The sequence below is a fragment of the Bactrocera tryoni genome, chromosome 4 (assembly GCF_016617805.1).
Source record: "Bactrocera tryoni isolate S06 chromosome 4, CSIRO_BtryS06_freeze2, whole genome shotgun sequence".
In the NCBI taxonomy this organism is placed as follows: domain Eukaryota; kingdom Metazoa; phylum Arthropoda; class Insecta; order Diptera; family Tephritidae; genus Bactrocera; species Bactrocera tryoni.
Window position 1 is genome coordinate 15,517,952 of NC_052502.1, and position 71,865 is coordinate 15,589,816.

Consider the following 71,865-nt stretch of genomic DNA (forward strand, 5'->3'; position numbering starts at 1 on the left):
AAACGACTGAATTCATACGAGAATGAATAAAGAGAAATGCTTTGAAGGAAAATATGCAAAGTCACACAAAGAATGTAAAGAAGCATTCTCTGAGTCTTTACATTCTCTGTCTGGACAAACTAACATTAGCTGTTATGTAACATTGTTAATGTTAATTTAACATTCGTAAATATTTCTTACATTACAGAGTCGACGAAAGTAACAACTGGCTTTAGTAATTAGCAGCAAACGGGCCCAGCAGCTAATGTTAATGTAACATACATATGTACAAGTATAATTTCTTTTACATTACAGAGCCGATGAAAGTAATCCCCGATATAGATAACGTTTCTGAAAATTTCCGCTCGAAGATATCAACGCACACATTCGCATACACAAATACAGTACGTGTAATTTCTTTCGTGGTTATCAGTGTGAAGTAGATATGTACATACATACATACATATGTATGTATATAAGCTACACGTGTTTCACATGTTGTAAAGCATTGAATTGTTGTAACCGCAGAATCGTTGCAACGAAATCCAAATCAATGTTACAATAACTGTACGGAACAGCTGTTAAGCGTGTGAATAATTGGAAAAGAATTTTATATTTGTATATTTTTTAATGTTTGTTTTCGATATATTATAATACGTAGATTTATGGCTATGTAAGAAATAAATATGCAATTCGTTAGCGAATCCGTGTGAAAATAGTGTCTGAAGAATATCATCTTCATTCCATAAGTAAGAATTATATTGCTCATTGTAGCCCACAAGATCACATGCATAAAGTCATGCCGCATAAAACGTCCGACGGTCAATTTGTCACGCTGTCGCACTTTGTCCACATTTAGTCCATCATAATTTTTATGGTTTTATTGCAGATTCATTTGAGTTTCGCTTATCAGCAGCGCGAATACTGAGTACACTCACTTTTTTCGAGATTTGAGTACTTAAGCAACAACAATAAACAATTCAGTAGTAAATCCCACTGGCAATAGACTCAACGCCTTGTGCGTTGTAAAGCTCGTAGCGCCGCGTACGTACGACATTGTGATATTCAAAATCCAAGTCATAGGCCCACAAACGCCATCGCTATCATTGTTAGAGGAAAAAGCGGCAAAGCTGGGAAGTGAACGCCTTAATGCCAGCATTAGGAGCAAGTATTGTCATCAACAACCGTCACAGACACACACACACGTAGAAAGTCATGTAGAACGCTTACTGGCAATAATGCGCGCGCTAACCGGGCCTGTCTGTCGGTTTGTTTGCGCGCCCGCTTGCCTGTGTGTACTTGCTAAGTGCTGGCCGCCTATCGCTCGCTCGCTGGCTGGCTAGCCGGGCCTGCCTGCCCATCTGGCGCTAACGGCAGCGGCACATATAAAAACGCTGGCCAGCCGCACCGCATTCGTCATTCACTGGCAAGAGGCAAACCCAAGCAGCTGAGCGTGTCGTCGTCAGCGGACAAGTGCCACTAACGGAAGAAGAACAAGACAAGAGCATTTTAGCGGCAAACATACACTCGTATCTACTACACCTACACACACACATATGTTAAGGTAACAGTGTGTGAAAATCACGCGAGTCATTTGACGACTTCGGTGCAACGGCAATTTTGTAAAATCAGTTGTTGACAAGCTGTGAACGCGTTCACAGCAATTTATTTTGTTTGGAAGTAAAACCAAAGTGTTTTGTATTGAATTTATTAAGTGTTTTAAGTAAAAGTTTTGAATTAAGTAAAAAGTTCCTTAAAAATGTCTTTCACACGTGAACAACTGGAATCGGCGATGAGCGAGAAGTTGTCCAAATCGGACACCATCAAATTGCGGAACAAACATATTGGGTAAGGACGAAAAAATTTTCGATTATTATTTTTTTAATTTCAACATTCAATTTGTTAAGAATAAAGTACATAAGTGTCTAAGTGATTTATTATGTATTTAGTAGTTAATTTATATTTATTAAAAAATATACAGTTTTGACTTAAATAATATTAAGTGGCTAAACAATTTTTCAAATATCTTGTGCAATATTTTGAAACTTTTTTTTAAGAAAAAGTGTTTGGAAAATAAAATATTGAAAACAGATTTCGGTTTTTTAAAGAAATTATCGATATTTTTTTAATAGTTTCAACCTATTTTTCATTGCAAATAAAATTTATGAGAACATATGCAAAGTATTTTGAATTTTTTTTCAAAACTTTTTCATTACAAAAAAAAAACAACCGAAATTGAAATATTTTGATGTTTATATTAAGAAAAATTGTTTTGAAATTTAAATATTAGAAACCATTTTTTCAAATGAATTACAAAAAACGAAATTTTTAAAATTTTGTGTATAATACATATCTTTTGATGAAAAATATTTGAAATAATTTTTTTCTTACTTTTCACTCCAATTAAAATTCATGACGACATATTTAATGTATTTTAATTTTTTAGAAAATACAAAGACGATTTTTAAAAAATTATTGAAATATTTTTAACTTAATTTTCATTCCAAGTAAAATTTCAAAATATTTTGATTTATTGTAGAAATTTTTTCATTACAAAATACGAAATTTTTTTAAATATTTTGAATTTTTTAATAAGAAAAAATATTTTGAATACATAATATTTGGAAACCAATTTTTTTAAGTAAAATTCATGAATTTTTGAAATATTTTATGTTATATCTTTTTAAGAAAAATAATTTAAATATTTTTTCCTTACTTTTCACTACAATTAAAATTCTTGAAGACATATTCAATATATTTTAATTAAAAAAAAATTCAAAAAAACGATTTTTTGAAAAATAATTTAAATATTTTAACTTAATTTTGAATACAATTTTAAATTCAGTCTGCCAAAAACAAAGGTCTGTGCTTAAAATCATTTTTGTTCAAAAGTTTTGAAATTTGTAATTAAAATACCGAATTTGTTAAAATCTTGTACAAATGGATTAATTTATCAGTTTAAGATTTTTAATGAGAAAATTAATTTTTCATTTATTACAAAATTTTTATATTTATTTAAATTTTTGGAATAGCAAATTTTTTTAATTAAAGTATGGTTAAAAAGATTAGAAATTATTTACAGATAATTAGTATTTTATTTAATTTTTATAAATTTGTGGTGCGATTTTTTTCAAATAATTTATTATATGTTTTACGAATATGTTTAAAATCTTTCTTTTTTTTGACAAATGCTGTTCTTATAAGTTTGGTAAAATTAATTTTTTATGTATTTTTTTACTTATTTACTTAATTCTCAAAAATTATATCCTCATTTCTCCCTTCTTTGTTTATTATTTAATTAAATTACTTCTATTAATCCACTCACTTTCATTAAACTGCAAAACTTTTTTAATGGCGAATTCAAAGAACTAAAAGCCCCAAAGTTCATGCAGACAAAAGCAAACACAAAAGTAAATACATACAAACATATGTATGTATGTATGTTTGCAAGTGCTGCTTAAGTGCATAAGCATGACACTCACTTCGTGCGCTGATTCGTGGCACAAGGTCGTTGCCTTGGCAATTTCATTATCAAGGTCACCGGCGGCGCCAAAAGTACTGCATACGTCAAGTGGACGCACACTCACAGCCTGGCGGCAAGCAGCCTCCTCGTCGAAAGCACGAAAACAAGCGAAATCAATTTTTCAGCTAAGCTCTTGGCGGCATCCTTTGCGGTTTCTACGCATGTAACTACATATGTAGGTCCTTATTTACCCACTTGTTTGAATTTTTTTTGAACCCTAATGTTGTCAGTGTGCGTGCTTCTTGGCAGGAGCTCTTCAATTTAGCTGCACAAAATAATAAAATAATTATTTTAATATTAATTTCCAGGTATTTAATGAAACTACAGGAAATTTTATTATAAAAAAAACATTATATTAAAATTCACTCAATCGACTTTATTATTATTAAAAACATTTTTTAAATTCAGAAGTTTTTTAATTAAAAAAATACAATTTTTTAGGTCAGAAATTTTTTACTAAAAAAAAGTTTTTTGATTCAGAAAGCAAAAAAAAAATATTTTGAAATTCGCAAAATTTAATTATTAAAATTTTCAATTTCTTTTTTATTCAAAAATTTGTTAAATAAAAAAAAACTAATTATTTTGAATTCAGAAAATTGTATTATTAAAAAAATATTATTGTAAAATTCACAAAACTTTGTTATTAAAAAATATTATTTTCAAATTCAGAAAATTTTATTATAATTTCTTTTTAAATTAATTTTTTCTTTAATCATTTTTTAATTAATTTTTTTTTAATTTAGAAAAAGTATTATTTTGAAATTCAGAAAATTTTATTATTACAAAAAATATTGTTTGAATTCAGAAATTTTTTAACTAAAAAAATTATTGTTTTTTAATTCAGAAATTTTTTGACAAAAAAATTATTATTTTTTTTAAATCAGGAAATTAAAAAAAAATATATTTATTTTAAAATTTTTTTGCCTAACAAAGAAATTAAAAAGTTTCATACTCAATAATTTCTAATTTTAGACTTGTAATATTACCCATCTTTGTTGCAATGTTCAGAGATAATAAATCGGCTGATAAGCGTATCTTGTTCCAGCACATAAAAATTTATTTGCTTTCAATGTTGCTTTTTAAATGATAATAACAAGCTAATTTGGTACAGTGCTAACAAACCATACGCTTGGCTTATCAGCTATGTCCGATCATTTGTATGCGCTATTAACGATATTGTGTGCAAAGCTTGCGTCACATAAACGTAGATATAGAGGGTTACCCCCCAGCAGATGACTTTAGGCTGTTGTTGTTAGTATTGCCTGAATTTCAAGTACTGTGAAGCAACACTTGACCAACTCTCTTTTTAGTCACACAAATTTTGTATTATTACCATACAATGCATATATACTTACATAGTATATCATTATATATTATATCAGCTAAATTATTCTAAATTAGTTGTTAAATTCTCTCTTACAATGCAACAATCACAAATAATGTTTTTTTTTTCTTGCTTTTCTATGTTATGTTTCAAAAAACAGCCAAGCTTGCCAACTGTTCTACCGTTCTGACCCATTGAAAATTGTGCGTGGTCAGGGTCAGTATATGTTCGATGAGATGGGTACTCGCTATTTGGACTGCATCAATAATGTGGCGCACGGTAAGTTTTCTAACAAAAATATGTAAAAATTACTCATTTAATGTTAGTTATAGGAGAGAAACATGAAAATAAGAAAAAGAATAAAAATAGAGAAACATAAAAATGAAAAGATATTAAATAAATTTGAATTAGAGCTGCAAAAAATCAATTATGCGGGCAACTATACCCAGTAGCCTTGCGTAATACGAATGTTAGACAACAAAAAATACCAGGCTTATTAATTTTATTTCCCGCTTTTATGCAAATATTTACTATTTTCAACAAAAAGTTAAACAAATTGTAGTAAAAAATTTCAAAACATGTTTAACAATTCATTTCATGGATTGCCTCGCAATTAATTGATAATCTTAGACGCAAAAAATGTCTTTGAACTTTCTAATCATTTATTATTGCCCCAAAGACTGATACGCTTTTTAGTTAAGCTTATCAAGCAATAGAACATTAATGCATATATAACAAAATAAATAAAAATTAAGTTGCTATTAATATTTACCTAAGTTTGGCCTTTATCGCTAGGTGATCACTCATTATTTCTATTGAGGTTAATTTTGATTGATCTATTTTTAAATTTTTTGCGATTAATAATATAACACGATTATTTCAAGTGCAGAGATTAGTGCCTGCTTTCTGATTGTGAGTAATCTATTTTTGTTTTCTTCAAAAATGCTCCTAAAATTTGGTTGATTACGTCTTAGACTTTATTTTGGATCGGCTTTCTTCTATTTTTAAAAAATGCGCTTATATTTTCTAAATAGATCTTTAATTGACCAAACAATTAGTGATTTTTTATGATCGTACTTTCACTTAGTTCTTTTCTAAAGTATTTAAAAATTAGTAGCACGATCACTAATGATGATCGATCCAAAAAATATTTTATTTCACTTCAATGATTAAGAAAATGTATCATTAGTGATCTTCAAAAGTTTAGTCAATTTCAATAGATTTATTTTCAGTTCCTAATTTAGTTAGCATAGAAAATGTATTAATATCATTTAAGATCACCTAGAATCACAATTATAATAAAAGCGCAGGTCTCAAATAATGTTTTTTGTTTTCTCTAATGAAACTGAAATTTAGTACGATCACTAACGATGATCGCTCCAAAAATTCTTTTATATTTTCTTTTGAAGAAACAAAAGTTTTAGCTATTTTTATAAATTAAAAATCTAGACTGTAATGAATGATCACCTGTATGGATTTTTTTGCGATATCAATGATCAAGAAAATGCATCAGTAGTGGTATTTAAAATATCAGTCAACTTCAATCAAGATCACCTAAAATCGCAGTAATATAATCGCGCAGGTCTCAAAAAAAATTTGTTTTAAGCTTTTTCTAACGAAATTGAATGATCACTAACGATGATCTCTCCAAACAATCTTTTGGAGAAACAAAGTTTTCATACAAATGCTCTGCTTATCCATTATTCCATTATTTAATCTGAAGTGTAATAAAGCAATCGCTTAAAATGATATCTAGTGTGATTCCAATGATCACGAAAATTTATGATTAGTGATCTTCCATAGATCAGTTACTTCAAACGATTTATTTCCAGTTCCTAATTTAGTTAGCAATGAAAATGTATTAATATCAATCAAGATCACCTAAAATCGCTATAGAAATGATCGTGAAGATCCGAAATAATGATTTTTTATAACACAAAAATAAGAAAACTTTTATGGAAATATTACTAAAATTATATAAAATAATACTAAAAATAATGTTTATGACCAAGTGATAGTCCAAGCCTCTTGATCAAGGCACTTGATCATCTAATTAACCTCCTTTCATACATACTGCGTTGTTTATCCTGATCATTATCATCTCAGCTCAAAAATGATCGTTTTTTTGCTTAAAATGCATTCAATAAAGCAACAAACGTACAAATAGAACACAATTATAGCTTCTTCCCTGTTCTTTCTTAAATAATTTGCATAAATGGTATTACGTTTTGGTGCGTCAGTGGCATATCATTGCTCAAAGTCACTTTGCTTCAAGGTCTTTGTGGCACGGGAGCCCATATTATACATCTATACATTTAATTATGCATGTGTGTGTGTGTGCTTCATATGGCTTAGTCGCTCGACACCTGGCAATGCACCAAATAAACTGCGCGTTTCGCTGCTTGGGAGCTATTTTGTTTTGATAAGATTTGAAAAACAAATGACAGCGCAGAATAGATGTTTACTGATCATGCATTGCATTTAACTGCATACATACAAACAAAAGCAGCAATGGCTGATATTTGAAATCGTTGCACCTGTGTGTGAATGTTTTACATAATGTTAGATTGCTTTACTATTACACTCGGCTGTAATCGCGTAAGCGGTGTCTACGTCAAAAAAGAAGAAGAAGTTTCTGTTAAAAAAAATAAATAAAATATTGAAAAGAACAGTAAAAAATATGCAAAAATATTTAAAAACAAGTTGCCATATTTTTCCACTCGACAATAATATGGGCATTGTCGTCTACGGCGGACACTCTATTGTTCGATTCAGCACGTTTTCAAACCACTTACTTAATACACATACACACATACATACATACTTAATATACTTACATATGTATATGATACGTGTGTGTGTAAATTACAAAAACACCTTTTGTGTATTTTCCGTCCGTCAGCAAGTTAGTAGGTAAATCAGTAAGTGATCCTCTTTAGATCAGCAACTTTTACTTTTTAGTTCGACTGAGGCAAACACACATACATAAGTATGTACATATGTACAAATGTACATCTGTGTGCTGTAAAAAGGAATATCCGCAAACAAATTTTGTCAACGCCTACACACGCTGGCAACGCGAATTCTTTGCACGCGTTCACGCGATCGCTCGCTGAGTTGGCTAGATGTCTTTTGTTTGTGACGTTTTTGTACTTTTTTCGCCAAAAATTTTACAACATTCATACATACACACATACATATTGTAAGTTTTTCTTAACAATTGTTATTGTTTCTAGATTGATGCATCACTTTTTCTTTGCTTTCGGCGGATGGGTAATTTCCGCTGCACAAATATTTGCCAAAAACAAAAATTACCACAAAGCAACAAACATGCAATTGTTTTTGTGTATGTGTGTACACACAAAGCGTGAAAATGTCTGGTGTGAATGGCCTTTAATAAATATTTGTTTAGCTTCATGCTTCACTTTTGTTGTTGTCCCATTGTTATGACTTTTCAGCTGCGCTTTTTACATCACTGCAGTCATATGCATATGTTTTGTACATACATACATACAAACATATTTTTGTAAAATTTATAATCAATTGATATGAATTTGTGCAGCGTCAGCACAAATATTTACTGTTTCGGCTTATATTGACATGCTCGTTTGCTGCCGGGTACAATTCCACTGCGAAGTGGTCGCACAACAAACGACTGGCGTGCGATCACGTGTTTTCACGGATTCATTGAGTGGCTTGTGTTTATGTAAATTTAGTTGCACGTGTTGTAAAAATATTGATGTAAAAAGGAAGGTTTGTAAATATGTAACAACTTTATCTAAATACAGCAAGTTTACGGCATTAAATATTGAATATTTGGGATGATTTTTGAAATTTTGAATTATGAAAACTGAAAAATTTTTTTTAAAATTTTTTTAGAGGATAAATGAAAGAAACATGTTTTAAGTTTAAAATTAGTTATTTATACCTAACATATAACCAACTCATACCTAATTAATAACTAATTTATACCTGATTTATACCCAATTTATAACCTTTGGACTTTTAATTTTTTATCAACAATTTTATCAACAATTTTCTATACTATTTTTAATAATCTTTGCCTTGTAAATATGTAACAACTTCAGCAAATATAGCAAATTTATGACATTAAATATTATTTTGTGCATATTTGAGCTGGTTATATTTGAAAATTGAAATTTTTTTAAAGATTTTTTTAGAGGATAAATAAAAGAAATATGTTTATGTTTAGAGCCATTTATACCTAATTTATAACCAACTCATACCTAATTTATAACCAATTTATACTTAATTTATACACAATTCATAACCTTTTGATTTTTAATTTTTTATCAACAATTTTATATACTACTTTTTAATTATTTTTGCCCTTTTCGACAAGCATTTTACAAAAAAATAACTACTTATTTTAACAGAAGTTTTGCGTTAGATGGTGCCAAGTACAAAAATTTACACTAAATTTGTATGAACACATAAAAAAATTAATTTTATTTGTATTTTAGTAAATTTCTTACAACAGCTTTTACAAAACTTTCAACTCATAAAATGTGAAAGTGAAATTTAATACAAAAATATTAATTATACTTAATACACAATTGACCAAAATCACTCGGCTGATTGTCCTCCGTTCAATTATAAACGCAAAAGCTTGATTATTTGATTTTATTCACATAAATTTTGAGGTTATGTGAAAAATTTTCATATACAAAAGTTATAGACCTGTTTATTACCTTCAACATTGTTTTATAACTTTTTTCTCTGGGATTCGTAGTTCTGCCGGAAAACGAGATAAACCATTCTTTCCTTAAAAAATGAAACCAAGCCCCTACCCTTCCTTTACCCGACCACGGATCGTCCGTAACTCATTTTTCCCTTAATGTTTGTTATTTTATCGTTTAATGAGTTCCATCTACTTTGAATTTCTTTCATTTTTATTATTTTCAAAGGCTGCTGCACTAGTCTAAAGATTTTCCATTTTAAAAGTCATTTGTTACAAAATAAAATTAACTAAAAATTTAATATTTTGAAAAATAACCTGACAGCTATTTTTTTGTATATTTAATTGATTGAATTCTCTTCAAAATTCAAAAGTTAATTCAAATTTTACATAGCACTAAATTCTTCTATACAATTTGGTAATTGACTAAATAAGACGCAGTCTCAATTACCGCTTAGATTTCCTTTCTGTGCAACAAATCAAGTTTGAGAGATTTAGTAATTAAAAAAAATCTTAGATGTCCTCTCTGTGGCATAAATCAAGGTTAGAAGATTCAGTAATTTGTAAAAAATATGATATAATATATGAAATTTATTCATTATAAACCTGCTTCTCGTCAAATGAAATAAAATCTTAAATACAAGTACTTTATTCCGACAGTTCCGTTTGTATGACAGCTATAGTTGTCAGCTAACAGCGGTTTCGACAAATGAGGATCTTCTTGAGAAGAAAAGTACGTATACACAATTTCAGATACCCTGTTCGAGATACAAATGCTTCTAATTGCACAATTAAGAGAATTTAGCCACTAATTAATGTAATTAGCTTAACTAATTGCTTAATTATTATTTAGTAGCTATAAAAGTATTCTTGCCTTTCCGTGAAGTGCTTTCCTTGAGATTCCGTTTTTCTCAAACCAAAAACAGAAAATCTAAATATTTTGTATAAATTCTGCAAGACACAACACCTAATCTCTCCTTACCTTTTGAGTAATTGGTTATCCATTTTTTGGAGTGCGCGTTTGAGGCTGATTACCTACTTACATATACTTATATTTCCTATAAAAAGTCAGAAGAAAAGAACTGCATACAATAGTTTGGTTATAACCTAACTTTTGAATCAAAATTGAGTTGTTCTTCATTTCATTGAAACGAACAACTCAGCACACAAAGGCAAAGCATTTTTACGTAGCTCAAAAACCAAAACCATAAATTGCTTAAGCTATATTTGGTATGATTGGACGATAAAAATGTTGAGGTAATTGACTCCTTAATCGCCTTAGCTAATTGACCGTCTGAACATGATATAAAATAATATATGTATGTACATATGTAATTAGTTTTGCTAAAATTTAATGCAATTACTAAAATATTCAAATATTTGGCGATAAATAGTTTAAGGTCACATAATTATAATGTTATTTCGAATAAAATAATATACATTTATAGCATATTAATATTTTTTTAACTTTGAATCAATTATCAAATAAAATTTATAATGCCTCAAAATATCGTAGAAAGCTTAAAAAAGCTCATACAAAAATATTCACGGAAATAATTTAATATTTTCAATTAAATAATATACACTTGCGTTATAGGTAATACATATGTATGTACGTACACAAAATATTTTTTATACCATAAATGATTTTACATCAGTGACAAGCCTCTCTCTGCTACAAATTGACTCAATTACCCACACGACATAATATCTCTGAAAACTTACGTCAATGGCAATAAAAGTAATTGAGTGACACGCTGTGAAACTACAGAATTCTACGCAGTCAGAATCAAAATAATACCAAACAAGACGTTATGCAGTCTTCAAGGCGTAAGAATTTATTTATATTTTTCTACAATATATTTTTTTAAGCAAACTCATGGACAATTTAAAAATAGCGCAATAAAAAGCGCGACTTATCAACTTAGGTGCAAAGTAATCACGTTTCGAAGTTCGCAAGGGTCACATAACTAGTTCGAGCAGAGTGAAAACAATAAAGCAATTGCGTTCTAATGAGAGTTCTTTAAATACACTTAAGTACATATGGCATAAATATTTCCTTATCAGCAGGCAACTATGAGCTTTGACAGACAGTCTCAAATAAAAGATTAGTGCCACTACACTCAATTACCTAACTGATCGTCGCAATACACACCTTCTACATGTACTGCCATACATACATATAGTGTATACATATGTACATGTATGTATGTAGCTTTAATTACATGCCAGGCAAGCATGTGCGCCACTTACACGCTTCGTAATCGCGTGCGATTCACGTGAAGAGCGCGTTGTTGTCGGCCGAAGTGACCCTCAGGCGTGCAAGCTCTTACAGAGGGGTGCGTCCAACAGACATGTGTTGTAAACATACTTACATATATTTGTATGTCATGTAATTCGCTGGAACTTGTTTGTTGTAAGCGCCGAAGCGGTTGAAATGTGGGCCAGCAGTGGCGATAGAGACGATTACGGCGAGTAGAAGGTCGTTTATTAGCACGATCGCATCGCTCAGTTGTGAGCTTGTGTGTATTTTCAGCACATGTCCAACTTTTTATGAGATTTGTAGTTAATTGCGCGCTCGTGTTCACTTTTATTTACAGTTAGCAAATTTATATGATCACCGAACGCCTTGAGTGCTAAAATTAAGCACAACAACATCGCTTGAGCTTTGTCACTTGACAGACTTATGTTAGAATTTATCAATATGTACATGTACGTATGTATGTATGTATATAAGGCGATAATGGCGCGCTAGCACAATGAGTTTAAGATACACACACCCACACAGTTGTAGATATTTATATTTGCACTGTGCCAGCATTTCTTCACGTGATCAAGCGTTCAATTCGCATTTGGGTTATCAGCCGTTGCTGGCGTTTGGCGTTTGGGGCTTTGTGTTGGCGTGATATCTCCAATCGGCATTTGCAAGTGTAATTGCTCGCCGAGATTGCAGCTGTCGGGGCAGCTTGTGAAACCTTACGCAATGCAATACACGCCGCACTTTGTATATTATTTGTTAGGCTAATTAGTTAGGGTTAATAAATAATATGACCCATTTATGATCGTTTTGCTTCAGCAGCTGATTAAATTTATTGCGAAAGCGCATTTATCGCCAATGCTTATGCATAATAATGATAATATAAAGTGGGTGTGTGGAAGGAAGGCCATGTTGAATGGTTGGAGGGAGGCCTTGCCTACTTTCGTACTGTAAACAAGTTTTCGAAAATCAATTGAAAATTTAAACGAAATACTTAATAGATGCTTATTTCGAGGTTAAGCTGGTTGAAAGGCGATAATCAAGTGTAGGCAAGTAGGCTCATGGCGCTTCCTGCTTATTAACTTTTGGAACGCAAGTCACGACTACTGAAACTTCAATACACAACGTGCCATTCATACCATTTTTAAGAAAGTGTTTAACGATTTATCCATTAATTACTTCATTGAAATTTTAACAGAAGTTTCAAGTAGCGCTCTTGGCTAACTAACCAGTTCTTTAAACGATAGTTGGCTTGCATGGCTTATACCATATGTATACGCTAATTATACTTTGAGAAGGTAGAACTTTTCTTAAATATGATTCGAAAATAACCGTATGAAAAGCTATCATAAACGAACTTGTGGAAATAAAAATATTTGTAAAATTCTAAACCTATCTCTTAAAATAGTAAAAAAAAAAACTTTTTTAGTTAAGCCTACCAATTTTTTATTAAAAATATTAAATTAGAAAATTAGAAATTAAAAAATATTAAATTAGATTCTACAAAAAAAAAACAAAAATCTTTTTCCAAAACATTAAATATTTTTCCCCAAAAAAAATTTATCCCAAAAAACTCAAAAAAAAAACTTTACCAAAAAAAAATATATATTTTTCCAAAAAATATTTTTCCTAAAAGCAATTTGTATCCAACAAAATTTAAAAAAATTTTCAGGAAACAAAAATCTTTTTTTTTTACCAAAAATAATTTTTTCATAGCAAATACTTTTTTATCCAAAAAAATTCAAAAAAAATTTTAACAAATTGAAATTTTTTTTCAAAATCTATTTTACTTTCCAAAAAAAATTCAAAAAACGTTTTTGCCGAACAAAAATCTTAAAAAAAATATTTTTAGTTTTAATAAAATAATATTTTTACTAGTGATTTTTGACTATCTTCGCAATCATGATATTTTTATAATTTGTTTTTAAAAACAGAAATACATATACATACTTGAAACTTGACTAATTAAAAAAAAAAAATCCAGAAAACAATCCAGAAACAAAAATCTTTTTTTACCAAAAATATTTTTTTCATAGCAAATACTTTTTATCCAAAAAAACTCAAAACAAATTTTAACAAATTGAAATTTTTTTCCAAAATCTATTTTACTTTCCAAAAAAAATTCAACAAACGTTTTTCCCGAACAAAAAAAAAAAAATATTTTTAGTTTTAAAAATACAATTTTTCGATAGATTTTTGACCATCTTCGCAATGATGATTTTTTTATAATTTTTTTTCAAGACAGAAATATAGTCGAAACTTGCTTAATTTTTAAATAAATATGACAAACATATTAAAAATCTTTTTCCCAATAAAAAAAAATGTTTTTCCAAAAAACGTGATTTTCCCAAAAAAAATATTTTTCACAAAAAAAGAAGTTTTTTTCCAAAAAAAAAAAACAATACAAAAAAAATTTCCCAAAAAAAAATCTAAAAACTGCTAAAATTTTATAAAAATATTACAAAGATATTAGAGTTATGCATTTTCTCCAAAAAACAAAAAAAAATTTCACAAAAAAATATATTTTAATTTTTTAAATTAAAATAATATTTTTATGAGACTACTCCAAAATATTGGTCATCGTAGCTTTGAAATTCTCTCCTTAGAGAAGCTAGCTTTTAGAAGTGATAAAATTTAGAACTCTTGCTTCGACCAAGTTTTCACAAAACTACTTGTTATACCAGGATACTGTGCTTTCTCCAATATACTATACAACTACTAAGAGTATTCGATTTCGAAATGTATCCACATATGTACATATGTATGTTTATGTATGTAATTATACTCACATTATGTTAGGTTAAGTGAGTCGTTGGTACGAGAGTAAAAATCTACATTGATCACAGGGCGGAGAGTAGGGATAAGTTAGGCTAGGTTAAGTAGTCGATCTAAACAGCGATCTCACTTAGAACGTCTATTAAAGTACTATAAAAGAGTTATCTTAGGCTATCGTGTGGGACTGTACTATCGATCTAGGAGTATATTTCAATGGAGCTTCCGAGTGTACACAGATTTTAAAACCCATAGACTCTAGTTTCAATAGCATAATCCAACACTAGAGTGATTCAACACAACAGTCATGAAACTAACTAAATTTTCTTTCAAGTCCTCCTTCCCACTCTACCTATGAGGAATATTTATCGCTACTTAAGCGATCTCACACTTTTGGTTATAGAAATGAGAAACAGGTCTTATTTAATAAATCCATTTGGCGTGAAATAGTCTTTACAATTTTCCATTGAATAATAGCTGATAATAAAAGTAGATTAACAGTCTGTTTGAAAAGTAAACATACAAATATCAACAGTGCATACACAAACAATGGTGCAAACTAGAAATCGTCTACTACAAACAACTATAAATACAACACAGCATTATTTACCACTTTAAGTAGTACGAAAACATGTGTACAACTGTTTACACGAATGTGTGTACATTTGCCTTAAGCTTATCAGTCGTTTAATATTTCCACACGAGATGTTCACATGTTTTCTGAAGTCCACAACTAACGCCGCGCGAAGCACGCGAGTCCAAGCGATCACAAAAGCACACGATCGCGCTACTCGGCATGACTCGTGAGGCGCTGAACGCTATGCTTTGATATATGTACATATGTAAGTAGTTGTGAGAATCCATAGAGTAACAGGCGGGGTAATTGAAAGTGAGTTTCGTTTGTATGCAGTGAGTGTGTGATTTGAGAAGGAGAATAGTAGAAAAGTGAGGCGATAAAGGGGGCCTGCGCGTTGATTGCAGCGCTTATGATCGGTCGATGCAGAATATAGTTTGCTAAAAATAAAATTTCAAAAAAAGAAACCATATAGTTAATAGGAAGCACTTTTTGATTTGGAGAATTTTCTTGTTTACTTTCATGCGATCCGAGCATTTGAGTGACCAAGCGATCATGGCTGTACGCATGGCATGTGCTGCTGCTGAGCATTTATTTGTTGTTATTTAGCGCTGTTTATTTATTAAGTTAATTAAGTTGTCGTTATCATCAGCACAACGGGGTATCGACGGGAGGGAGGGGAACTGTACTGTGTGCGCTTGGAAAAATACTTGACGTAAATATATGTATGTATGTATATTTGAAAATCGTGTGCAGCAAATTGATAATGGCGATCGCATGCCTTTCTTACGCCAGCACGTTCTGGGGGCTGTTCAAAGTTCCTCAATACTAGAGTCGAGGTACTAAAGCAATTAATTGCTGTTATTTTTTTCAAACAGAAGTGGGTAATGATATAAAAAGTATATGAAGTTGACATGGAAGGTTACTAGTAATGGTTATAAGAGACAAAATGATAAAGTTGAAGGAGGGACCTTACACAATAGGTTGATGGAAAATTGTAATAAAAATATTTTTGACATTGTTGTTGATATTCCTAATCGAACATAAATTGTCATACAATTTGTTTCTAATAACTAATTGTTTAAAATTTTGAAACAAGTGGCAACTTTGGTAATTTTTTTCAAGATTTTTTGTTCTTACTTCGATACCTATATTATAAAAAAATTGTAATCCTATAATTTTTTTAATTAATTTTAAATAGCTGGCAACACTGCTCAAAAATATTTTTAAATAAAAGCTGTTTTAAATATAATTTATATTATAAAAAAAAGTTTGAAGTCTATACGTTTTTTAAGTAAAATTTATTTAAATAGGTGGCAACACTCCCTAAAAATATTTTTAAATAAAAGCTTTTTTAACGTCTTCAGTTTGATAATTTTATTATTATTTTAATATTATTTCAATTTTTTTTTAAAATTGATAGTATTTAAATCTGGTGGCAACATTCAAGAAAATATTTTTTCAGCTGAAACCGTTTTTAATGTTTTTATACCGTTTAGGTCATAATTACATCATTTAATAACATTTCAATTAAATTTTTGCAACAGGTGGCAACGCCTAATGTTTTTGTTTTAAACTTTTCGTGTATATACCAAGATAATAGGATCCAAACTCACTAATTATAGAACATTAGTAAAATTTACTTTTAACACATTACATTACTTAAAGACATTTTTTAATCTTCTCTTTTCTACTCTCTTTCATTCCAGTCGGTCATTGCCATCCGAAAGTGGTGCGCGCTGGCAGCCTACAAATGGCCACCATCTCGACGAATAATCGTTTTCTGCACGACGAGCTCGTGCAATGCGCCAAAACGTTGACCAGCAAAATGCCCGGCGATCTGTCGGTCTGCTTCTTTGTCAACTCCGGTTCGGAAGCCAACGACTTGGCTCTGCGTTTGGCCCGTAACTACACCAAGCGCCGCGATGTGATCACACTCGATCAGTAAGTTTGCCAAAATTAAACGAAGCAAGTGATAATTTTACTAACTCTTTACTCTTTTTCCCTCCAGCGCCTACCATGGGCACTTGACTGCCGTTATGGAGGTCTCACCGTACAAGTTCAACCAACCCGGCGGTGAACCGAAACCCGACTATGTGCACGTTGCGCCCTGTCCCGACGTCTATCGCGGCAAATATGTCGACAAAGAGCATCCTGGCGAAGATATGGCTGAACTCTATTGCGCGCCCATTGTGGAGGTATGCAAGAAATTGCAAGCGCAGGGTAAAGGTGTAGCTGCCTTCATTGCCGAGAGTTTACAGAGCTGCGGTGGTCAAATCATACCACCAGCCGGTTACTTCCGCGCGGTCTACGATGCTGTGCATGCCGCCGGCGGTCTCACCATCGCCGATGAGGTGCAAGTCGGTTTCGGACGCGTTGGCACACATTATTGGGCTTTCGAGACGCAAGATGTCGTACCCGATATTGTAACGGTCGCCAAGCCAATGGGCAATGGTCATCCAGTTGGCGCTGTGGTCACCACACCAGAGATAGCGCATGCCTTCTACGCCACCGGTGTGGCCTACTTCAATACCTACGGCGGCAATCCGGTTTCCTGTGCCATTGCTAACGCTGTAATGCGCGTCATCGAAGAGGAGGGTCTGCAGGAGAATGCACGCAGTGTTGGTGATTATTTGCTGAAGAAATGTCTTGAATTCAGCAAGGAATTCGACATCATCGGTGATGTGCGCGGTGTGGGTCTCTTTGTGGGCATTGAATTGGTGAAAAATCGTGACACCCGCGAACCGGATACGAAGTCGGCGCATTGGGTTGTCAATCGCATGAAGTCGCTGCACAAGGTGCTCGTCTCCTCCGACGGTCCCAATGACAATGTGATCAAACTAAAGCCACCCATGTGTTTCAATCAGGAAAATGCCGATCAATTCCTGCAAGCTTTCCGCGAATGTTTGGCCATGCTCGTGAAGGAGGGCAACGATGCGCACTTCATGGTCGGCGCTGATGCCGAGCAGAATACGAGCACGATGTTCGAGAATCGTCAACGGCTCATCAAGTCGTCATAAGGTCTGGCTTGTGGGTTTTTCGTGCGAAGGGAAGTGGGGTAGTCAGTTAAGCGCTTTAGTAGAGTGGAGTGTGTTTGTCTTCTATTATATATAATAGTATAGTTATTTAGCCAGATCAATATTGGTGCCATAGTTTAAGTGTAGATTTATGAATATTCAAAATTTTTTAAAAAGTTATGTTATATAACTGTAATAATTGGTTATATATATACTATAATAATCTGTAGAGAAGATACAGTTCAGAAAAGTTATGTTACTTGTCTTATATATAATATAATAGTCTTTAAGCATGTATTAACTATTTAATTAAAGTAAAATATTAAAAAAACAATTTAGTTAAGCGTATTTGTGAAAAAAAATATATTTAAAGAGTTGAGAAAATTCAAAAATATGTAAGATTTTTATTAAAAAAAATATATATATTTCTATATTAAAAATTAAATATTTCAAAAAATGCCAAATTTATTCATAATACTCGTACCATTTTCAATAAAAACTGCATTCCAGAAGAAAGTTAGAAAATTTTTGCCTTTTACTGTTATTTTATTAATTTTTTTTTGGATTTTACATTCTCAAAACTTGTTTTCCTAAAGACATTTCAGGGACGGGGAATACTTTTCAAAAACACAACAGATAACAACAAAAGAGTTTTTAAATTATAAATAAGGCAAAATTAAAGCGAACAACCAGCCAACCAACCAACCAACCTTATGTATAACTAATTATATGAAATTGACTGTTGTTACTAGCTATGAATAATAATTTGTACTAATTAGGCTGAGCGATAAATATGCTTACAAAAATAACAAATATGTAAGCGTTAGAAAGCTTAACAGAAAAATATTTACATACTACATTTTTTACAAAAATAAATACAAATAACTACAATAATAACATGCAGGAAAAATATATGGTTTACAATATAATAATTGGTGAATTGCTTGTAGATTCTGTTAGAAAATCTAGAAAAAAATTCTAAAAAAATAAAATTAAAATAGAAATCTTGTGCTCAAGCTGGAGGTGCTGCGCTTATCTAGGGGACAAGGTCCTTTGTGGCATCATCATCACCATGTTGAACTCGGATCGTGCCAGCGGTGGCATAAAAAGGTTCTCGCTCCATTTGGACGCTGGGCGTTCGTTGAGCTGGCGCCAACCCTTCTGTTTCGGCGGTTGGCTGGAAGAGAATTTACAAAAAAAAATTTTGATAGAAAAAATATTTTTGTAGAAATTTTGTGTGTATTTGATTCCAAAAAACTACTAGAAAAAATCCAAGCCACTTCGACTTTATAAAAATTTCTATTCGAAAAAAAAAATTAAAATTTCCTCCAACCAAATTTGGCTTTAACGTTGAGGGAATGTGACATCCAGTTACAATCCGCGCTAATACGATCTATTATAGTACTCATTAGTAATTTGGACATCCAGGTTTTGGTGCTAATAATATTGTCTGTCATCTTTCAGGACTACTGCGTTTTTGTTTCACATTTTGGTCCTCAAATCTCAACAAGTTTGATCTAGTGAAAGTCGTTCTTCGACAGGTCTCTGGTTGGATATTCATTTTATAAAACCTGTTAGTAATATTGAGACGGCTTTAATTTTCATTCTTCGGGTTTTTCCGAGTTACCCCTGAAGACGTAACACTTGTACAGCGGCAACAGGAACCTAAATTGTCTGCCATAATAGAGAGCTATTCAAATACGGCGGCGAAGAGCTGATAAGGAGCATGCATCAGCTTCTTTGCAGAATATGCCCAAAGATTGGAATTTAAGTGTGCTCTGCCGAATCCACAAAAAAGCAGACCCCACAATCTGCGCCAACTACAGTGCGTATTGTGTGAAAGATTAAATCAATGTGGCTCCATGCCTTTGACAGCACGAAAAGCAGCTGCCTTTATGCCGCTATGTCTGAATTTGGTATGCCCGCAAAGCTGATACGACTGTGTAAACTGATGTTGAGCAATACCAAAAGCTCCGTCAGGATCGGAAAGGACCTCTCCGAGCCGTTCGATACCAAACAAGGTTTCAGACAAGGTGACTAGTGCGACTTCTTCAATCTACTACGGGTTCGAGCTGCAGAACTAAATAGAGAAGGCACCATCTTCTATAAGAGAGTACAGTCGCTGGCGTACTCCGATGATATTGATATCATTGGCCTCAACATATGAAGCGAAGCGTGTGGGTGTGGTAGTGTAAGAGGGCAAGACGAAATAGCACAAGCCTTAGATAATTTCGTATATATTGAAATTTTCGTATAATTTCGTATATATTGAAAGTATTAACAACAACAACAATGCCAGTCTCGAAATCCAACACATAACAAAGACAACAAATAAAGTCCTCCAGTCCTGCTATGTGGTGCAGAGAACGATGACAATATCTGATGAGTCGACGTAACGAGTTTTCGAAAGAAAGGTTCGGCCTAAGATTTATAGTCCTTTGCGCGAGTACCGCAATCGATGGAATGATGAGCTGTATGATATATACGACGGCATTAACATAGTTCAGCGAATGAAGAGATAGCGGCTACGCTGACCAGGTTATGTCGTCCGAATGGATGAAAACACTCCAGCTCTGAAAGTAATCGACGCAGTATCCACAGGGAAAGCAAAAGAAGATGAAGACTTCTACTTCCTTGGAGTGCACTGGTGGAGAAGGGTCTAGCTGCACTTGGTATCTCAAATTGGCGCCAAAGTTACTTCTTATGAAGGCGTAAAACAACAGTCAATTCGTTGTGGAAGTTTCCTTAATCTTTCAATCTTATGTGTGGGAGGTTGTTAGATTGGTAAGACGCAGCCTAAATCGTCTGTCATGTGAAAAAAAGTATGACGTATGTTAGATTACCAGAGTATCTGTGGAGAACTATTGTCAGATAGAGACATCCTGAAACTGAAATTCTTGGATACAATTTCATATTCTGTCCTATCAATGAAGAGTTGTAGCATTTCTAAGTAGTCTCAGTACTGGTGAGGTTATTTTATAGAAATCCTTTTTTGGACGGAAAATTCAGGAAAAGGTACAATCAGGATAATCTTAGCCCTAATATTTTGGATTCCATATAGTTTTTAGTTAAACTAACTTCATTCAATTTCCAAAACAACGCATTTTGAAACATAACGAAGAGCTAAGCAAGATGAATCAACAGACTTTAAGATTTCTGAAAATCTTGGATAAACTTTGAGATTTTACAAAAATACACATACTATCTAGTTAAGGTCGAACTATGAGCCAAAAGTACCAACCAAATGCATTTTTACTTTCCTCCGAATGAGCTGGTTAGGTGCTAAAAGTTGGCTTTTAATTTCTACTCACCGCTGCCGCTTCGAGAAGTATCTCCGCACCCGATGGCGAACTGTTCCCGCTTTTGCGCAAAAATCGATAAATCGGCGGAACATATTGCCGCTTCTCGTGCCCTCCATCCGTGCCGAAGTCTCCCTCAAAAGAGGCGGTTGTGCTGCTGATGCCGCTTTGCTGTTGCCCGCTGCCTGTAGATTTTCCACTGCCGCTGGTGAATGCAGATAGTGGATTCTGGAAATGCAGGTGGATATTGAAATCGCGATGACCCTGAGAGTAACGACGATAGTACAAGTACCCAAAACCAGCGCACAGCATGGCCAATAGTAAAAGCACCAAAATGATTGTAACCGCGGTATGCGCAGACGATGTGTGCTCTTCGGCGTGTGGACTCCAGTTGAGCAAGGCGCTGGATACGATCTCATTCGTGTACTCTTTTGCACAGCGTACATGTTCGCTCACAATATTATCGCCACACATGCATTCGTAACCATAATCGGCTTGTACACACAATCCATGACATTTAGCCATGTTGCAGGGATTTGTGGCATGCGGTTGACGTGTAGCGCCATCGACAACAACATCCTCAGCATTCAGTATATTCAAATTGAACGCTTTACAGTCATATACACCGAAGAGTTGACAATGCACCGCCTCCTTCGAACCGATGTTCACGATGTAGGCCTGATTCTCATAGACCGTCAAACCGGATGGATGCATGATGACATTGCCCTTCTGAATGATGGTGCGTGGCATATGTTTGCTGCCCGTTTTGTAGTCCAACGCCTGCAAGGTCTTCGTATGCATGTCGACGAAGTAGAGCTGACGTTTGTAGGGATCGCAAGCTAAGGCGGTGATGTAGCTACCACTTTTAAGCAAAAGCGTAACAATTTGCTTGCCATCTAAGTGCGACATCGTGAGCACCGAAGTGGGTGCGCTAAAGGTTTGTGCGCGTACAGTCACATAGAAGAGCCGACGACTGAGCGCGTCAACAGTGAGCGCGCGTATGGTTTCGCGTGGATTGGCCTGCGCAATGAGTCCGCACATTTTGGCGCTGAATGAGCACACCTTAATGCCGTACTGTGACGAACGCGTGATGACATAGACATTATCTGAGGGATAGTGAGAGAAAAGTGTGAAAGTATTACGCATTCTTAGTGACTAACAAATGCATTGCTCACCTGTTACCCAGTCCACCGCAACTTTTGTGGGTGTCGGCACATATAAGCCACCCATAACCATACCTTTCTCCATATCCACTTTGTATAACACGTCCTCGACATCGGTGGTGAAGTAAGCCACACGTTTGTCCACATTCAAATCGAAGCCGGCGATCTTCGAGTCGTTTACCGCCCAAGCGACGCGCAATGTGATCGGTTGTTCCGTCATGCTACGGACTTCGTTATACGTAGAGAACATGAGTGATGACTCACTTTCGATGGATTTGCAAGTGGTCTTGTCCGGTCGCAACATAAAGTCCGGATAGCATTTGCAATGGTATGAACCGAGCGTATTCTCACATAGCTGCGCACATGGCTCACCATCTTCGCACTCGTTGATGTCTAAGCAAGTGCGCTGATCCGTATCTAAGCGATAACCGGGATAGCAGGAGCATACTGCACCCATCGGCGTCGGACGACATTTGTGTGAACAAATCGGCCGATTAGATACAGCACTGCAGGCAGTATCGCAAAGTGGTCCTTCATCGGCGCCGGAATCGCAGTCCTCGAAATCATTACAAACACGTGACATTTCCACACATTGTCCATCTCGGCAGTCGAACATGTTCGGTCCACATGCACGTTCATTCATTTTGCTCATCATAGTACCAAAACCGGTGGTAGTATTTTTATAATGTTCACAGTTCATTTCGTCTGAGCCATCAGCGCAGTCTTTATCGCGATCACAACGGAATTCCATACGTATACATTCGTCGTTGGATTTGCATTGAAATTCGTATATGCTACAAACTACGCCACACTTTGCTTCGTCCTCGCCGCGTGGACATTCGGCGGTGCCATTGCAACGACTGCTTAACTCAAGACAAATGCTCATATCGCTGGGACACTGATACATCGGATGGTTCGGTGTGCCACAGGTTAGATTGCGCTGTTTGCCAGTGACGAAGTCGCAATTCAGTTCATCCGAATAGTCACCGCAGTCGTTGTGTCCATCACAAACGAGACGTCGATCGATGCATTGACCCAGCATACATTTGTGCATATCGGCTGGGCATTCCTTAATGCCTAAAAGATTAAAGAAAATAGGGTAAAGTTATGGAGTGAAAATGATTTTTGGGGTTGAATGGTTCCAGGTATCGAGAAAATTCGACGTTGAAAGAGTGTAGAGGTCAAATGATATTTTTACTTACCGCATTTTTCGTGCTCATCCGAAGCGTCTGTGCAATCCAGTTTGCCATCACATTCCCAGCTCTGCGCAATGCAAGTGCCCGAGTTGCACTGGAACATATTCGCCGGACATACTGGTAGATCGCCAGTCGCTTGTGTGGGATTCGATTTGCAGTTCAGCTCATCCGAACGATCGCCGCAATCATCGAAGCCATCGCACATAACGCTCTGATCCACACAATTGCCGTTATCGCAGGCATGCTGATGTTCATGGCAACGTTTGTCCTTATCTACAAAGAGAAAGCACCAATTTTATTACTGGTAATCTGCTGACCGAACAATTTTCGAGGGTACCAACCGAATTTCTCGCAATGCGTTTCGTCCGAACCGTCACGGCAGTTTTTAGAACCGTCACAACGGCTTTTCATACTAATGCACTGCGTACCATCGTGACAAGCGAAATCGCCAATGGAACAAACCACTTTGCGATATTTAGTACTGCCTGCATCGCAGCCCAGCTCATCGGAACCATCCGGACAGTCCTTGCGTCCATTACAACGTCGCGATTGTGTCAAGCACTCGCCTGAATGACAACGGAATTCACAGTCCAGCGCCTCGATGCAGCTGGTGTTGGTCATATCGCGGAAAACCAAACCCGCAGGACATAGACATGCGCTGACAGACTTTGTAACGGTTACACAAACATGCGAACACCCGCCATTATTATGCTGACAGGGATGATCAAGCGTAGATGCCGATCGACTAGCCAAGAGCGGTATACGCGTGGGTAATACATGTGTATAAGCCGGCTGAGTTACTTTGATTTCGATGCGCTTGAGTGTACCCATTTTGTTTTTGGACGTCCAATGTATTGCCGACGAACGTAACTCTGTCCAAAAGAGGTCATCTTCGACTAGAGCCAGTGAGTAGGGACGTTTGAGCAGTGTGCGAAATGTGATGTCATGCAGACTGCGGTAGTCAGTATAGGAGATGCGACCCAACTCACTATCGGACCAGTAAAGCCTTTTCGTTTCAGAATCTGTGGTAAACCTGAAATCATCATCGCCGAGCTCATCCTCAAAAGCGTGGGTATGTGGACCGCGACCGTCCAGCGGCAGTTGATCGATGTGTACATATCTACGCGTGCGTAATGCGACAAACATGACGCTGGAGGGGAAAAGAGATTATTTATATTAAATGTCGCTTTTTCAAAGTGAAATTAGACTGAGCAAATGGGCTGAGTGCATAGTGGAGTGAAAAACAAAGTAGAGAGTTGAAAGTCGATTAAAATGGTTTGTTCTACTTTCAACGAGTCCCCCTTGGAAAGGAGTTGCTCTCATCATACTTTGGGTCTTCATTCCATTACCATTAGTCTTGAAGAACTTACCCCTCTTCTGGTATCACCGCCAACGCTATTGGCACTTGCATGCCGGCGAAGAAGCTAACAATTGCGCGTTGATGCGTCTGCAGAGAGTAGACTTCCACCACATGACGTTCAGCATCGGCCCAGTATACATTGTGCGACAAGTGATCTGCGGATGGAAAGGCATATTAATAAGTTCCTAAGACTCCCTTAAATTCTACAGATACTCACCAAAATCAATGGACGTTATGTTTCCGATGTTCTCTTTTATCAGCACTGATATGGCGTTTGTCAACAAATCGAACTGATAGATGGTGCGATGCACATTATCTGCGATAATGATCTTCTCATCGATATTATTGTAGGCCATCTCGCTGATATACAACGGTAGCTGATGTGTTTGCAGTATAGTGTGGCGTCCAAACTTCGTATGCTCCATCTCGAGCAAAGAATTCATCACACCAATGAAGAGACGTTGTTTCCTGTGTATTTTCACGCAACGCGAACGATCGGCGCCCAACTGCATGCCATCGGGGCAGGCGCACGTTGCGCTTTCGTTTTCAGCGAGCAAACACAGATGCGAGCATTGCAGACGCATGCATGCATGATCGGTCTTCGGCTGTTTGGCGCTGTGGTAAATGTGCACCGCATAGATGGTACGATCCTTGGTGACCACTTGATGTCCCTTACCCGTAAATTTATTGCACTTATGCACGCTCTTCGTACCCCAATCCGACCAATAGATGTTGTCTTCAAAGACTGCTAAACCATAAGGATGTTTCATTATGTTGTCGAGTATGCGACGTCGATCGGTGCCATCGGACCGCGTACTCTCTATGGTCGCCAACTTGGCATCCACCCAGTAGATACGATTATTATGCATATCTAAGGCGATGCCGTTGGGCCAGTGTATGTTCTCGGTGACCAGTGGCAGTGAGTTGCTGCCATCCATGGATGCGCGCGCTATCATCGGCTTCAGACCCCAATCCGTCCAGAACATTTGTCCACGTTGCGGCCAGAGCGCTATGCCGCGCGGTTGATGTACATCGACGGTGACTAGCGCCGCGCAATAGAGTCCATCGTTGGTACAGACCGCTATGTGACGCATCGTGTTGTCCGAGAAGTAGATATTGTCTGTGGGACAAAGAGGGCGTGTTTTAGATATATAAATTGGCAAGAAGAGACAACGATATGAAACCAAATACACAAAAAACTTTAGCTTTTAAATAGAAGGTTCTAAAACAGAGGTGACTTTTTCCGAAAAGGTGGACTCTACGGAAAAAGCTTAGTGCTGCTTCTCATGCTAGAAAAGGGGGTTCACTATTTACTGGGTGCTATTATTCTGGTCTTATAGATAGACAACTGAGAGGTTAGTAATTGCAGCTTCGAGGTTAGTAACCTGGGGAAATGGTTATCTTTCCAGAGTCTCGGAAAAAAACTAACTGTTGAGTTGGTAATCCTTTTAGAAAACCAAGAATACTTGAGTATTTGGCATCCAATATTTTTTCTACTTTACTCACCTGTCAGCCAATCGACCGCTAAGTCTTCTGGCGCATCCAAGCCGGCAGTGAGTAGAATATCTTGATTGGTCCCATCGGCGTTCGCTTTCACAATACTCTCTGCCTCATTCTGTATATTCGTCCAGTAGATATTCTGCCCATCAAACGATACACCGATCACTTTGGTCAAATTCTTGGCTACCGCATAGACTAATTTATCGCGTAAATGTACACCCATTACGGCCATTTGTGTGGTATAGAGCAGTAACGGATCGCCACCGTAAGCCTCACAGGTGTGATTGTCCGCATTCAGCACATAACCTACATCACAGGTGCAACGATATGAGCCGCGCGTATTCTGACAACCCTGCGAGCACAAGCCATAGATCTCCAGACATTCATCGATATCTCGACAGGCGTTCTCCAGCATTGACATGCGATAACCCTTGGGACAAATGCACTGAGCACCTTGTTCTGGTAGCATTTTACAAATCGCTGCTGGCGGGCAAGTTTTCGTGCTGCAATTGTTGCTGGTGGATGAGCAGAGTGGCGACTCATCGCTGCCGTCCGCGCAATCCGCCTTGCCATTGCAGGCTGCATCGATGGTTAGGCAGCTTGAGTTATCACGGCACAGGAAGCTGCCTTGTTCCAAAGTGCAATTCACACCTGAATTAGAGGATGTTTATATGCACCAACTATATTAGATAAAAGAAAAGTTGTGACTAACCGCACTTGCGTTCATCGCTGCCATCACCGCAATCGTCGACGCCATCACAGATCCATTTCTTGCTTTCCAAACATTTCTTATTGTCACAAAAGAAGCCTTCACAACTTTTTCTGGCGCGCTCACAGCCATCCTCCTCATCGGAACGATCGTGACAGTCGCTCTTGCCGTCACACATAAAATCCAGCGGTATGCAAGTTTTATCAGTACGACATGTGTATTCGTAGGCGCTGCAGTTCCGTTTCGTATACCAACCGCCTGTGCCAATATCACCGCTCTTCGACATGCCCTTGCCACCGGCGCTGCCCCAGAAGCTGGAAGAGCTAACGCATTCCAATTCATCTTCGCCGCCGGGACAATTCTCAATGCCGTTACAAATCAGTTCCGACGACAAGCAGGGTCCATTGGGTTTGGCGCACTGAAACCAATCCGGCTTGCGGCACATCTTCTTTTCTGTAAAAAGAGTAGAGACGGATGGTTTGGTAAACCAATTATTCTATATAAAAATGGTTGCTTTTAGTTTAGTTGAGAGCTTACCGCAGTTCATTTCGTCCGAGTTGTCCGGACAATCATGACGTCCATCACACATCTTCTCCTGTAAGATGCAACTTCCGTCGCGGCACTCGAAGTGATCGGCATCGCAGTGTTGGAAGGCTGAGACACGCGCGAAAAATGGCGGCATGAATATTAATATGACGACAACAACAATGACGGCGCAATTGGGCGCTGCGGCGCTGGGTTGTAGCTTCTTGCGCACATTTTGTAACGGTAAATGAAAGGCTTTTGCCCTAAAGAAAAGTAAAATAAAATGTGAAAGGTAATTAAAAGGTGATTTGAAGGGGAGAAGGTGAGAATGAGTAGCTTATAAAGGAAGAATGATGAAAGAAGCGGAAAGCGAAATGGCGAGCGAGCGAGCTCACATGGAAAAGTTCTGGTCTTCATGTGAAAGTGAGGTTAGTTAGAGAGCTATTAAATTAATTAGATAAATTTCAATAATTTTGATTTTTTTAAATATTTTTTTGTTATTTTTTTTTTAATGAAATTTTATTTCAAATAAAATTCTTGCTTTTGTATTTAATAAATTTTTTTGAAAACTTACATTGATTGCCTTTAAAACGATCGATTTCAACACGCAGCTTGAGTAAGCCGCGAATTAACACACTTTACTTCTATTTTACTTAATACTTTTTTAATATTTAAATTTTATTTTCAATCACTTTTATATTTTATACAAATTTAATTTTTCACATAAAACAATTTTTTAAATTTTTACAAATTTTTAACACTGCAAATTTTTACACTTAACACGTTTTTTTTCGGATCGACACAATTATTGCCGCGCATTAGCGCGTTAAAGCCGAAATTGACTGAAGATCATTGATCGACTGATCGCCGCCAAAGTGCCGCTCACTGGCATACCAAGTCAAGTCTACATAAGTACCGTTAATTATGAGTTGCATTAAAAAGTTTAATGTATAATTATTATTATCTGACAAATATAGATTTTTTAATGTTTAACATATTAAAAAATAAAATTTAAAATATTTTTATAATAACTTTTTTGAGTAATTATTAATATATATAAAAAAATTCTTGAATTTGTTCGTAAAGTATATAAACAAAGTTACTAAAAAGGAGGACGAACTGCAATGGAACTAAATGTTTACAATAAACTTATATGTTTGGTTTAGATTAACGGTAGTACACAGCGTCATCTGCTGTGTACTAGCAATGTTACTGAATTGACTTAAGGCATGAGAATGAATAGGGACATCTAGTGGTCAATAGGGAGATGAATAGAAATTTTTTCATTTTATTTTAAAACAAGTAACGAAAGGCTTAGTTCGGGTGTAACTCTTGCAACTTGCGTTACGTATTACGTATATGGGAGACAGGGGTGGTATTGACCTGATTTTTGCTATTTTTGGCTTTACGGCATACTATTATTGGAGAAAGATACCCTCTGAGCTTCTCTGAGGTACCTCACTTGCCATCACCAATACATAAGGAGTTAGGTTGGAATAAACTGGTAGGCCAATGAGCCACTCATAGACCAGTTTTGGTCCTTTGCGATACCAGTTGGAGTTCAGTTACTAGGCGTAGTCATCCTTTAGTTTGGCCGCGCTTGACGCGAATTTTAACAGACTCTGCGGACCATGGGGTGCCAGATGCTTACAACGTAGTCTTGACTAGTGCACAAGAGATGCCACATTGGTTTTCTGGTGCCTTGTTCTAGACATTTCCTGCAGTCTTCTTGATCTGTCAGCCTCATTCGGCGAGCGTTTGTCGTCGCCAGACTGTGGCCAGTTAGTATTCCGATCATATTCCCACAGTCTCTTCTAACGAGTGCCAATAGGAATTTTTTGTGCTTTCGATCCACCGTTTTGCACATGACTTTTGCAGTTGTACACCTAGGTAGCTCGTTCCATCGGATTTTAATTATCTTTCCCAGATCATCGTATAGACAAAGCATGAGTTTCCTAGTTTTAGTCACGTTGTCGCGTGTTAGCTGTACACCATTCTCGACAATCTCGTACACTATTTCATTCCCCTCGATGCCTTTGTGGCCTGGCACCCAGTAGAAGTGTAGTTGCTTGCTTCTGACAACACTTTCCACTGCTGTCCGGCTTCCCAAGACACTTCTGACCGGTAAGTGATACGAGGGTATGATTGCTGATCCGCTGTTGACGTAGATGTTGACTCTAGAATTTCCTGCAGGTGCATTAGAGGTCAGCTGCGCGGCTTTCGTAATAGCAAGGACCTCAGCTTGAAAAATACTACAATGGTCCAGCATCTTATGCCTTATGTGTAACTCTGGACAGTATATTCGCGCACCAACTTCATCGTCTATTTTCGAGCTATCTGTATGTTTAGAATGTTGCGCACACCTAACCTAACTTTACGTCAACCATATTTTTCTATGTTTACTTTGAACCTTCTTTCCCAAGTGGGATCATGTCTCTTTTCCAAACCACCATTACCCACCGAGCTATGCCTGAAGATTCTATATGTGAATTCTCCAGCACTCAGTAGTCGTCTATTTATCGAAAGGAACCTCCATAAAGGAATTTTGTGCTTTCTTGCGAACACAAGCAGATCCATTTTCTCTCGGTTCAACCCCAGACTTGCTTGCGATACCCATATACTATATATAAGGAGCAAAGTCAGTCGGATGTTTCAAAATGCTGAATATCACTTATATGTAGGGGTAAGGGCTAGTTTTCAATCTATTTCATCAGTTTTAGTATCAAAGATCCACTGTTAATGGCAAAACACGCTCAAGCATAATAATATCAGAAAAAGACTGAATTTCAATAACTTATTTCACAGATTGACCAACATTTTCGATAAAAAGTTCGCAATAGGAACTTGGGTCCACATATTTGGTAGATGGGTGCTTGAACAGTTGTCGCCCGATTTTGAAAATTTTAAGTCATAAGGTGGGACACCGCAAAGGCACTATTTGTGCTAAGTTTAATCTGGATACATTGGTTTGCATACTGGAAAGTGAAATAATCAGATGGAATTTAAAATTGTGTTGTACGGGAAGTAGGTGTGAATTTTGTCCAATTTGCCCTGTAATATAGGAAGTTTGTGATAATATTACATGCCGAATTTGGTCCCACTCCCGTGAAGGCCAGCTATTCAGTAGTAGAACCCGCGTGGAAAGGAGAACTAACCCGTTCCCATTCTGCTGATAGCAGGGCTAAGGTATCGTTCCTTGCCAGTTTTTATTCACTTCCATGAGTTCATATGCCTAGCTGGATTCTACCGAAGTCACTGGTATTGTGAATTTTGTAATCATTACAAAAGCCCTCTCTGTCCAGCCTGTAAGGAAATGGAGGATAAGATAACTCGCTTAAGGCTAACAGAGTGGATAATATGATAATATCACAAGCCCATTTGTCGGTAAGATTTCACTTCTGTTCAATTATTTGACACATGTGCATGACGTCAAAAGAGTCTCAAACCTTTGCATATGACGTCAATGGGGTCTATCTTGTCTGCTTTGTACTCAGATCACTATTAATCTCGAGCACGTGCGCACACGACAACGGACGCAATGTTCCATTACTTTATTGAGCCTTCAATCTCTACAGCTGTTTGGCTTGACTTAATAAAAAAAATATTTTCGCACAAATTTGCAATTTAATTCCAACACGCATTGTATCAATGAAATTAGCGAAATCAGCTTTCGACCGCAGCTTCCTTATTGCCTGACGAGTTATTTGGTACACGAAATGCAATCATTTTGACTTTTATTGCCCGCTTTTAATCAAAGAGCGATAATAGCGAAATTCAAAGTGTGTTGTTTGAAAAATGTTTGTCGTCTTATTTGTCATTAGTGATCTTATTCGTTTAATTTTAATTTTGAATTATTTTGTCTCTTAATTCTTATGTCTTAAGACGCTTACAAGGCTTACAAGGGGCATTGTTTGTATTCATTTTGTCGGTAGTTTTCATAAAGAAAATGCTAATAAGATGCATTCTATATATAAGAACGTTCTTTGAGAACCACAATAGGGTCAATGAATCGGTGAGGTTATTTCTCTTAATTTCCGTTGGTAATAAGTTCAAAAAAGAATCTCGAAATTAAGTTATGCAACTCGGTATAATTTTTCTTAAAGTTGGACCGTTTTGGTTACCCCATCATTGTCAGATACTTCTTAGATTAACCGAAATACATAAATAATTAATTTTTTTCTTTTAGTGATCGTTCATCGAAATCCGATTGTTCGGCTGCCCTTCGCCAACGGGCCAGGGGACTAGGAATTTATCCGCGATAGGGCTTGATTATCGTAAGAGGCGGCTAAAAACAAAAAAAAATGTATTGTGTCTTTTGTAAGGGCTGTGCCTTAGAAAATAAGTTAGTCTTGTCAGCAAAGAGTGTTTAATGTTCAGCTTATACAGAATTATCCAAAATTATCTTACTAATAAAATGGCATTTGAAGTTCAAGCTCAAATGTCACTAGTCATATGATGAATGGATACTTAACTGGAAGTAGCTTCGGTTACAAGTTTTGACTGCACACATAAATCTACTACCATAAATGTACTACCCTTCAGGGTAAATTCTGTGGCTTAAACCCAAATGCGGTTGGAACTGACCTTGTGTTAGATCAATGTGAAATTTCATTGTGGCCAGTTGCCGGACCCCGCGTACGGCAGAGGTTTAAGATAGGTCTCGGTTCCGACCAAAGTGGAATTAGGTGTCCATTCCACCTTACCGATTGTTTCCAAATAAAGCTTGTATTGGTTGAGCTGCTAATCAAGACATTTTTTGATCCGCTCTGCTGTTGCGCACTGTGAGATTAAGTTCCGGTAGGTAACCCCGATAAATTCAAAAGATTTTGTTGTTCGTTTGTCCTTGCAAGCGAAATCTCGAGTCAGTCAATTGGCTCACATTCTGTGGAAGGGAGAGACACGTGCCTTGAACCAGTTGTAGCCGCTTCAATGTGTATTTCTTAAAAGTAATTTGGAACTACTTAAGTACAACTTCGTTCCTTGACATGTGGTAACTATTTAGCGGAACACTCCTCCTCTTCTTTAAGGGGTTGTAGCCAAGTTAACAACAGAACGCAAATCGTTTCTTCTTTTAGCATTTTTGGCGCCAATTCGAGATATCAAGTGCAGCCAGGTTCTTCTCCACCTGATCTCTCCAACGGTGTAGAAGTCTTCCTCTCCTCTGCTTGCCCCGGCGGATACTGCGTCGAATATTTTCAGAACTGGAGTGTTTTCATCCATTCGGACGACGTGACATAGCCACCGCAGCCGCTGTCTCTTAATTCGCTAAACTATGTCAAAAGCGTCGTATAACTCGTATCATCGATTGCGGCAAAGCTTAAGAGAGGACTTTACTTCTCAGTTGCCTACTCAGTCCAAAGTAGCACCTGTACTGTCTTTGAAATCGACAAAAAAGGGAAGGGTGTGTCGATCCTCTTTTCACGGTTATTTTTCAAGATTTTGCGCATGGTGAAAATCTGGTCATTTGTTGATTTCTCAATAGAGCCTGTTTTCTCCTTTTCTTTGGGACTATTTTTCCCCCCTTGGCGGGTCCCAAACCCAGCGCACAATCCTGGGGAGGAATCTTTTGCCTTCTCGCTTTAGCTCGCCTTCAAACGGATTGTTGTTTTGGCAACCCAGAGGATACTTGTTCTAAGACCGAAGTCGTGAGCTGCTTGAACCATATGTAAAAAAAATAATTTGTGGCCACTCTCAAGTGAATGGCGCTAAGAGAACTATCCTTACTTGCTTGTAAGTTGGTTGAGTAGATCGGTTAAGGTATATAATTTTTTGAACAGCTTACAAAATAGTAACAAAATGGATTGCTTTAGACAACACTACTATTAGCTGTGATTATCAGGGATGTCAGCCCTCCAAGATCACTTGACAGGCTAACTCTCATACCACATAGTTTTAGTATATCGGGCTTTATATGAAAAAAAATCCGTTTTTAATATATATTTTAAACAGACGCTTCTAAAAATAATGAATACTTTATAATATTGAAAACTATTCGTACTCGTATAAGTATCTAGTATGTAAATATCCAGATATACCATATGTATTTATAAGTACATATGTATGTATGCAGTGGCGTAGCTACAACTTCGAGCGCCCGGGGCCAATGATGTTCTGCCGCCCTCCTTTATCTACCTACGTACAAGTTTCATGAGGTGGTTCGAACAAAAGTGAATTTTTACAAAATATCTTCGAAATTAAGTATATAAAATTTAGGAACTAGAAGCCACGCAAATTCTGAAGTTCCAAAATTCTCACAATACGGTTTTTGAGAAAATTGATACTAAATTTACAAGACATCTTATTAAAAGCCATAGAAAAAACCCATTTTCGCCCTATATCTTGTACACTTTTGACACAATTTGCAGGAATTTTTGCCAGAATTGGAGTTTTTAAATTCCATTTTTGAAAATTTGGAGAAATAAAAGTATTTGTTACATTCAAAGCATAGGGTAACTGTGAGAGTGACACGTCGCGACGACAGAGTAAAAATAAAGATACTGTTTTTTTTGTCACTCCTACTCTCACAGTTTGCCCTATGCTTCAACTGAAGTATTTTTCTGAATATTAAAAAACAGCGAAGATCGTTTTGCCGCCCCCAAGACGTTGCGCCCGGGGCGACGGCCCCCTTCGCCCCTCTCTAGCTACGCCACTGTATGTATGTGAGCATATGCGTGAGTAAGTATGAAAATTTAATTATAATGGACAATGGACATGCTATTAAGGTCGATACAAATCCGAAATGTGATGCCTAAATGAAAATCCGTCACTGCTTCACCACTGCACATATGTGTACTTATACATGCAATATAATGTACATACATGAACATACTCTCGTAACTGTATGTGCGTATGTTGCCATGCGAATTTGCGGCATTTAAGAACAGCTACTGACCTCTTCTTCCACGCCAAACGCCACAAGGGCAACAAGTGCTTCACTCGACGCACAAAATTTATGTTATTTCGGCCTTTATTACATTTGCACACACACACACACACATATATACATAAACTTTTGGAAATATTATATTTCTATTGTTTGCGGCTTAGATGGTTTAATTGGCGGTTAAGAAGTGTGAAAAAAGCTACAATTGAAGAATAGTAAAAAAATAGTAAAAATTAATAAATAAAAACTAGAAATAAGAAGATTTTGTGCTCCACAGTTAAAACTGTAAGTAATGCATTAACTATTTTGCCTATTTACATTACTGACCCTCTTAATAATTACAGGTACTTTTCATAACAATGAGACGCGGAAAATAGCTGAAACTGCCTAAGCACTTCTACATACATACATATGTATGTATTCATACTATTTATTTATATCATGAATATATGGTACATACATTAAAGTCTTAAGAGCTTACTTATTTATGTATGTGTTTGTATATGTATATGTGTTCAGCTTATTTCCAGTTGTGCGGTGACTCAGTAGTTTTAATTAAATTATAAATTTTGTTGTCTTTGGCCTTTGGAAGATGACTTGTAACAAGTACAACAAGTACGTATGTATGTATGTATGTTTGTGGGCTAATATATGCAGTTCAACATTAGTATTATTAGTTATGAATAATAATGGTTAAATATAATAACATCATGCTAGCAATATATGTATGTTTGTAGAATAATAAGTACCAGTAAGAAAGTTTGGACATCCTTAGGTTATACAGTCAATAACCGAGTAGGAGACTCTATCAAATATACTATTAAGTATGTATAAACGATCAGCAGTTTTTGAGATATCAATCTGAAATTTTGCACACATCCTTTTCTCTGTAAGAAGCCTTTCATTTGTCGGAACTGTCGATATCGGACCACTAAAGCATACAGGTGCCATAACAACTGACCAATCAAAATCATGTTCATTTATGGTAATTGTTTTTTATTTGACGAGATATCCTCACGAAATTCGGCATAAATTATTTCCAATGCATCTCTATAGTCTCCGAAAAATTTGTTTAGCTGAGTTCACTATACATAGCATACAGCTGTCGTACAAATTGAACTATCACGTTCCAGTTCTCGTTTAAAACCAATTTTTTGGACCAGATGTCGGCACGAAATTTGGCGTGGATTTTTGTCCAAGCCACATATTATACTGTGCCCATTATAAGAAAAATATTTACTAGTCCATAAAAACTTCAAACGGTTTGTATATTTTTGTAGTATTTCAGATATAAAATAGTACAACCAGTGTCTTCATAGAACATGTTTGAATAAAACGATTCGTTCTCCATAAAAAAAAGTGTTATTAATCATAAGGTTTTCAATCCGGACCTGTCGTATTTTTTCCAAAGCTTTTTTATTGGCCATATATTTTGTTTTGCTTAATTTTCTATAATTTATTCGTCGCGAAAATAGTCGATATAGCAATAAATTACCTTGAGAACGCAAATGTTTTTAAGATTTGTTTTTAAACAACCCCAGAAACATAAGTTATCGGAAGTTATTCTAAAGAATTAGATTTAATGTTATCTATTTTTGGTTTTAGGCACTCAAATTTTTTTTCTAATAAGGTGAAAAGTTTGATCACGATATTAAATGATGAGTTACTATCAAGAACTTTTTGCCCATTTATTCATCCATTAATTTCTATGATTCATCGATTTCCTTTGCATTGTAATTTAAAAAAATATATATGTATGTGTATAGATACCCCATTGATTTTGGCAGGTAGGTAAAACAAAACAATAAATTCTTGATAAAGCCATGAAGTTTGATGGATCTCGCATGATTTTGCCGCTCGCCATCGAGTATCACTTGGTCTCAATGCTCATCAACGCTGAAGTTTAATTGAATTCTTTACATTACGTTGTTCAACGCTTCAATGAGTTTAGTTTGGAACGTGCCAATATACTATACAAGGGCTGGCAGATAAATATTTAGTCTACTAAAAAAAAAAATCGAAGCAATTTTGGAAAGTTTCGATTTATTTCTATATATGTATGTATAGTTTCTTTTACCTCCATACACTAGTCCCATTGATGATCCAACTGCTTTAATACGTCGGAAAAAATAAAAACTTTTTTGAAGTTCTGCAAAGTTACTGCGACTTAGATTTTAATGCAGTGACTGATTTTTCACGTTTTGAAACAAAAAGAAGTCGCTTGAGAACAGACATCCTTATTTGACTGCGATATCCCACATGCCATCAATAGAAAACTATGAGCCGGATTCGGCAAAAAATTTGACATCTAACGTGTGCGAGTATGTACTACACAACTGGTTAAGTCATTATTGGACCGCCCTCGTACTATACACAAACTCCATTATATGTCGTATGTTCTTTGTGTATTTAGTTACGCATACGCGATGTATGACTTTTAGAATTATTTAGAAGTAATTTCAATATAAAATATGCAAGAATTTTAAATGCCACATTTATGTAGCCTACATATTTACGACTAGGTATTATTTATGGTAAATATTTGGATTCGCAGAAATATTCATGAATTATGTATATTGATTATATAAAATGCAGGTGATCCAACTCTATTAGAGAATTTCGTGTTACTAACACTAGTTTACCGTTATTTTAAGGCTTTTAATATAAATACCATCAAAAATATTTTAAATATTCAATATAAAGTAGATAGTAGACTAATTAGAAATGAAAACTTAACGACCAAACGCCCATACCAATCACTGTCTAACACCACCTCTTAATATCTCAGTCTTTGATCTTCCTACCAACAGCACTAATGTATGTATGCATGTAATATATTTTATATAATATATACATATATTCAGTTAAGTAAAAACATATTTAAGGTCGCAACTGTTTACTTCAACCAAATCTAATTATATTCCAGTTTTATAAGGCGTAGCTGTGACGTTGGCTTCTTCACTGATTTGCTGCGCTCTAAGCATAATTACTCACGGCCAACAATTATGTCTAACTGAAACAGAGAATCAAAAAAATAAATATCTTAAAATATTACAAATTCTTAGGCTTGGCAAACTGCTAAGTGCTTTGTGACGCTTCGTTTCACAGCTTATTGTCGAAATAATTTATGACTTCTAATGTGTAAGTGATGCGGCACTTTCGGCTCAAAGTTTATTCTTAGAAAATACAAGAGAATCCTAATTTGTTACGGAACTCGCATGCGTAACGGATTAGTGTCTAAGTGTAGTATGGGCAGTTAGCATAAATCAGGCATAAGGCATTTCATCCAAAACTATATGCTTAGCAGAGCTCTTAACCTTCTTCTTCTTCTTATTTGTTGGCGTAGACACTACTAACGCGGTTATAGCCGAGTTTACAACAGCGCGTTAGTCGTTCTTCCTTTTCGCTGTTTGGCGTCAACTGAAGGTTCCTAGTGTAGTCAGGTTTTTCTTCACCTTGCCTTTCCAACGGAGTGGAGGCCTTTGTCTTCCTTTGCTTCTCTCGGAGGGTATGATATCAATATCATCGGCGTACGCCAGCAGCTGTACACTCTAGTAATATTCTATTTAGCTCTGTAGCTCCTGCAGCCCGTATAATTTACTCCAATAGATTGAAGAAGTCACACAATAGGAAATCTTCTTGTCTGAAACCTCGCTTGGTACCGAACGGCGCGGAGAGGTCCAACCCGATCCTGACGGAACTTGGTGTTGCACGACGTCAGCTTACAAGCTAATATAGCTTTGCTGGGATAGTGCCAGTTCCTTTTCGTGCAGTCGAAAGCGGCTTTAAAATCGACGAAGAAGTGGTGTATATCGATCTTCCTTTCAAAGATTTGGCGAATGGTAAAAGTCTTGTCGATTGTAGGCTTTCTAGGTCTAAAGCCACACTGATAAGATCCAATCAGTTTGTTGACGGTGGGCTTTAATCTTTCATACAATATGCTCGATAGAACCTTATATGCGATGTTGAGGAGACTTATCCCAGTAGTTGACGCTGATCGTGGGGTCTCCCTTTTTGTGGATTGGGCAGAATAGACTTAAATTCCAATCGTTGGGCATGCTTTCGGCTGACTATATTTTACAAAGAAGGTGATGCATGCTCTTCGTCAGTTCTTCGCTCCGTGTTTGAATAGGTTGGCCGACAATCCATCGGCCTCCGCCAGTTTGTTGCTTTTCAGATAGGTAATTGCTTTCTGAACTTCCTCATGGTCGGGCAATGGAACGTTTGCTGCATCGTCATCGATTGGGGAATCGGGTTCACTATCTCTTGGTGTTATGTTTTAACCATTTAACAGACTGGAGAAGTGCTCCCTCCATAATTTTACTTAGTATGCTCTGGGCTTCAGTCACTAGATCACCTCTAGGGGTTCTACAAGAGTATGCTCCGATCTTGAAGCCTTCTGTTAGTCGCCGCATCTTTTGGTAGAATTTTCGAGCATTACCTCCGTCGGCCAGTTTCTCAAGCTTTTCGTACTAACCCATTTCAGTCTCAGAAACGAAAATTAGTTGGTGAAATTTTAGTTTGAATGAAAAAACGAGAATTCCTTTGTAAAATGTATGGGAACCGAAAAAAAAAATTGCGACCCCTTAGAGTTAAGCAACAGCGCCTGGCTTGAGGGAGGATTTTTTGTTTGTCAATCACTAACATTTGAGGGGGTAAGAGTTGAAAAAAAAATTCAAAAATTTCTTTTGAAGAACCCTAATAAACATATTAATATAATAAATTAAAATAAAGTTTTGGGATGTGGTAACTCCAAATTCAGGTGATTTTGTATCTTAGAATGGAGAACAGATTTGAAAAGCGATTTGTTTAATCCAAGGAGCTACATAAATCTCGCAGTCTGGTCATGCTGTTATTGTAAAGTGACATAAACAATGTGCATTCGTTAACTACTATTTTACAAGCCTCGGCTAGCTTTATAAAGCATCTTAAGAAAGATATTAGAACAAAAAAAAATTAAAATTAAAAATTATTAAAAAATATTCTGAATCATTTGCTCTTAACGAGGAAATTAAAAAGTATGACAGACGCCAGTTAATTTCACAAACTAATTTTGGGATCGCCTGGTTTATCCCATTATGTCTATAATTTATTAGTAAAACAAGAAAAAAAAGCGGAAAAATGTTCTTGCTTCACCGGCTGTCGTTGGAAACCATAAATCAAAACCATTCCAATTTTGATGACGCGCTCGAAATTGTTCGCCAAATTAATCAAATATCGCACAGTGGACGTTTAGTCGGAAGATATACATAATTAGCTCTTTACTGGCGTACACCATAGATATGCAAATAAATAGTTATTGATTTTGAATGACTGTGTCTAAAGCGAAGAGGTTGTTAAACTCGTTTTTTTTTGCTTAAAGTTTGAAAACTAATTTGTAATTTGGCAGAATTTTTAAATGTAAGTTTTCAGCATTTGTGTAGTTGTTTTTGTGTGAAAAACCCAGGCTAATTATATTCTTTTGTTAAAGAATACAATACAAATAGTTTTTAAATTATTATTTGGTCAATTAGCGTGGGTGTGGTCGCTAAATCAGTGAGGGTGGCGATAATGGCTACAAATTCACGCTACATAACTTGAACAATGGTTGAGCTTTCTTGAACAAATATGAGGTTAGGTATTAAAATGGATATTATTTAAACTGATGCATAAACTAATTATGGATAACAGATAAATTTCAACTATTAAAGGATTAGAAAACGGTTGTCTGGAATCTGTAATCTTCCATCACTTCAAATTTATATCAGATTCTCAAATCTCTCAAAGCCATTATTGAAGCAGTATCCTTCAATACGATAACATGAATGTTTGAGTAAGATAATGACATCATATTAAATTTATTTCTGTTTCCATGGGAGGTCAGAGAGAAGTTCTCCTTATTTTAGGAATGACCTGCTCATATTCCTGTTCAATCACATTAAGGCACGATCTGCCTGATCAAGAGAAGATTAAATGCTGATAATCGTGTAATGGAATGCCTTAAGCGGTGCTTTTTAAATTTGTGTGATGTCTTTTGGAAAATAAAATTTTTTATTTTCGCTCTAAATAAACCCCTGCAAGTTCCAATCTTGTTAAATATATTTATTCTCTCCTCTATTTTACTGAACCAGGAACCCAAACTAAAGGCTTAAGCTTGCTCTCCACCGAGTCAAGTAATTTTTTTAAGCTTAGCACTTCGTGATATGCACCTCGCAGCGTTAGGGTGGCTCATTGAGATTAAAATGATCACAAATTTTAATGCAAATCTGTATTATCATTCCTCAACATAGATTGTTTTTGAGCCAATCAGGCTAACGCTTAATCTAATTCTCTATACTAAGCCTTGGTGGCGAATGCCTTCAGGGAATGACTTTTGATGGTTTCAATTACCTAATATCGAGAATTGCTTATTGTGAACACCTTAGAGCGCCAAGTAGTATTCCTCATTGATAGTTTGAACCTGTGGTACGAATTCATGGTGAACCACAGCATAGTAATCAAAGAAAATGTTGGGTACCACCCTGATTTTTTATTGACTTTCTCGTGTTTTTTCGGTTTCCTTGATTTTCGACCGACTTTGACGTAACTTTTTCGGTTTCGGATCATTTTTGAAGCATCAATTGCTAGATTGCTGGATAATTTCGTCGTCATATACATACGTCTCGTTACAAGCAATGATGCATTTGATGAATATAGGACTGCGTTGTCAAGCAGCTACATTATCAAGCCTTTTTTCTGCCACTTCTACTCGACGGTTTTTGTGAAATATTCAAGTCTTTTGGTACGAGTCTAATTTTGACTCATTTCATACCCAAAACATTAATTAAAATATGTAGAGTCGACTCATAAGAGTTGTTAAGCTACTTTGCTATTTCTCTGATGCCAATACGATCAATTATCTTTATCTTTCGATTTTATCATCATTAACTGAGTTGGATGCATGACTCGCATGAGGCAAGTTTTCGATGGCTTCACGACCTTTTCTGAATGCTTTACGCTATTCAAATAGCTGTGTTTGAGATGAGTGGACTCCAAAAAACTCTTCTGCAACATTTTCAATGATTCCGTAGCTGTGATTCCATTGGAAGTATAAAATCACTGGCAAACTCGTTGTTAAAGTTTATCCACAGTAAAAGTGGCCAGATAAACTTTTTGTGTCGTGAAAAAACCGCTGCATACAACAAGAACATTTTTCATGTTCATTGTATCAATCTTGAAAAAAAAACATTGTCGATTAGGTTTGTATCAGTCCGAGATTTGATCGGATGGTATATCTGATAAGAATATATTACGGTGACACATGATACTGCGTCGATGAATTATGTAGTTTTTGTCTTCGAATATCCTAAAATAGGTTCAACAAAGTCTAAACTATTTAATATTTTAAAATTAATATATAATCTCTTTACTAACAAAAATATAAGTTCAATCTAAGTTTATAACGAACATCCCTAATGTAAGCATTAACATACAAACATATTTTGATGGGCTTATATTGTCTAAGTTATATAATGTTTATTATAATAAATTTGCAATATGATCCAACCCACGAAATGAACAGGGAAAACGATTTTTTATTTGTTTACATAATTTTTTTATGATTTCGTTAAGTCATTGACCGCTTTCGAAACTTTATATAATCACACTATTTACAGCTTGTCATAAGAGAAGAGACAATCCATATTAACATATTTTTAAATTTCTAAAGAATACATTAAGAAACATAAATAGAGATATTTATTAAACTTATAACCATTTTCTAAATCTCAGTGATTTTCCTCTTTTGGACATAAGTACATACATATATGGTATTTAAAGTTGGGTTAGTTACGAGTATCATTTTCTACAGGTTGACTGTTGCTTTAGAGTTGTGACCTAATTTTACGTAATTTGAGTCAAATATAGGGTGATCCATTTCGAGGTTCTCCACTTTTTTTGAGAGAAAACACACACACTTCAAATTTAATGGTTAACTTTTATTATAATTCGAAAGAACATTCTGGGGTATTTATTTTTTGAAGATTATCTCCTTCAAATGTTGGTCGCGGCTACGTCTCAGATGGTCCATATTTTGATTCGAATTTTCCATGACTTGTAGACTCGTACGAGGATTCGACTGTTAATGGTGAATGACGCGCGTGATGTTTTGCTCCAAGGCCTGAATTGAAGCGGGATTGTCGGCATAGACTTTAGACCTTACATATCCCTACCGGAAAAAGTCTAACGCTGTGATATCACACGATCTTGGGCGCCAATCGATCGGCCCAAAACGTGAAATTATCTGCTCACGGAAGTCTTCCCTCAATAAATTCATTGATTTATGCGATGTGTGGGAAGTGCCGCCGTCTTGTTGAAACCAAATGTCGCTGAGATCACGAGCATCAATTTCAGGCATAAAATAGTTGGTTGTCATGTTGGTTGTAACGGTCGCTATTGACGGTTACGTTCTCACCGGAATCATTTTTGAAGAAACATGAACCGATAATTGAAGTTAAGCTTGACATGTGTAAATAGCTTCCTTTGGCATCTTACTTATAATATAACATATTTACATTCAAGTCAAAGGCGATAAACGAAAATCAGAATTTCCTGTATTGGATGTATTTCAGACTAAGGGAAACCAGCGATTTCTGTTCAAAAAAAGCTTGAATTGCAGAGCCTTAGCCCGTAATATATTTAGTCTGACCTTCCTTTCTTGAAATTTGAAAAAAATTTAGAAAAAATGGCAGGTTTGTGACTATTAAGGAGATAAAACTCTGGATATAGTACTTCAAGTTCTACCTAAAAATGTTTATCGGAAATGCTCTAAATTTTGGTATAAAAAATATACTATATCTGAGGGGTGTTAATTTGAAGAGAACTTCTTAATTTCATTTTTCAGATCTTCAAAAACTGTCGAAGTCTAACTAATTAGCCTGCTGATACAGTTCTACTTTTCATGAGCTTGCCTTGGTTTCGTTTAGTTCGCACTACGGATACAAACACACTTTTAGGTCTTATGGCCTCTTGAGCAGTTATTACGTTTATGAAAATAGTCGACAAATTTCTTGAAACTGACAAGAAAAGAGCTTCATCGAAACGTCAGATGAAAGATTCTGGGATAATGGAGACTCACTTGCGGATGTTTGGAGCATGAATAATATTTACAGTGAAGTTTCCTAATCGTCGTCCAAATGGATGAAAACCCTCCAGCTCTGAAAGTATTCGACGCAGTACCCGCCGGGAGAAGCAGAAGAAGATTCAGATCTCCACTTCGAGGGAAATACCAATAAAGAAGAAGAAGAAGTTCTTGAATCTATTCGATACGATTGTGATACATTTTGTGTTTTTTTGATTGCTTAATGGTATCAAGTATTGAAGAATATGTAAACTCAGAAACAATATTAAGGAAATAATTGTTTGAAATAACTAACTAAAATAGTGTTAGCATCTTTTCGCCATTACCGATTAGCTTTGTCACATAAAACGGTAGTTTGTGCATAAATTTCAAACAAGTTTTATTTCGAAGAATGACCCCAACATATCACTCATGTATTATTAATCATTTCATTATTTTTTTTTTCCAAAATAAATAAATTCTCACAAAAAGAAATCTAAAATTAAAAAATTATCTTGTTAGTCCACATAGTTTAGCTGCCGGAATGGGAAATTAGTCGAGTCACAGAAACATTTAATTGCTGTCTAAGCTAATTGCAAACAATTAGTGCTATGATTGAATGATTAAATGATTGACTGTCTGTGCATGTTTAATTGATTGACTCGAATTTTGTAATATTTTGGCTTTTGGAATTCGCAATGCGTTATGATGTGCGAAATTATTACATCACTGCGTTGGCTAAATGCTCACATCTGCATCCGTATTGGGATCCGCTTAGAGTTGATAGACATAAATGGCAGAATGGATGTACTCAGTTTGGCCTGCAAGGTACACGTATGAAAAACAGTATGAAGTATGAGTTTGAAGGGAAAAAGCGGATGCGGTTTTCGGAGAGTAAAAAGAGCTATTGACACAGCAAGCTTCAAATATGATAAATAGAATAAGAAATTTTGACAGAGTCGAGAGTGTTGCTGCTTCAACTTTGACTATTGTTATCTCCTTCTGCCACTACCTGGATATGAAGGAATTGTAATTCTTGTCACTATATTTTTGTACCCGAACTACAAGTTTTCTATAAAGTATTATTACCAAGAATGATTCCAGAGTTCAAACTGGAAGCTTAAAATATCTTCAATAGACGTCATATATGATTGTTTCTCATGGGTTCAGTTTAGCTTCGATGGATTTCACTTGGACAGATATTTGCCCTTAGTGTTACCCATGTACTCCTAAAAGTGGAGCACCAGATCCTCATAGATCTTTGAGCTTACAGGGAATTTATTAAGGTGGTTAATTTCAATCACAGCCACTTCGCTAATTTCGCCAAAAGTTTTCAATCTCAGGCTAGAAAAAGCCGGGCAAGAGAGGAGGTAGTGACAAGATAGTTCCACTTTACCTTCCTCCATACAGCTTTTGCTAAGAGCGTCCAACAAAATATTTAGCCAGACCGCGTATAAGCTTATTAGTCAGTGTCCAGTCATAAAACCTAGTATAATTGCGGGGAGATTGGCTTTGCAAAGAACCAGTAGTTGGGGGAAGGCGACTCTTACGTTTGACTCTGGACCAAAAGTATTTCGCAGTTCTGGTTGTAGACAAGGTTTCCTGAGGTTGATGGAGTTCCAAAAGTCCAACGCCAGAACGCAAGACATTAAAGGACCTAAAAATTGGCACCTCTTCATACCTAACGTTTGACTTTGGGTCAGAAGGATTAAGCAGTCGCACGAGTTCTGGTTACTGACAAGGCTTTCTGAGCTCGCTGGGGTTCTAAAGGTATAATGACAGAACGCAAGATAATGGAAAACCGACTCGCTTCCAGGAGGATGAAATTGGGAAATAATTTTTTCCTTAGCCAGCTCGTATGTTTTGCAGTTTTCGGCAATTCTGCTGTGAAAGGACGTCAACACGAGACATTTTTAAATGAAAGCTGCACCGCAGAGTCTTCCGGTCTTTAAGTTCGAAGTTCTGTCAAGCTCAAATTTTATAAAGCTAAAGCTTTATCGATGTTCGTAATTCTGTAGGGAGTAACAAATACGTTTCCGATAAAAAACATAATCGTTGGCATGCAGAGTTTGACATTTTTGAAAAACAGAATGCAGTATGTAACATAAAGAAAAAATTCAAAGAAATATGTAGATAAGGCTAAACAACTGAGACTAGCTAAAGGACTTCGCAAAAATCAGTTTTTTCACAAGAGACGTATGTATATGTTAGGTTCTATGGGTAATTCCATAGCAGAGACAGCTGAAGAAGAAAGTCCTTTGTGAGGTTCGAAAACCGCTGTAGTGGGATCTCTACCTATAAAAGTCCGAGTTCCATATCGACAAGTTTGCCTGGATGACAGATGATGTCAGATACTAGACGTTTCAGTCTTGGTTTAGTAAACGACAGTCAAAAAGGAGGTGCTGTCTCTCTATCTTGACTACATCAGAACAACTGCTATTTCGCCATTTGGACATTGATCAGGAAAAATACCTGCAAGTAGAGATACTCGAATCTTGTCAGAATATGAAAGAAATCATCTCCAAATGAATTTCAGTTTACCTTACACGTTTTAGTTATTATTGTTTAGAATCTTATGTGGCAAAACATTACTTCCATAGACTGCGGAATGTCAGCGCAAATTCGCTTTATTGTCCAATAAGAAATGCAAGGTGTTTTCCGGTTTTATTTGACCACCAGAAGTGGCTTATTGTCTTTTCGTTAATAATTATGAGCATTTAACTTTGCTTTGTTTACTTCGAACAAAAAAAATTCCAAAAATTTAAATAAGAAAGAATTTGTCAAGCGGTGGCGTTTCTTAGAAACTACAGAGACCAAATGACGGCGCCAAAGCAAATATGTATGTTCGGGTACTACAACAAAAACGAGACAATTGAGTTGTTGATTGCTGCGATGATGAGCGAAAAATAAAGCTAACTCTATATGGTATACTTACTACTGTTGTTGTTGCAGCTGCTGTGACAATTGCTCAAGCGCCAGGGGAAGTTCAACACTTTTGATTTTTTGGCTGAGATTTTTTATGACACTTATGAGCAGCGTCATTTTCGGCTTTAATGTGGTCCCATACAAGGCAATAACCTGCGTAACCTGCAATTTTTTAAATATATTATGTTTAGTATATAAATATATGTATGTGTAGGTGTATGAGTGTGTGCGAACGCTTGATGCGTCGCTGGCGGCTGCTGTTGCCAATGCAAATGGCTAATAACACTCGCAAGAGGCAGCTCTGAGGTGCATGCAGTCAGTCGGCCCATCAATCACCTCGGCAGTCAGTTAATGCATAAAGTGCTTGGTTTTTGGTGCTGCCAGCATGCTTCGAATTAAATTAAAGGTATTTTATTTATTTTAATTTGTGGTTATTTTATTGGATAAAGTTATTTGTCTACTTGCTTCTTCTTAGTAGTAGGTTCATACAACCGATAAATGGAGAGTTTTAAAGGGTTACATGGGTTTCCTCGGGTAAAAAACAGCCTTATTTCAACAATTTTGTTCTCATATAAACAATTTTTTATTGTTACAAGCAACCATACACTATTAACAAAGAAATTCTGAAATTTTCGGAAAAAAATATTTTAAACTCGGCCATTGCGACGCCATTTCGGTGACCCCTTGGCAAAAAGATGCACCCTCGTTGGCAGGATAACTCCTTACAGGATCATCTAAAGTAAAAAAAATACTTGTTTCAGTTAAAACTTTAACTTAGAACTTCAACGAAGGAAAACAAAACTGAAAGTTGAATTTTCGGCAGAGATTTTTTATAAAAAAGGGAAATTTCAGTGAAAAATTTTTTTCAAATAGTTTTAATTGAAAAAAATCCTTCATCCAAGTCTTTAAGTATGTATCTGAAAGACCTGTGTAAAATTTCATGAAGATCGGTTCAGTAGTTCTCGAGAAATCTTGCCAACCGACTTCAAAAACACAGTTTCGTGAAAAACGCGTTTAAAGACGGCGCACAAGCTCTCAAGGCTGTATCTCCGAAACTGTAACTCGATCAACTTGAAAATTTAGGACAATATTCTTGAGGTGTTGTAGAAATTAATAAGATCGATTTTTTGAAACCTGTAAGCCCATGTAACCCCTTAAAAAAGGTCTCAATTTTTAACAGATATTTATTTCGAAATTTTCATCAAAGTAGTACCAAAATGCTAGGTGGTCAGATGGTTGAGAGTACTAAAGATTGATCCATTTCGAGGTTCCCTACCTTTTTAAATAATAAACACAGAAGCTTCAAATTTATTGGGGAATGTTTATTATCATTCGAAAGAACATTATTTGGCGTTTATTTTTTGAAGATTATCTCTTTGAAATTTTGGCCACGGCTACGTCTCAGATGGTCCATCGGTTGAGTCCAATTTTCTACAAAAAACATGAAATTATCTGCTCACAGAAGTGTTCTTTCAATAAATCATCAATCATTGATGCGATGTGTGAGAAGCAGCACCGTCTTGTTGAAACAAAATGTTGCCTAGATCACGAGCTTCAATTTCAAGCATCAAATTTGTTGTCACACCATTGTCCGTGACGTTCTCACCGGCATCATTTTTGGAGAAATGTGGAACGATGATTCCACTGGCCCACAAATCACACCAAATCGTTGTTTTTTTGGACAAAATGGCAGCCCTTGAATCCCTTCAGGCAGCTCTTCGTCCCAAATGCAGAAATTTTGCTTATTTACAGACCTATTGAGCCAGAAATGGGCTTCATCGCTGAACAAAATTTAGCTTGAAAACGCTGGATCTTCTTGGATCTTTTCAAGAGCCCAAAGAGCTAAACGATGTCGCTTGGGAAGGTCGAGCGGCTTCAGTTCTTGCACAAGCAGTATTTCGTACATTTTCAACTTAAGATCTCGATATTTTTAATATGTGGCAACATTGTTCTAAAGCAAAATCGCATGTCAAAACACAGTTTTTCGAAAATATGACGGAATTTAAGAGTCAAATATAGTTTTATAATTCCTTCATAAAAAAACCACAGAACCAGAAATCCATGTCTGGCAACACCGAAAAGCAAAAATTTGCACTGACTATGCAGGCAGTTTTGGGTGGAGTCATCGTCCCCCGATTTTGAAGAGCAGCAAGCCCCTCAACACTTTTGTATTAGAATATGATATTCTTAGTGTTCATTGACAACAGCAACAAAAATAACAAGAAAAACAACAATAATAACAACATGACAACCGCTTAGAATGACAAGCTGGCAGCGATTAGCTCAAAAGTTTGCGAAAAAATATAAAAACATAACATTTTTGAACATTTATTTTGAGTTGTTATTATTGTTGTTGTTGATGTGTTGTTTGTTTGGCGGCCGCTGCGCGTTGAACATTTGTTTGGGAAAATAGGCGCACATACAAAGCAAAAACAACCAAAAAAAGCCAAAAAACAAACACCAAAAACATACAAATATTTGCGTGTTGCTTCGAAGTATAAATTGGCTTGTTTACCTCTGCTTCGGCAGCAGTTCTTAACTCACCACAAACCGCAAACAACGCGTCCGCAACAACACGCAACGCGCCTTAAAGCCAAGTTTACACAGCTTAACTTAGAACTGGAGATTTCGTGTGCAAATTAGTGCGAAAATGGTTAGTGTTATGCAGCAGGGGAATCGCTTACTGCATAAGTGTGGGTGTATGTGTGGTCGTCTGCATTGTTTTGTGTGCAACAGTGTGTGAAAAGTGTAGAAAAAGTACTAAATAACCGCCAACTTGGATATTTCATTCAAAAGAGTGCTATTACAAGCCTTAGAGCTGATGATTTAATACTTACACTAGTCAACAAGAATTTTTCTTGGTGCTGAAATTTGTTTTTTTATACAAACAATGGCAGGACTCTTATTGAAAAAAACCGTACATTCCTTGGAGCCGATGACTTAATAGTTACACTAGTCAACAAGATTTTTTTGGTGCTAAAATTTGTTTCTTTTTTGTATTCTACAAAACAATGACATGATTGTTATTAAAAAAACCTTACATTCCTTAGATTCGATGATTTAATAGTTACACTAGTCAACAAATTTTTTTTTTTTGGTGCTGAAATTTGTTTTAATTTTTGTTCTTTTTTTATACAATACAATGGCAGGATTGTTATTGAAAAAGAAAACCTTACATTCCTTAGATTCGATGATTTAATTGTTACACTAGTCAACACAAATTTTTTTTGGTGCTGAAATTTGAATGGCAGGATCGGTTTTGAAGAAAAAAATTATCTTCGAAGATTATAGCGTTGTCTTGGATAACCATCTATGCCGAAATTCGGAAGAGACAATTTGTGAAATAAAAAAATTTTAACGGAAAAGTTAAACAATACTCGTAATACCATTTGAATAGGATTTTGTAATATGACAAGCGAGATGCCTTCACAGCTGTAACTTTTGACGTTTTTTTTTATTAGAAGAGTTTAAGTTGCAAATCATATTTTGAGTTAATGGTCACATATAAAAACATAATACAAAAAAATTAAAAAAAAAATTTTTTAAATCAAAAAAAATTATTTAAAACTATTTTTTGTAACTTTATATTCAGGAAGCTTGAAGTATGACTTCGGTATTTTTCACGAAAAAATTAACTACAAAAATAACCGAAACTACATACATATCGTTACCTAAAATTCAAAATGACGTAAAATCACTTTTCATAAGTTTAAGGGGATAGATTGCGTTTGATCGTTTAGTTTGTATGACATATATTTATACTATAGTAACCCGATTTAAACAAGTTCTTCAGAGATTATAGCAATGCCTTTGATCATACTTTGTATCAAAATTCGTGAAGATATCATGTCCTATAAGAAAGTTTTCCATACAAGGACATAATTTTGAACGTTCAGTTTGTATGGCAGCTATATGCTATAGTAGTCCGATCTCAACAAATTCTTCTGAGATGGTAGCAATGCCTTGGATCACACTTTGTGTAAAAATTCGTGAAAATATCTTAACCAATAAAAAAGTTTTCCATACGAGGACATGATTTTGATCGGTCGGTTTGTATGACAGCTATGTACCATAGTAGTCCGATTTAATCAAGTTCTTCAGAGATTGTAGCAATGTCTTCGATAATACTTTGTGTCAAAGTCCGTGAAGATATCTTGTTTAATAAAAAAGTTTTTCATACAAGGACATGATTTTGAACGTTCAGTTTCTAGGGCAGCTATATGCTATAGTAGTCCGATCTCAACAAGTTTTTTAGAGATTGTAGTAATGTCTTAGGTAATACTTTGTACGAAAATTCGTGAAGATAGCTTGTCCAATAAGAAAGTTTCTATGCGAGGACATGATTTTGATAGGTCAGATTGTATGGCAGCTATATGCTATAGTGATCCGATATCAGCGATTTTAACAAACAAGTAGTTTTTTGATGTAAAAAGGACCGTGTGCAAATTTCAGATTGATATCTCAAAAACTTTGAGTTTCTAACTACAATATGTTACCACAAAAGACGTAAGTCTATTATTTGCAAATTTCAGCATGATATTTTAAAAATTAACATAAGCTGACCGATTATAATAAATAATCATTTATAAAAAGTAGATGCTAAATACGCTCTCAGCAATCTTTGTTTACGCGAATAATATTGCGATGAACATTAAAAAGGCTTAAGTTGAAATACTGTTATTTAGAAGTTGGCAATAATGTTAAAATAATATGAATTTTAAATTTTATCGAACAAATTCGTAAATTTATGCCAAAAAACTGTGTCTGACATGTAAAAGGTCTTAACTCCAAATTTAGCTTTTTAAGGGGGTTCAACGCTAAACCGACATAGCGGTCATACATATATGACTAAAAATTTTTTATAAAATCATTTGAAAGTTTAAAAAGACGAAATTTATTTTTTTTAAGTCAGTGAGTACGTATTGAATTGAAAAAAGTGCTAAGTCGAATTTGCTCATTTCTCAAAAAAAATTTATTCTCGCAGTAAAATTATCAACAAGTTTCAACATTCTTTAAAATTTGCGTCATTTTTCTTACAGAATTCCTTCATCAGTATTGCCCTACTCGCGCTGGTCGCATGTACCCACGCGGATGTGTCACATTTGTCACACACCTACTTACCGCCATCGACGGCCTCCGCATCCCGTACCGTTACTTTCAATCCAGCCACAGGCTATTCTAGTGGTGGTGGTGTAGGTGTTAGCAGTGGCGGCAGCAGTCTTGGCGGTCATCGTTACACTGCGTCCGCAGTTTCGCACAGTGCACCCTCCACACAAGTGTACAGCACATCGAAGAGCTCCGGCGGTTATTCTGTGCCTCCTGCACCACCTCGTAAATACCTAGCCCCCGGTCAAGTGCCGCCTCCAGTGCAACACAGTGCTACTAGTTATAGCGCACCTGCCGTGCACTCGTCTTCTTATCGCGCCCCGGCTGCCACATACATTCCTCCAGCAGTTCAAAAGCCAGCCGTTGTTCAACATCATGTTCAGCAATATCGCGCACCAGTTGTATCACAAAGTGTCTCGTCGGCCACCCAATATCGTGCGCCAGCTCCTGTCCATAGTGCAGCTGCTACGGTGAGTCATAGCGCAGCGTCCGGTTCTTATAGAGCTCCTTACTCCTACAACGCTCCGGCACCAGTTGTCTCACAAAGTGTCTCGTCGGCCACTCAATATCGTGCGCCAGCTCCTGTCCATACGGTGAGTCATGGCACATCGTCTGGTTCTTATAGAGCTCCTTACTCGTACAACGCACCGGCATCATCTCATCGTGCGCCAGCGGCTCAATATCAATCGTCTGCCGCAACATACAGAGCTCCAGCCGTTCAGCATCAAGCAGCCACCGTAACGTACAGAGCTCCAGTTGCTCAATATCAGGCTCCTGCTACTCTATACCAAGCCCCTGCGACTACGTATGGAGCCCCCGCGTCACAATATCAAGCTCAAACGACTAAGTATCATGCACCCGCCTCTACTTATAAAGCACCTGTAACCTCTAGTTATCAAGCTCCGGCTTCTTCCTACACCGCATCCACCACATACCATGCTCCGGCTATTTCTACAAGCAGCATTTCAAGCGGTTCGTACCAAACATCAGTTGGTCATTACAGCAGCCCTGCGGTCTCGTACAATGCTCCAGTTAAATCCATTTCGACATCGTCATCCAGTCTTGGTACCCAATATGCGGCTAACGGTGGCTATATTTATTAAAAACTATATTTGCTCAAGGCCTCGATCTTTTCTATGTTAAATGTTGGTATTATCTCGCTTCGAATTGGTTGAAGAACATTAAACATTTTTTATTAAAACGAAATTCTATTGTATTTTTATTAACTCAAGTAACTTTGGTTTTACCTGATCATTATTTGGACGAATGTCTGAGAGCTTTGAGAGCTATGAGTATGATTGAATAACTTGGAGAGGGTGAAATTAATGACATCTGTGTTTGAATCACCTTTACCTATTGAAGACTAACTATAAAAATAAAGTTATGTCTGCATGATCGGAGTCCACACGAAAGCTTAAAGAAAAAGCTAGTCTACCACAATCTCGATAAATATTTTCCTGGAAATACTATTGAATCTTCATATATTTTGACAATATTAAAGCTTCTTTGATCATTGGAGGGAACCAAGTTGAGATAGTTTAGTTGGTATAAACTTTTATCTTCCTACATGGGAAGTGGTGGACCACTTTCACAATAAGTTTTAGCTTTATTGCAATTTTGTAGTCGTCGGATCGTTTTCATTCCTCTTTCAGACAAGTTCTCCTCGGCCGAACTACAAGTACTTTCGTCCCTGCCTTACGTCCTCTTGATTTGAAGTTTTACTATGTATGAAATACGCATCGGCTAAGGTTTTGACTCTAACCCTAAGTTCTTTCAATTATCTATAATTGTCTGGTTTCTTTGCTAGTTTTTCGTGTTATCGAAATGCATCAAGGCTTGGATAGAATAGCCCCCTATAATTGCTTTCCCGCAGCCAAAGGTGGAGTAATAAACTCGGTTGAAACTGTCTTCACATCTAATCTAAAATGCGATGTAGATTTGCAAAGTTAATCGTAGGCAACCAGCTTTCAACTCTTAAATGGAATGAGTTCCATCAGCATGAATTCTCTCTTCGTTCTCTTGAGCAAAGCTAGGCCCTCAATTGCAAATTAAATTCGTTATGAATCTATAAAGTAATAAAAACCCAAAATCATATTCATATTTTGCTTGGTATCACTTTCGTTTATTTGTCGTGTAATCGTTTGTCCGCGGAATGAAAACTTGCAACAGCATCGAAGAAAAAATACTGAATATAATCGACAATACAATGGTTTAGTTCCTGTGTCTGAAACGGTATTCATAACCACCATTGGCGGCATATTTAGTGCCATAGTTGGAGGAGCCAGCGGCAACAACTTCCTGAATGTTGGAAGGAGCAGCAAATTGCACTGGAGCTGTGGCTGGTGCTGGAGCAGTGTAAGTGACTTGTGGGGCTGATGCAGCGGCAACTGGTGCGGAGTAACCATATCCGGCATTGGAGGCAGCGCCGACTGGGGCGGCATAGCTGGCGTGGCTGCTAGAAGCAGCGCCTTGTCCACCGAAACCGCCGGAGAAGCCAGTAGCAGGAGCGGAGTAGGCAGCGGCTGGTCTTGGAGCTGGAGCGAAAGCAGGAGCCACATGTGAGGCGGCGGCAACTGGAGCATGATGTACTTGAGGACGTGGTGCTGGGGCAGCAGAGTAAGCCACATTTGAGGCGGCAGCAACTGGAGCGTGATAAGCTTGAGGACGTGGAGCTGGAGCAGAGTAAGCCACATTTGAGGCAGCAGCAACTGGAGCATGATGTACTTGTGGACGTGGTGCTGGGGCAGCAGAGTAAGCCACATTTGAGGCGGCAGCAACTGGAGCGTGATGTACTTGAGGACGTGGTGCTGGGGCAGCAGAGTAAGCTACATTTGAGGCAGCTGCAACTGGAACGTGATGTACTTGAGGACGTGGTGCTGGGGCAGCAGAGTAAGCTACATTTGAGGCAGCTGCAACTGGAGCGTGATGTACCTGAGGACGTGGTGCTGGAGCAGCAGCGTAAGAAGCTTGCTGACCAGAAGCAGAACCAAAACCGCCAAAACCACCCGAGGACGCGAATCCAACCTGAGGCCGTGGTGCAGGAGCGGCATACGAAGCTACGTTGTGAGAAGCGGCAGCGACTGGCGCATGGTAAGCCTGTGGACGTGGAGCAGCCACTGGAGCAGCGGCATGGAACGAGGGTGCAGCAGCGTAGCTAACGTGTTGAGCCGATGCAGCACCGCTGCCGCCAAAACTGCCTGCTGATGCGAAGCCACCCGATGGTGCCACATGACGGCTGGGAGCTGGTGCGAAGCTAGCATGAGATACGGATGGTGCAGCGTAGGAGGCGGGCGCGGCATAGCTGCTGATTGAGTTCGAAGCTGAGGCCTGTGGCGGCAAATAGGTGTTGCTCAGCGCATTGGCGCTGACGCCCAACAAGGCAATAACGGTGGTGATAGCGAAGATTTTCTGCAAAGAGAAAGACGGTCAGAGCTCGAGTTTAAAGTGCTGATAGGTGATCTTGAGTTGCTGGAGCTATAACTGCTAGTCTTTACCATATTTTCAGCAGGACTTCTAGATTGTTGAACTGGAAATCTGAGACTGTTGCTGTTTGCTAGAAATCGTGCAACTTTTATACGAGAATCTATTTAATTCGGCCAGATGAGAGATGCTTGAATATGAGTAATAAGTAGAGGTGAAAAAATAAATGTCTGCAAAAAATTTTGGGTTTCTTGTTTAAAAAGGTGTTCTTGCGTCTTTCTTCACGCAAGTATTTGGTTAATTCGAAAGTCAATTCATTAATTAAAACGGGTTTAACCAAATATTTCTAGCCGATGGAATTATTATTATCAGCTTAAGTGAAGCGCGTATATCCAAATATCTACAAATGATTACATACATACTTGACTACAGACATACTTACATGCATACCCAGCAGGAAATTGCGAACTACGTACACTATACAACGGTACGGAATCAGCAATAGCTTCGTGTTGAGAATGTTGTGAGTTGAGTTTCATCCAAGTAGACCCGAATGAGTTCATCCGCCATTTGCAGAAGAGTCTCCGTTTGGGGGCTTACGAAATCCAATTCGTGCTGGAGTGAAATGGCGAATGTGCCGAAATGAAGAAGGCAGCCAATCACGATTTTCACAAGAAAATTTTAAAAATTTTTTGATGAAGCTCATTTTTGGTTGAATAGTACGATAATAAACAAAACTTTCGAATTTGGAATGACGCTTATCCACAAAACCTCGCTGATACGCCGTTAGGTCATCTGTGACTGTTTGTGGTGCTCCATGGGAAAGGCGAATCATCACCATATCTCTTCATAAATAAAGTCGGCGCCAAAGTTACCGTCAATGGGGAACGCTATAGAGCCATTATTAATGACTTTTTTGTGCCTGCATTTGGGAATGTTGATGTGGGGGAGCTTTGGTGTCCACAAGACCGCGCTTCATGCCATATAGCCAATGAAACATTCATTTTATTGAAAGAAACTTATGATAAGCGCGTTATCTCGCCTCTTACATCATCCGATTTAATGCCGCTGGACTAGTTTTTGTAGAGTTTTGTGTAACTGCTTGTCCACGGAGACAAACTCGAGTCGATTTTGCTGACATGCGGCCCCAAAATGCTGCCAAAAGGGGTCGAAAATACTCGAAGTATTGGCTGAAATTTATTCGAGCCAGCCAAGAAAGTCACTTGCTCGAAACTATTTTTAAAACGTAATGTCAAACCCTTATCTCTACAATAAAGGTAAATTCTTGGCCATAAAAGTAAAATATTAGCGTTTTTTTGGATGAAAACCATACAGGGTGTATGCGGGAAGTAATAGAACTGATTTTCTTCCGCCACGACTGTACTATTCCGCACCGACTGGATTCGGTAGAGGGCGCTCCTAGCTAACAAACGAGCGGCTAGTCAGTTGTCTCCGAGCACTTGGAGAGTCAGGCCAAACATTTTCGGGCGACGTGTTTCTGTCGGTGGTGCAAGCCGAAAATGCAGCATTCGTTAGTTCAGAGGTAAGCGATTAGATTCTGTGTGAAACTCGGTAAATCTGCGACAGAGACGTTTGATATGATCAAGCAGGCTTACCCAGATGTTGCTTTAGCAAGAAATGGTGTGTGTCGGTGGCACCAGGTCTTTTTGGAGAGCCGGGTCGCTGGTGAAGACCGTTCTGGGAGACCTGCGACTTCGACAAACACCGACAATGTGACTCGTGTCCTCAAAATTTTGAACTCAGACCGTCGTTTAAGTATTATAAATGCCCAGATGTCTGTGGTTCATGACATCATCAATCGGGTCCGACAAGACATCGCAGCCGATTAGAACTTTCACTACGACAACGCCCCGGCTCACACCGCCTTTCCTGTGAACAGCCACCTAACCAAGGCCGGCATTTTGTTTTCTTGCCTGAAAAGATCGCTGAAAGGCAAGCAGTTTGAGACGACAGAGGGGATCCAAGCAGCATGCACCTCGGCTTTTAAGGCTATTCCGGAGAATGTCTTCCGTGACGCCTACAATCACGCTGGCAGCGCTGCATCAACGCAGAAGGATCCTATTTTGGAAGTTTTTAAAGAATTGTAACGATTGGTTCAATAATTTTTTTTAACCGACTCAGTCCTCAGTTTACGGCTAAATAAGAGCATAAGAATTTCCTTATCAATCAGAAATTGTGCTGGGCTCACTTGAGCCGTATCTATTCCCGCATTTTCCTACTGGGTACATAGGCACATACAGGCATATATAAGTATATATACAACTATACATATATATAAATATATAAATGCAACCAAAAAGCAATAATAACAAATAATGGGAGACTAATTGGAGTATCAGAGTAAAAAATGCGTTTGAAGACACGAAAAGTAGAAGAAGAAACAGCAGCAGAAGATTGGTACCTAGACATGAAGTGAAGCTTAAGCCAAATTTTCCACTACTTTGTTATTTGGCTTAAACATATACCTAAATACATAATAATTTAAGAGATTACACACACACCCACTCATACATACACAGACCGAGGCACATCGCCAGCAAGCCTTGCCAAATTCGAAGTCCAGCTTCGGGTGTTGATTAGACTCCGATCATTTGTTCTGGTCTTCGAAATTGGCGTTGGCTCGACTAGCTGCTTAAACACAACAAATACAACAACACTTGCTCAATCAGGCAGCCAGCAGCTTGTTAACTGTTTTTTTCTTTTCTTATTTGCTAAGTTTTTTAATTATTTAAAATTAGTATGCAGAGTAGGTATGTAGTATGTATGTATGAATATATCTATAGACGTATGAACGTGAGTGTGTATGGCACTTCAACAAGATATTTATGAACTCAACCAGCAACAACAACCATGGTCAAACTGGAATCTATCTATCTATCTATTAAACACGCGCAGAACAAACAGTAGTTGATACATTTTACCAAATTAACTCAACAGTTTCATTTTGATTTTATTTAATATAATCGCTGGAATTGAATTATTTTATTGTCTAATTGTATGTAGCGCCATTAGTGGCGGCTTAACGATGTGATTATAGATAGTTTATGCGTGTGAACGAAAACATGCCGAGCCGACTGTGGCACAAGCTTAGAGCATATGCCAGTGTTTGTTATTGTGGTTGTGTGTATTTGTCTAATAACTGTGTTTAAAGGTTGTCAATAGAGTGAGAAAATTGCATAATTTGTTTTTGATTTATTTAAAGATTATGCGGATTATTTAATATAAAAAAGAATATGTGTCATAAAAGCGCTTGATAGATGGCGCTCAGAACGAAGTTGTTCTATAAAGAAAATTTTGTGATTAATTTGTAAGAATGGTAAATCTGAGATGTTTTCTGTAATATTATAATAATATATACTCTATAGCCGACAGGTCCACAGTTGACAGGTTTACGAAAGATTTTAGGTTCGCATCTCGTCCGTTACAAAAGCTTTTCTTATGAGAAAGTCTTTTTCGGTCCACAGTCAGCATTACGATGAGCCATGTTTAACATATTTCAATGGTATTTTTGCCATTAAAAAAACTTCGCATGTAATCTTACAGTCCTTCTGAGGCTGTAGGGATCTCTATTTATAGGATAAGTTAGTCTGTTTAACGATTGGCTCTCATTTGCATCAGTCTATATATCCAAGTTTCAGGCCTTCGATACTTACCCCTTCTTTTTCTTTAATGGCGTAGACACCACGTACGCGGTATAGCCGAGTTAACAACAATTCGAGATACCAAGTGCATTCAGGTACTTCTCCACCTGATCTCTCCAACAGAGTGGATGTTGTTCTCTGCTTCCCCGAGCGGGTACTGCGTCAAATACTTTCAGATATTCCGTTCCAACGACATGGCCTAGCCCGCTGTCAACGTCGTCGTCATCGTCGCTTAACTATGTCAATGTCATCGTACAATTCATACAACTCATCGTTCCACCGACTGCGGCCAATGCGCAAAGGATCATAAATATTCCGCAGAACCTTTCATCATGTGTAGAAAATCGCAAAGCTAATGAACATGCAATTAACGATACTTCTCATGGTTTACTATTGCATGCCTGAGTCTCATGTGAGCTTGACGAGCGAAGGTCGACTTCAAGAACTTCCGTAGTAGTGTCTGTCTGTTGTAGAAGTCGTTGACTGTCTAGTTCTTGCGAGATTATGGTTGGAAGGTCTCATCTAGGCCCTAAGGTGACGCGGTTGGCGGGAGTAGGAATGAAACTCCAAAACGGAGTAGTAATGGGCTCAAGGCGTATAGTTAAAACATGAAATTCAATCACAAGAATTTTCAGGTTTCAATAGAACATGTTTTTAACAGTCCAAATGTGATCTTCATTTCGGAGATCAGCTATAGAATCTAACCAGGTTTAGTGATATTTTAAGGTGATGCTCTGAACAGTTGACATTTCTCTTCAGCACGATTGAATTATAAAAGAAACAAGATTCAGTGCCGTTTATGGTTGATATAATTAATTTTTATGATTGTACTAAGTTAGCTACGCTGAGACTTACCAATCCGAATATATCTCCGAAATAGGAAACTCCAACTTATCCGGAATACACCCTGCATATCAAATAAATGTCCAGCGTGCAATGAGTCCTCGCATGACACTAGCCACCTCTTTGCATGCCCTGCTAGCCCTACTCACCTGACACCCTGCTCCCTTTGGTCCGACAACTTATCTCATCCTTACCATCCTAACGAGGATTGGGAACCCGTTAGAACAATAACAACAACTATACTGAGGCATTAAGAGTCATGAAAGGACGAGAGCTAACTCATTGTCAATATTTCAGTTTAAGAATTAGAAGTTATACAACTTTATAAGAAGATTTCTTTGGTTTGTGAGTTATATAGAGAGGACAAAAGAGAAGCAAATACTTTAGTCTTCCGATATTAATGATAATCAATATATATATTTAAAGAATTTAGACACCGATGCCTTCGCAATATTTGTCGCATTTTCCGGGACATATGATCAGGCATAAATGACACACTCAGGATGAATTTCTCAAAGGAAAATGGGTGGCTCGGCAATGCTTAGAAACGAATTCTAAACACAATCATACGGAACGCTATCAGTTGGTATCCACAAGGCAGCCGACGGAAAGACCGACTTGCTCTGCCCTGGAAAAAAATTTGGACATCGAAATATCTAAGGATCAAAAAGTTGGAGTCAAATCAGAGTGTAGCAAAAAATTTAAATAAATTGAAGACCCTTATTGTAGCCCGTTGCTTCCTCGCGGAGCCATAGGTTATAATATTTATCTTCTTTGGAGGTCGTATTGTATGAGCTTCATAAGATTCTGGGTTTCGATCCACTTAAACAGTATTTTCTATTAACGTCGCCTCCTCGGCAAACTATGGCAAAAGTGAATTTCCGGTAAAGAAAGCTTTTCATAAAAGCTCTTCGTATTAGATCTTTGAAGTAACTCAACCAAACAAGCAAATAGCCTATTTAGTGCCCAGGCCAGTTTCGAATATTTTTTCTTAACAAAAGAAATTTCCAAACAGCTTCGAAATGGGATTCGAATGTTGTTTGCGTCAAGTCTGATTAATCATGATTTAATTCAATTAAAATAGAATCTGAATTTATTTTAAGTCGAATGAAGTAATACCCACTGCTCCATCGTCTATCTTTTAAGCACGAAATAAGTAAACAAAAAATACTTACTCATAAAGTCGCATTAAATAAATGCATACCGTTATAAATTACATATAGTATATATTCATATGTGAAAGTTGTCCAAAGAGTCTAAATGACAATAATAAAATGCCTCTGCAACTTGTGGAGAGATTTTTTTTTTAACCTTTTATACCAGTTTGCTACACGTTACCAGCATACCTTAGCGAATGCCGAGACGATGTTAATGTTCATATTGTTTGGTGTAAACAGCTCATGGTTCTAAGCAAAAAATGATAATGTGAAGGAACTTCGAAATTTATGTACTGTTGGACGATTGAAAATTATTAAAGGGAAAGAGTCTCGGACCTCGCACTCTATCTTGCCGGTTTATTGACTACGCAAAATATTTCGTACAGGTCATTGCTTTATACTTTGTAACATATTCACTTAAGCCAACCCCAACTCGGAAATCCATAATGCCGAATTTCTTTTTGTAATGCCAAGAAGTAACACTTGCCGACCAGCCTCTGTGCGACTGCGTGATGCTTGTCGGTAGAATGCAAGAGATCTGCTTAACTACTTTCCTTACCCTTCATCTTGCCGCGAATGTAGGAGTTCTTACTAGACATCTAGCCGATTGCTAGTCGCAAAAGTTTCTCATCCCCTGTACAGCCTTTGCTAGACTGAGGCTGAAACATCTCGGTAATCTTACCTTCGGCGAACCAGAACCCATTTTCGAAACTGAAATCAGTCGTCCCAATTAATATGTGATAGGTTCAAAGAGCTTTGTCGATCTGTAAGGCTCTTATGATCCAGTTCTGAGGTATTTATATGTACCACAACAGACCGGCGTTCTAAGCTCTTCAATTGAGATCCCTCTTAGGATCGAACCAACCTAACCTAATACAACAGGATTCGGCCTCAGGTACTATAGACTTCTTCCGCCAGCACTATACAGGGTTTATCCGGAAAGTAATAGGACTGATTTTCTTACGCCGCGACTGTACTTCAGAGCGTGCCCACAACGACCGGATTCGGTAGAAAACGTTCCTAGCCAACAAACGAGTGACTGGTCAGTTGTCTCCGAGCACCTGGAGAGTCAGGACAAACATTTTCGCGCGACGTGTTTCTTTGAGTGTTGCAAGCCGAAAATGCAGCGTCCGTTAGAGCAGAGGTACGTGATTAAATTTTGTGTGAAACTCGGTAAATCGGCGACAGAGACGTTTGATATGATCAAGCAGGCTTACCCAGTTGCTGATTTAGCAAGATGCGGTGATTTTCGGTGGCACCAGGCCTTTTTGGAAGGCCGGGAAGAGCTCGCTAATAAAGACAGGAAGAATACGCAAATCCAAAGTGAAAACGATGCTTATTGCTTTTTTTGACATCAAAGGCATCGTCCTCTAAGAATTTGTTCCTCCTGGATAAACCGTCAACGCCAAGTTTTACATGGACGTTCTCAAGAGACTCAAACGAAGACATCGCAGCCGATTGGAGGTTGCACCGCGACAACGCCCCGGCACACACCGCCTTTCTTGGGAACCGCTACCTCACCAAGGCCGGCATCCTAACGCTTTCGCAGCCGCCCTACAGCCCAGATGTGGCCGCTCCGGACTTTTTTGTTTACTTGCCTGAAAAGCGGATCCAAGCAAAATGCACCTCGGCTCTCAAGGCTATTCCGGAGAATGCCTTTCGTGACGCCTTCAATGCTTGGAAATCGCTCTGCATCGACGCAGAAAGAGCCTATTCTGAAAGTTTGTAAAGAATTGTAACGATTGGTTCAATAAATGTTTATAAAGGCCTATCTATTGACGTTGGGGTTGGTGTTTGTATTGTTCCAATAAGGAAGTGGAAATACCGCATCTATCCAATGAAACCAACCTTGAATGGAGATCCAATTTTGAGTTTGCTCCCACGACAGTCCGGTTCCCTTGGAACCGACACAGAACAGGATTTATATCCTACTACATATTCACTGTCTACTTGCCAACAATTCTCCAAATTATTTGGGTTTCGTCCGCACAAGGCAACCACTTACTTTTATAACATTGTGCCGTTAGCCAAGGTATTCTAATTGCTTTAAAAATAAATAATTTAAAAAATTTAATCAACAATTAGAAAGTACAACGGACCGACGACTCTGCTTGGTTATGTAAGATTTCCACAAAAAAAGGCTCATTTACATAATGCCATTAAATGTGCATATATTTTGTTGTTGCGCTCGAATGTAATTTTTTGCCGTTATTCGAAACACGATTGATTCTTAAATATTTCTTAATTAACTTAAAAGGAATTAGCGTGTTTATTTGGCGTAAGCGTTGCCACGCTTGCTGCTGGAGACAAAGTGGCGCAATTTTTTTATTGCTGTTGTTATTGTTATTATGGCAAAGAATCAAAAGCGTTAAAGAATTAAGGTTAACTGCTGCAGCGGCAAAAAAAAACGAGAATTGTGTGCAAAAACAATTATCTGAAGAAATAAAAAGCTGCTACAGCTGAGCGGCTGCCAACGGCCACAGGTAGACTTTGCGCAAACTCGTTAAACCCGAACGCGGCTGGGTGTCCGTCGGCCGTGCGCCGCGGCGCCTTTGGACGGCGTGTGTGCGTAGTAGGCCGCGTAAAGCGCGTTGCGGCGCCCGATGTAGCGTGTGACCGAGATTAAGCGTCGTTTATTTGGCGTAAATTGCCTTAATTAACTTCGTTTGTTGTTGCTTTCTTTTAGACTGTGCGTCTTCGACGCAGCAGGCTTCAGGGAAGAAAACAGCGAAAATGGGGAAATTAAAGCACGCATCATATAAAAGATATGCGAAAGTGAAGTGTATGACTTAGTTTCACGATTCTTGTGCGTTTGAGACGACGCCGTTTGTTACGCTTGCGCGGAAGGTTTTCGCACGACGGCCAAGGTTTGTTGCAAATTATCGTGCAAATTTTTACATAAATTCTTTAACATTTTTGCAGATGTTCTTTTTCGCAATGTTACCTTTACTCGTCGTCGGCGCGCTCACACAAACGGTACACGAACCCATGACTGAGCATATTTACTTCTATCCACGACCCGGCGATGAGGCATCGCACAACATTTACGTAAAGCCTACAGATCTTATAACACGCCACCGATTACAACTTGTGACGGATTGGCCTTACCCGGGCGTCATGGGCGGCCACGTACACAAACCCATTGATTTGGTCGCCACGGCCGAGGTCAGTTCTCAGCCGATTTACTTCCGCAAACGTGACAATCTCGCCAATGTCAAACTCAAGCAGAAACAGAATATCTTATATCTACAATTGCCGATGTTAGCGCAGAGCAATCTACATATGACTAGCGAAAGTGAGAATAAAGTTTTGTAATCAAATCGAAATACATATTTTCTTAACAAAATTATATCAAATGCGTTTTTATTTCGTTATCGCTTCGTTTTTCCAAAGTACACACATAATTATATATGAAAATATATATTAGGCAATGATTTTGAAATCCTAACGACGTTTGCGGTAGATGTAACCACCGTTGGCACCGTAAGCGGTGTCAACACCAGAGTAAGAGGGAGCTGAGTGTGAAGCGGCAGCAACTGGAGCCGAGTAAGAGGCAGCTGGAGCTGAGTATGTTGGGGCTGAGTACGAAGCGGCCGCAACTGGAGCTGAGTAAGAAACGGAACGAGCTGGAGCCGAGTAGGATACAGCTGGAGCTGAGTATGTTGGGGCCGAGTACGAAGCAGCAGCAACTGGAGCTGAGTAAGACGCAGCTGGAGCTGAGTAGGAAACGGAACGAGCTGGAGCCGAGTAGGATGCAGCTGGAGCTGAGTATGTTGGGGCTGAGTACGAAGCAGCAGCAACTGGAGCTGAGTAAGATGCAGCTGGAGCTGAGTATGAAACGGAACGAGCTGGAGCCGAGTAGGATGCAGCTGGAGCTGAGTATGTTGGGGCTGAGTACGAAGCAGCAGCAACTGGAGCTGAGTAAGATGCAGCTGGAGCCGAGTAAGAAACGGAACGTGCTGGAGCCGAGTACGATACAGCTGGAGCTGAGTATGTGGGTGCTGAGTACGAAGCGGCAGCAACTGGAGCCGAGGAGTATGAAGAGACGGAACGGGCAGGTGCTGAGTAGGAGGAGACCGAGCTGGTAGGTGCAGCGTAGATCACGCTGGGAGCAGATGCAGCTGACGAGTAGCTTGGGGGCAGGTACTCGGATGAGACGGAGCTAGCAGCAGCCGATGGTGGCAGGTAGGTGTTGCTCAGGTGGCTGACATCAGCAGCAACGCTGGCAATAACGGCGAAGGCAATAGCAACAAAGAATTTCTGCAAGCATTTTAGGCAAAGAAAAGGATTAGTTTGCGCTTTGGATATTGAAATAATTAAAAAAATTATAATTAATGAGGCGATCGAAATTAGGATTCAGCGTATAGATGGGCTATAGCTCTTTCCTGAACTTTCTGTCGTGTCCAGGGTTGCTTAGGTATTATCGAATTAACTCAAAATGTAGTTTGTTATTACATATATTTTTTTCATATTATTATTATTTTAATTTATAATTAGTTTTTTAGTTAATTTTTAAAAAACTAATTTCGTTAATTAATTTTTTTAAATTATTTTTTTTGTGTTATTTTTATTTTTAGTTTATAATAAGATTTTTAGTGAAGTTTTATTCAACTAATTTCGTTAATTAATTTTTTAAATTTTTTTTAATTATAATTTTTTTGTTCAAATTTATAATTTGAATAATTTTTAAATTAATTTTTTTAATTAAATTATTTTAATTAAATAATTAATTTTTTTAATTTAATTAATTTTTAATTAATTATAAATTTTTTTTTTTATTTATTCCACAGAACTATTAAACACACTTTATGCACCGAAGTGCAATTTTCCTCCTTTTCTTCACACTAACCATTTTAATTTTGGCTCCGTTAACGGTTGGCTACACTTAACTCAATCAAGTGTCTTGAACTAATAACACACTTCCGTTCGCCAGCTTATTTATACAAATTTCACCGGTCGTCTGTCCGTTTATTTGCATGCAAATAGTCAAACGCATAAGTTCGCCAAGAACTATGTAGATATTATGCTAATTTACCACAAATTCTGGATCCTGTACTAGCATTCAGCTCGTTTCATAAATAACTCGTAAAAAAGTAATCATCCCAATGACTAGTCGCTAATAAATATGCAGCGAGTAGCACCTTCAACAAATTTCTATTGTATACACACACACATACAAATATATTTATAAGTTTGATACGCTAGCAAAAGAACGAAGAAAAAAGTCTTTAATTTCAAATTGACGCCAACAATCTAAAACAATAACATTAAAAAGGCTTAAACTCTATTAATCACTACTTAGTGCTTTTGTACTGGAGCGTCGTGGTTTGGTGGCGACGCATGCGTCACGCCGGCGGGTTTGCGAATTGGCAGTTTATGGCATAAACCACATTTTAATTTGCGAAAACTTTTAATAATTATTTCTAAAAAATACATTTAAATATATTATAGACCTGATTTATGCCTTTTTTGACTAACTTTTATAATTTTTTTTTTTTGTTTTGAACTTTTTAAATTGAATAAAATTAGTAGTCAAACTCTATTTATCTTTTCTATGAAGATCATTAGCGAATACTGCTTTGCAGACGAATATTAGAAGTGGATTACGCAAATATACTATGCAACACAAGCTTTGCTCCTAGTCTTCAATTGGCGTTCGCTGTTAAATTTCTTCAAGAAAAGTAAATCTTAAACGAAAGTTAAGGAAAACAGGTTGGATCCGTCTGCATCGAAGCTAGAATACCTGTTACAGGTGCATTTTTTATAGCATAAAAGGGTATAAAAAGATTTGTTTTTTATTTTGGTAGGTAAATTTTTATAGCCACTATATAACCGGATTTTCAATAAAAGCGTTAGAAAATTCATTTTTAAATAACACAAAAACTCTTTATTCCTCTGAAAGTTCATACGATGCCATTATGTATAGAACTCGATTTCTTGGCATGGCCACCACGGACACGTCCAGGCGCTGAACTCAATTTTCAACGATTTTATCGTTCAAGAACAGAAGTCATTGGACCATCGTAAAGCACGTGAATTTTGCTGATTGTGTCTTGGAACAACTTGAAAATGATAACGATTTTTTTAAGAAAATCATCTTCTCTGAGCTCACTTTCATCTGAGGCGTGCGGTAAATAAACAAAACTGTCGATTCTGGGGCGAAGAAAATCCACAAATTATTCATAAACAACTATTACATTCAACTCAATTGACAGTTAGATGTGGTTTTTGGTCTTGTGGAATCGTCGCTCCGTACTTCTTTCGAAAGGAAGCTGGTGTGTCAATGAAGTGCAGTACTCATCGACTATGGCCGAAATTAGGACAAGTTGATCTTGACAGCATCTGCTTTCAACAAGACGGGCCTTCGTGCCACACAGCTCGTGCAACAACTGATTTATTACATTATTACGACAATTTCTCCGAGTTTGGAGATTCGATTATTTAAAGAAATTGTGACATTGAATGGTCTCCAGGTAGTTGTGATTTAACACCATTAGACTACTTCTTGTTAGGTTATTTGAAGTCCTTCGCCTCTAGGAATAAACCAGACTCTCCTCAAGCTTAGAAGTCAATATTGAGCATGCTATTCATGACATATAACTTGATTTAGTGGAAAAAGGACTCGAAAATTGGGTTCATGGAATTCGTTACTGAAAAGAACAGCTTAAAAGTAATAACAAACCGCAAATGTGAGTTAGATAAACCAACTTGAATCATGAGAATTCTATTACCGACGCTAAGAAATACAAATATGAATTCAAACCAGAGGTAGCCGAAGAAATTGACTTTGTTATGAATTACTGTACCAGAATAAGCCAGATTCAGAAAGCAGTCGCTCAATTAAAATATTTGACAGAATACATATAAATAGCTTCCGCTTCGGTTAAGTCATACATTTTGGGAACGGATCATTCCATTCGCCAAATGCTGTGATTCTCGTCAAAAATTCATAAAATTGAAATATTTTCCATTAAATATTAACTGATCCCCTCTTTGGAAATCGAAACACAGTGTCACTAGAACCGCTTGCAACTACTACTTGTCTTCCTAGAATTTATTAATGGAATAACAAATTCTTTGCAGTACAGTGTAATCACCAACAAACATATACAATTTATGAGCAGCGTTTTATGTCTGCGAATTTCGTGTTGTCACATCAGGAGTGCGACTCGCAAGTTCATTATGAGCTAAAGATACAAGTATTATTATCCGGCAAATTTGCACCAATTAGTTGATTGTCTAGTTTCCGAAAAAAGTGGAAAGTGCTGTTCTACTTGCTGCCGTTTCAATTTCAGCTATTCAAGTAAGAGTTTTAGATGCCGATTATGCAGATGTGATCGCTTAAACTGGAATATTTTCACCTACGAGCGCGGCGATAACAAGTGAGTGGCATTGGAGAAATTGAAGTATTGAGATAGTGATAGTGAATGCAGGTTGGGTCTTCCATGCCGCTTGTGCGGAGAAAGTCAAAGGTTTGACAAATATTTATTCAAAGTGCAATTCACTTCATCAGGTTTTAGTTGAGTGAACAATTTTTTTAAGGTTAGTTTAGAGTTCAGTGTCTCCAGAACTCGAACGTTTAAGGTGTTTAAGGCTACGGCGGATATTTGGTAGAGCTTTTTCGGCTCTTGGCGCTGCGATAATTGAAATTATAGGACTATCTTCTAGGACTAGTTTGAGGTATATACAGTTTTCGGCTAAGTCACCAAGGCAATCTGAGGTTAGTTTTGAGCAACTATTTGACTAGCAACTATTTTCTTCGAGCTTATTAGCTTGGCAACTATTGGTACTCGAACCCACGAGTGACAAAGTTATAGTGATGAACTCAACACACTCGGCCAACTCGTTCGTTGCTTCATCCATCATTACACACGCACAGCTGGGTTGGATTCTGGAAATTTATTAATACTATAAATCATCCCGCAGAGGTATTGTTAACCCCAAATAAAGCTGGAATCGTTCATAATTAATCAATAAAACAAAATATTAGTTATTTTTTTTATATATGTACATATGTATATGTGTGAATATTATTAAAGCGATAAGTTTTTATTTACAAATGAGGTAATAACAGTATTAACCAAAATTTTTATGGTACAACAAATTGACAGCATGGCGCTGACATCATGGCAATAAGATGCTATGAAAAGCTATTAAGATGATTAAATGCAAATTCGAATACTAAACACTACGAAAACGAGCGGCAGCAAGAGCTGTTGAGTCCGCTCACATTACTTTCTACTGTCGGCTATCCGCCAAATTCCATTGACTTTACAGTTTATTTCACTTTTCTGTAAACGTAACCGCCATTGCTGGCGTATTCAGTGCCAGAGTCTTGATTGCTGACTTCCGGCGCCGTTGCATGCGATGAGGCGTGAAAGCTTGGACCAGCATGCGGAGCCAATGCTGGAGCAGAGGCAGTTTCGTATTGAGGCGCTTGGCTTTGAGAATTACTCCCTGATTGGTAGCCTGAGGACGTTTGCTCGACGGTTTGGCTCAAAACAGCGCCACCCGCATGGCTGTTACTGAGGACTGGAGCTGGTGGTGGTGCTGGAGCTGAATGGCTCTGTGTTGCTGGTGGCAAGTATTCCTGGTTAACTGAAGGGTACTGCGGAGCTGGTGCTGAGTAAGACTGTGGAGCAGGAGCAGAGTAGGTAGGAGCTGCTGGAGCTGAGTACGAGGGACCCGCCTGTGCGGAGTAAGATGGGGCTGCAGGAGCCGAGTAGGATGGAGCTGCTGGAGCCGAGTAAGATGGGGCTGCGGGAGTCGAGTAAGATGGGCTTGCGGGAGCAGAATAAGAAGGAGCTGCTGGTGCTTGGTAAGATGGGGCAGCTGGTGCAGAAGCCGGTGGTAGATATTCATTGTTAACTGGAGCTGGAGAGGGATACGACTGTTGGGCCGGAGCTGGGAATGAAGCTGTATAAGGCTGTTGATTGACTGCGGGTTGGGCTGGACCAGCATGGGATTGTTGTTGAGCCGGAGCTGGTGCAGGGGCCGAATAAGACTGATGAGCAACAGGAGTTGGAACGGATGCCGGTGCCAACACAGCTTGTTTCACTGGAGCTGGTGGGAGGTATTCATTGCTAACAGGAGCTGGAGCTGGGGCAGAGTAAGACTCTTGTGCTGGCGTCGAGTGTGATTGTTGAACAGGGCCTTGCGAAGGAGAGGAATAATCTTGGTTACCCTGTGCTGGTGTAAAAAGTGGTAGTTTTTCGGGTGCAGGAGGTAAGTATTGCTTATTTACTGGCGCTGGAGCAGGAGCCGAGTAGGACGGTTGAGCTGGAGGCGAGTATGACTGTTGAGCTGGCGCCGAGTACGATTGTTGAGCTGGAGCCGAGTACGATTGTTGAGCTGGAGCCGAGTAAGACTGTTGAGCTGGTGCCGAGTACGATTGTTGAGCTGGAGCCGAGTAAGACTGCTGAGCCGGAGCCGAGTAAGACTGTTGAGCCGGAGCTGAATAAGATTGCTGAGGCGGAGCCGAGTAAGATTGTTGGGGTGGTGAATACTCAGGAGCAGGGGCTGCAGCTGGAGATTCGTAAGACTGCTGGTTTGGAGTTGGAACTGCAGCAACACTTTCGCCCTGATAACCTGAGGAAGTTTGTACCACAGATTGACTTAAATTATCTCCACCAGATTGATTGTGTCCATGTTCATGCACCGTTTCTCTTGGACCTTCCTCTTGTGGAGCTGAATAAGTTTGTGGTGCTGGTGCTGGGGCTGGTACTGATGCAGGTGGAAGGTATTCGTTTGAAACTTGTGGGGCCGGTGGCTTGTTCTGCTGGGCAGGTGCAGAGTAAGATTGCTGAACAGGTGCAGCATAAGATTGCTGTGGTGGGGGGTTGTAGCTACCTAGCTGTGGAGCTGGAGGTAAGTATTCGTTGGATACTTGAGGGGCTGGAGCTGGGGAAGAGAATGACTGTGGTGCAGGGGCAGGTAAAGGAGACGATGCTGGAGCTGGGGCAGGGGCTGAAGCTGGTGGAATGTATTCGTTCGAAGGTGCCGCTGGTGCTGAATAAGATTGTTGGGGTGGTGCCGAATAGCTTTGTTGATCTCCACCAGAATAAGATGGGCTTGGTGCTGCAGAGTGAGCTGGTGACTCATAATTTTGAATAGGTGTTGCTACTGGTGTTGGGCCACCATAACTGTAAGAACCATCATTTTGCTGTCCGCCTGAAGAATATGAGGGGCCCGACAACTGTGCTTGATGCACAGGAGCTGGTGCTGGCGATGCATGTGATTGTTGTTCGGGTGCTGGTGCTGGAGAACCGTAGTTATAAGATCCATCATTTTGTTGTCCGGAACTATATTGAAGAGCTGGAGCAAGGGCAGCATAGTTTTGCTCTATTGGAGCTGGTGCGGCATATGTTTGTTGAGGGGCGGGAGCTGAAGCAGGGGCGGTATAAGATTGCTGTACTGGAGTTGGTATCGACGCTGGTGCTGATGCTTCTGCAGGTGAGCCGTAGTTGTAAGATCCATCATGTTGTTGGGCTGGTGCTGGAGCAAGAGCTGGTGTCGGTGCAGGGGCAGCGTAAGATTGCTGTACTGGAGCCGGTGCTGGAAGTGGTGCTGGTGCAGGCGAGCCGTAGTTATAAGAACCATCATTTTGTTGTCCAGCAGATTGTTGAAGTCCTGACTGTTGTTGTGGTTGTGGCTGATAGTTACTATGTGGTGCCTGATAATTGCTTTGTGGCGCTTGATAGTTGAAAGAGCCAGCCCCACTTTGAGCATGTGATTGCGCAGGAGCGTAAACGGGAGCTTGAGCGTAGCTTGTTTGTTGAGCCGGCACAGTGTTGCTTAGCGAAAAGCTAGCAATGGGAATTGATCTGGTAATCTCAACGCCGTTGGATAAGAAGCTCTTCGGCGGGTGTTGGTATTGCTGTTGATCTTCTTGTTGTT

General features: G+C 37.6%; 6 protein-coding genes across 8 annotated transcripts in view; 3 read left to right on the forward strand and 3 right to left on the reverse strand.

The window, feature by feature from the left end:
• Positions 1 to 1,376: 1,376 nt before the first annotated feature.
• LOC120774757 (alanine--glyoxylate aminotransferase 2-like) lies at positions 1,377 to 18,321 on the forward strand. 2 transcript variants are annotated; one of them, XM_040104516.1, is made up of 4 exons: positions 1,377 to 1,827; positions 4,987 to 5,105; positions 16,838 to 17,072; positions 17,140 to 18,321. In XM_040104516.1, exons 1-4 carry the CDS (start codon positions 1,739 to 1,741, stop codon positions 18,146 to 18,148), a joined length of 1,452 nt encoding a protein of 483 aa, XP_039960450.1. In that variant the 5' UTR covers positions 1,377 to 1,738; the 3' UTR covers positions 18,149 to 18,321. The 2 variants fall into 2 exon arrangements, with proteins under 2 accessions (XP_039960450.1, XP_039960451.1); XM_040104517.1 differs by lacking the exons at positions 1,377 to 1,827; positions 4,987 to 5,105 and adding an exon at positions 16,741 to 16,760.
• Positions 18,322 to 18,670: 349 nt separating this feature from the next.
• Positions 18,671 to 28,563, reverse strand: LOC120774301 (putative vitellogenin receptor). Of its 2 annotated transcripts, XM_040103825.1 has the most exons (12): positions 28,472 to 28,563; positions 27,910 to 28,160; positions 27,376 to 27,825; positions 26,670 to 27,314; positions 25,381 to 26,283; positions 25,174 to 25,318; positions 24,145 to 24,953; positions 23,810 to 24,076; positions 22,620 to 23,684; positions 21,737 to 22,550; positions 21,457 to 21,672; positions 18,671 to 19,322 (listed from the first exon to the last, which is right to left on the reverse strand). In XM_040103825.1, coding segments are annotated over exons 1-12 (5,712 nt in total). In that variant the 5' UTR covers positions 28,474 to 28,563; the 3' UTR covers positions 18,671 to 19,177. The 2 variants fall into 2 exon arrangements, with proteins under 2 accessions (XP_039959759.1, XP_039959758.1); XM_040103824.1 differs by having other exon boundaries at positions 21,457 to 22,550.
• A 16,094-nt stretch (positions 28,564 to 44,657) lies between these two features.
• Positions 44,658 to 52,990, forward strand: LOC120773664 (extensin-3-like). Its single transcript, XM_040102681.1, has 3 exons — positions 44,658 to 44,684; positions 51,821 to 52,343; positions 52,467 to 52,990. Exons 1-3 carry the CDS (start codon positions 44,658 to 44,660, stop codon positions 52,988 to 52,990), a joined length of 1,074 nt encoding a protein of 357 aa, XP_039958615.1.
• Positions 52,991 to 54,098: 1,108 nt separating this feature from the next.
• Positions 54,099 to 61,672, reverse strand: LOC120773672 (skin secretory protein xP2-like). The gene is made up of 2 exons (XM_040102697.1): positions 61,652 to 61,672; positions 54,099 to 55,295 (listed from the first exon to the last, which is right to left on the reverse strand). Exons 1-2 carry the CDS (start codon positions 61,670 to 61,672, stop codon positions 54,099 to 54,101), a joined length of 1,218 nt encoding a protein of 405 aa, XP_039958631.1.
• Positions 61,673 to 63,906: 2,234 nt separating this feature from the next.
• On the forward strand, positions 63,907 to 64,284 carry LOC120773673. Its single transcript, XM_040102698.1, has one exon. It carries the CDS (start codon positions 63,907 to 63,909, stop codon positions 64,282 to 64,284), a length of 378 nt encoding a protein of 125 aa, XP_039958632.1.
• A 129-nt stretch (positions 64,285 to 64,413) lies between these two features.
• The window catches only part of LOC120773674 (extensin-like), a 19,090-nt gene continuing 11,638 nt past the window's right edge, over positions 64,414 to 71,865 (reverse strand). Inside the window, exons 2-4 of the mRNA XM_040102699.1 lie at positions 70,228 to 71,865; positions 69,257 to 69,801; positions 64,414 to 65,229 (exon numbers count right to left, since the gene is read on the reverse strand). The exon at positions 70,228 to 71,865 is cut by the window's right edge and continues 151 nt beyond it. Coding sequence (XP_039958633.1) covers positions 64,414 to 65,229; positions 69,257 to 69,801; positions 70,228 to 71,865 — 2,999 coding nt within the window. The remainder of the gene's footprint in view (positions 65,230 to 69,256; positions 69,802 to 70,227) is intronic.

Bases quoted from the DNA above. Each gene is read 5' to 3' on its own strand.
- LOC120773673 (XM_040102698.1), top strand. From the start codon at position 63,907: ATGTTACCTTTACTCGTCGTCGGCGCGCTCACACAAACGGTACACGAA.
- LOC120774301 (XM_040103824.1), bottom strand. The intron at 27,826-27,909 runs GTAAGCTCTCAA...CTCTTTTTACAG, and splicing joins CTCGGACGAAATGAACTGCG to AAAAGAAGATGTGCCGCAAG. The intron at 27,315-27,375 runs GTTAGTCACAAC...CCTCTAATTCAG, and splicing joins CAGCGATGAACGCAAGTGCG to GTGTGAATTGCACTTTGGAA.
- LOC120773664 (XM_040102681.1), top strand. From the start codon at position 44,658: ATGGATGTACTCAGTTTGGCCTGCAAG. The intron at 44,685-51,820 runs GTACACGTATGA...TTTTTCTTACAG, and splicing joins TACTCAGTTTGGCCTGCAAG to AATTCCTTCATCAGTATTGC. The intron at 52,344-52,466 runs GTGCAGCTGCTA...ATCGTGCGCCAG, and splicing joins TGCGCCAGCTCCTGTCCATA to CTCCTGTCCATACGGTGAGT.
- LOC120774757 (XM_040104516.1), top strand. From the start codon at position 1,739: ATGTCTTTCACACGTGAACAACTGGAATCGGCGATGAGCGAGAAGTTG. The intron at 5,106-16,837 runs GTAAGTTTTCTA...CTTTCATTCCAG, and splicing joins CATCAATAATGTGGCGCACG to TCGGTCATTGCCATCCGAAA. The intron at 17,073-17,139 runs GTAAGTTTGCCA...TTTTCCCTCCAG, and splicing joins GATGTGATCACACTCGATCA to CGCCTACCATGGGCACTTGA.
- LOC120773672 (XM_040102697.1), bottom strand. From the start codon at position 61,672: ATGGGTTCTGGTTCGCCGAAG. The intron at 55,296-61,651 runs GTAAGATTACCG...TTCTCTTTGCAG, and splicing joins TGGGTTCTGGTTCGCCGAAG to AAAATCTTCGCTATCACCAC.